General features: G+C 34.5%; 3 protein-coding genes across 3 annotated transcripts in view; all 3 read left to right on the forward strand.

Moving 5' to 3' along the window:
- Positions 1 to 28,782: 28,782 nt before the first annotated feature.
- On the forward strand, positions 28,783 to 31,640 carry LOC136210623 (pentatricopeptide repeat-containing protein At4g22760). The gene is made up of 2 exons (XM_066001971.1): positions 28,783 to 28,909; positions 29,352 to 31,640. The coding sequence occupies exon 2, from the start codon at positions 29,575 to 29,577 to the stop codon at positions 31,297 to 31,299; it is 1,725 nt and encodes a 574-aa protein (XP_065858043.1). The 5' UTR covers positions 28,783 to 28,909; positions 29,352 to 29,574; the 3' UTR covers positions 31,300 to 31,640.
- Positions 31,641 to 42,957: 11,317 nt separating this feature from the next.
- Positions 42,958 to 44,865, forward strand: LOC136213530 (uncharacterized protein At4g22758). The gene is made up of 3 exons (XM_066002832.1): positions 42,958 to 43,388; positions 43,654 to 43,870; positions 44,390 to 44,865. Exons 1-3 carry the CDS (start codon positions 43,074 to 43,076, stop codon positions 44,626 to 44,628), a joined length of 771 nt encoding a protein of 256 aa, XP_065858904.1. The 5' UTR covers positions 42,958 to 43,073; the 3' UTR covers positions 44,629 to 44,865.
- Positions 44,866 to 69,271: 24,406 nt separating this feature from the next.
- LOC136210624 (protein cornichon homolog 4) overlaps positions 69,272 to 72,089 on the forward strand; it is a 2,889-nt gene continuing 71 nt past the window's right edge. Inside the window, exons 1-5 of the mRNA XM_066001972.1 lie at positions 69,272 to 69,396; positions 69,469 to 69,652; positions 70,204 to 70,385; positions 71,590 to 71,712; positions 71,807 to 72,089. The exon at positions 71,807 to 72,089 is cut by the window's right edge and continues 71 nt beyond it. Coding sequence (XP_065858044.1) covers positions 69,581 to 69,652; positions 70,204 to 70,385; positions 71,590 to 71,712; positions 71,807 to 71,846 — 417 coding nt within the window. The 5' untranslated portion in view covers positions 69,272 to 69,396; positions 69,469 to 69,580 and the 3' untranslated portion in view covers positions 71,847 to 72,089. The remainder of the gene's footprint in view (positions 69,397 to 69,468; positions 69,653 to 70,203; positions 70,386 to 71,589; positions 71,713 to 71,806) is intronic.

A 72,089-nucleotide genomic window follows, 5' to 3' on the forward strand; every position in this document is an offset into this window, starting at 1 on the left:
CGATGCCAGAAAGATTGCTTCATTATATTTCACAAATTTGGAGACATAAATCCTACCGGTGGAGAAATCTAAGCATAAATCTCCAGAATGATTTGAGGAGGGTCCTAGATAGACACAGAGTTTTGATCGAAAATCAAATTTATTCTTGTTGTAAGGACGAAGTAGTGGAAAAATACCACTTCCAAATATTCGAAGGAGCGTATAATCAGGTTTCTTTCTATGAAATAAGAAGAAAGGAGACCGATTACGAAGAGTTTTAGTGAGGAGAATATTTATCATACGAATACTATGAATCATGGCATAATTCCAAAAATGTAAAGGTAAGGATGCATTGGCAAGAATTGTGAGACATGTGTCTACCACATGCCGGATTTTTCGTTCAGCTATGCCATTCTGCGCATGGGTGTGAGGACATGCAATTTTGTGAACAATGCCATTAGCTTGCAAGAACGGTTGCAACTTTTAAAATTCACCCCCAAGGTCGGAATAGAAATTTTTAACTTGAGCATTGTATTGATTTCTAATCATAGCAAGAAAGTTTTGAAATGTTAAAGCAATTTCACTTTTATTTTTCAAACAAAATAACCAACTGAAGCGAGTAAATTCATCAACGATAATTAGAAAATAGCGATGTCCATTAAATGAAAGAATAGGGGCCAGACCCCAAACATCCAAATGCAAACTTTCAAATTTAAAAGTACTAGAACGAACAATATACGGTAAAGAAGATTGAGCTAATTTCCCTAAAGGACAAAAGGAGCAACCACTAACTGGTGCTGATGATGATAAATTGTTGTCTTTCAGAATTCTGCTGACTGTCTGATTCTGACAATGACCTAGACACGCATGCCACCTTTCGAATGACACCTTCTCTCTAACTAGCGCCTCTTTCAAGTTGGGTGGAAGCACATAAAGTCCATCTTTACTCGGGCCGCGTAACAGGATTTCCCCATAAATTTGATCCTTCACAAGAAAATGGTTAGGCCAAAATTCAAAGAAACAGTTATTATCACTTGTGAATTTTTGAACCGAGAGTAAAGATTTAGTGAGTTTAGGAACTAGTAAAATATCAGAAACTTTGAGATTTTTGATATAAGTTTGACCGAGATGAGAGATATGCAAACCTTGTCCGTTTCCGAAGTGAACTATGTCATTGCTAGAGTAAGGTGGCTTGGTTGGCCCGTCATGTGATTTGTGGCTCCTGTGTCTGGGTACCATGGCTGAGGTGGACCACTGAAAGGATCCGATGGAGTGTGCCACGCGATATGTGCCTGTGCACCATGGCGTTCTTGATGTGTTGCAAACCCTTTGGGTCTTTTACATTTATCCGCCCAATGATCCAAATCTCCACAGTTAAAGCACTTGCCTCCTCTCCCTTTTTTTGATTTTGGTTTTGTTGTTGCGTTTGGAGAGACGGTCGAGACATGTGCTTCATGCGAACTCGGGTTAGGCACAAGAAGCATGAATGTTGACTTTTTTGGTGGACTGAACCATTCCTTCTACTGTTTTCAGTTTGCTTAACAGCTCATAATAATCAATATGAATGCCTCTTTGAGTTACAAGGTTCTGAATGCTTGATTCGAACACTTCATTGACATTCTTATAGATAAGGGTAGGCATGAGATGCATGGGATATGGATTTCCAGAAGCAGCCAAATCATCCAGAATGGATTTAAGCTTTTGCATATATTCACTAATGGACAAATCATTCTGTTCAAGCTCATGTAATTCAATGCTAAGTGTCACATCCGGATCTAAATTTCTAGAATTTATACCTTGATAGTAATATATATTATAATTATTAGGTGGGTGATTTTTATTTGGTGCTATAGGGAAAGTTTGGAGTTAATGTGATGAGTTTATATGTAAATTAAAAGTTTATGGTAAATTTTAAAAGATTATATAAAGATGGAGGACCAAACCTGTAATTTGACAGATTTGGATAATAATCCCAAACCTGCCAAGAGGTGGGGTGCGAATATATCTTCTTTTCTTTTCTATGTTCTTCTTTATCCGTTCTTCGTGATTTTTATCGTTCCTGAACCGTTTCTCCACCGTTTCTTTGATTCACGGAGATTCGACCGTCCGAATCATTCGAAATTTAAAACATAACATCTTTATACATAGATCTAAGTCCTAGCCAAAGAGTTTTTGAGTTTCGGCAACGTTTGGAGGGAAATGGCTTAGACAGAATTTAGAAAAGAATCGATGGGGCATATTTTCCTCAATTTAGAGCCAAAGTAAGTAACTATCAACTATATTTTGAGTTTTATGTATATGGATATATATATATAATCAAAGAATTTTCAGAAAGTGATATTTTAAGGTTATGCAGGAATTTTGTAAATTGGGGTTTTTCACGATTTTGCTTTTTATTGTGAAATTATGGTTCAAATGAAGCTATTGATTATACTTCTATGTGAATTTCGGATTTTACTTGATTATGTTGATTTAAGGCTTAATTTGGTTGATTTACATATATACATATATGTTTTTGGTTTCAATATATATATATATATATATCTATATTGAACAAAATGAATTTGATGATTTATTACGAATTGTTTTTGGATTGAGAAATCGGTTGCGGTTATTATTGTTATTCTTTTGGATTGAAGTCCAAATATGATTTTTATGATACAAAATGGCTAATTGTAGCCAAATGATTTTTGGTTATGAAATAATTTGGAATTTGATTGTGAAAGGATATTTGAGCACGTTATGATTTTATGATTTTATATCCATCGAGAGCTATCCGGATCGGTGGTTCCATATTTGAAGACCATGTTCAGTGAGGGATATGGCATGTGTACACAGTTTGAAAGACCTATTGGGTATGGCAAAGAAGTGTCGGGTAAGACCATATGGGATAGGCAATGTTAAGAGACGTCTCGATTATATATGTGGTTATGGATTGATACTTAAGGGGAGAAACTTGAGGATGGATACAATGTTTTAAGTTCATTTGGATTATGTTTTACGTTATAATTGATTTTGATATAAGGTTTTACGTTTGATTGATTACGATTTGGTTTGATAAAACGCTTATTTGATTATAATATTTTATAAGGTTTTGAACTCAAGACTGGATACAAGATTATATATTTTTATGGTTTTGGTTTACTACTTTGACTATATATGAACTTAAGTTTTGAGTATATTTTATAAGGTTTTGATTAAATCCCTTTATCAATGTATATGTGTAGCTATGTTAAGTAAAGTTAGTTTTTGTAGCTGATAGTTTCTTACTGAGATTTTTGTCTCACCTTTTTAAATGTTTTGGAAGTTGGCTGCTTATTATTAGAATTATGGTTAGAACTTTGGTATTGCAATTGTAATATAATGATATGTGGATAACTTGGAGAGTCCTAAGTATTGATTATTATCTTTCTATTTCACGCCCGATGCCGATTGAGGTCATTTAGGGTCGGGTGTGACAGTTTGGTATCAGAGCTCTAGGTTAAATTCTTCGGACCTAAGGTTGATAATACTTGAGGAATATCGATATTTGGTAATACCTAAGAAATAATCGATCGTAATTGAGGAATATGAATATTTGGTGATAGCTAAGAAATAATTTGACATTTTTCGAGGATTTCGTGACTAGCTAATGAGGTATAAAAATGAGATTTGATGGTTAGCAATATCTAGGTGTATAAAAATTAGTAAATTATTTGATATTTGGTGATATGGGTTCCATACTTGATATTAAGTATGACTTGGAGTTGATATTTGAGAGTTTAATAGTTAGCTTACAACATATAGCTATAGATATAAAGAATTGTCTATATAGGTACTGCTGGAAAATCAGATTCGTACCTGAACCTTGTGATGCATTTTTAGACCAAATATAGGCTGAATCTGTCATGGAGTCCTAAATGAAAGTTATTTATTATTATTTTACGTGTCCAAGGGTTTTTGAATCGCCTTAATTGGACTCCGTATGAAAAAGTTATGCTGAAAACGGCATATGTTGGTCATTTTAGTGTTAAACCAGAATTTGGTTTTTGCTTTGATTTTTCTCCTTATTTGAGAGACATTGCTACTGGTTTACATGATAAGTTGATCTTCTTAGGAATATGGGAACTTGAGGAAATGATAAAGTGATCAATTGAAGATAATAGAAATGGGATTGAGAAAGATAAAATATGGAGGTTTCATTTAAATGTTTTGGAAGTTGATTAATAATTGGGAGAATCTGAAGTTGAATAAATGAGATCTGAAATTTAAATTACTGTTTTGTTGGTGAACTTCATGGAGTTGAGGTTTAGAATTATTGAGAGTTATATAAATGATGTTTAGAGAGATACCGATGTTAGTGATCAATGAAAAGTAAAGTGGGAGAATATATTTAGAGTTCATGATTTGATGAGTAAATATGAAAATTTGGTAAGCTTAAATAGTGTTTGGGGAAATAATTAAGAGATGAATTTTGAGGACAAATTTTGCTGATCTTAAGCACAGTTTGAGGTAGGAAATTGAGTGATAAATATGATATAAGAGGATATATATGTTGAGAATTGAAGTTTTGTAGTACATATATTGTTAATAGAAGTTATTCTTAGTTGAAGTTTGTGTGATTATGGTTTAAGTTTATATAAGGATCAAATTGAGTGTTTATAGGTCAAATAAGAAAATCGAATGATTTATATATTTATTGAATTTTATGGGTGTAAAGATATTATTTGGAGTTTAGAGGAAAAAAAAACATTGATTATCGTAATTTAGGTACTCTATCTTCCTTGGGTATACGGTTTTATGGTTTGGAGAAGAGATTGAAGTTTCGAGGATTATAGTCTCAATTGACATAAAAATCAAATTGAGTAGTTATAGATTAAATAAAGAAATTGAATGACATTATAAAAATTTTAGGCTTTTATTGTGTTTGAGGATATTGCTTGGAGATTTCAAAAACTTTCACATTACGATTTAAGTAAATCGTATTTGTTATCCATATAGTTTGATGAGAAACTTAATTTATTTGGAGTTATGAATGGGATGTAGGATGATGAGTATAAGAATGATCTATATTGATTTTTCTTATTGTAAGGATTTGATTATAGAGGTTTTACGAAAATAAATAAGTCAAGGTGTTATTCATAGAGGAAATATGTTATCGATATAGGGTTTATATTTGATTGATGATGATGATTGAAGTTAATGATACGAATCATGATTGGAGTGAAAAATTATAGATACAAGTATTATGATTACGAGGAAGTAAGATTCTATCTGATGCAAATCATTGATTCGAATTATGTGAAGCTTAAGGAAAATATAATATCGTACATATTAGTGGTTCAAAAGTGATATTTTTAGAAGTCTATAGAACTTGGAGATAGGTGAAATATATTGGATATATATGCAATTGATGGAATCAATTGTGATTTCGATTTATTAAAGTGAGATTGAGTTTAATGCTAGCAAAATACGACTATAAAGTGTATCATATATCAAATATATGATATTTGAAGTTTCGAGTTATATATCAAATATGATATTTGAAGTTTTATTGTGGATTTATTGTTGATGGAATTAACTAGGTTGAACTTTAGAGTTACTAAGAGTTATGTATAAATAATTGTTATAGTGATGTGGATACGGATAACTCATGGAGTTAATGGAGGGAAACATTAGAATTTGTGGTCTTATGATGATTATGAGAATTTTGATAATGTGAAATAATTTTGTGATATTGAAGATTATTTGAGGAAGAAAATTTAGATTAGAGAACGTGAATTTCGAGGACGAAATTTTTTTAAGGTGGGGAGAATTGTCACATCCGGATCTAAATTTCTAGAATTTATACCTTGATAGTAATATATATTATAATTATTAGGTGGGTGATTTTTATTTGGTGCTATAGGGAAAGTTTGGAGTTAATGTGATGAGTTTATATGTAAATTAAAAGTTTATGGTAAATTTTAAAAGATTATATAAAGATGGAGGACCAAACCTGTAATTTGACAGATTTGGATAATAATCCCAAACCTGCCAAGAGGTGGGGTGCGAATATATCTTCTTTTCTTTTCTATGTTCTTCTTTATCCGTTCTTCGTGATTTTTATCGTTCCTGAACCGTTTCTCCACCGTTTCTTTGATTCACGGAGATTCGACCGTCCGAATCATTCGAAATTTAAAACATAACATCTTTATACATAGATCTAAGTCCTAGCCAAAGAGTTTTTGAGTTTCGGCAACGTTTGGAGGGAAATGGCTTAGACAGAATTTAGAAAAGAATCGATGGGGCATATTTTCCTCAATTTAGAGCCAAAGTAAGTAACTATCAACTATATTTTGAGTTTTATGTATATGGATATATATATATAATCAAAGAATTTTCAGAAAGTGATATTTTAAGGTTATGCAGGAATTTTGTAAATTGGGGTTTTTCACGATTTTGCTTTTTATTGTGAAATTATGGTTCAAATGAAGCTATTGATTATACTTCTATGTGAATTTCGGATTTTACTTGATTATGTTGATTTAAGGCTTAATTTGGTTGATTTACATATATACATATATGTTTTTGGTTTCAATATATATATATATATATATCTATATTGAACAAAATGAATTTGATGATTTATTACGAATTGTTTTTGGATTGAGAAATCGGTTGCGGTTATTATTGTTATTCTTTTGGATTGAAGTCCAAATATGATTTTTATGATACAAAATGGCTAATTGTAGCCAAATGATTTTTGGTTATGAAATAATTTGGAATTTGATTGTGAAAGGATATTTGAGCACGTTATGATTTTATGATTTTATATCCATCGAGAGCTATCCGGATCGGTGGTTCCATATTTGAAGACCATGTTCAGTGAGGGATATGGCATGTGTACACAGTTTGAAAGACCTATTGGGTATGGCAAAGAAGTGTCGGGTAAGACCATATGGGATAGGCAATGTTAAGAGACGTCTCGATTATATATGTGGTTATGGATTGATACTTAAGGGGAGAAACTTGAGGATGGATACAATGTTTTAAGTTCATTTGGATTATGTTTTACGTTATAATTGATTTTGATATAAGGTTTTACGTTTGATTGATTACGATTTGGTTTGATAAAACGCTTATTTGATTATAATATTTTATAAGGTTTTGAACTCAAGACTGGATACAAGATTATATATTTTTATGGTTTTGGTTTACTACTTTGACTATATATGAACTTAAGTTTTGAGTATATTTTATAAGGTTTTGATTAAATCCCTTTATCAATGTATATGTGTAGCTATGTTAAGTAAAGTTAGTTTTTGTAGCTGATAGTTTCTTACTGAGATTTTTGTCTCACCTTTTTAAATGTTTTGGAAGTTGGCTGCTTATTATTAGAATTATGGTTAGAACTTTGGTATTGCAATTGTAATATAATGATATGTGGATAACTTGGAGAGTCCTAAGTATTGATTATTATCTTTCTATTTCACGCCCGATGCCGATTGAGGTCATTTAGGGTCGGGTGTGACAGTTTGGTATCAGAGCTCTAGGTTAAATTCTTCGGACCTAAGGTTGATAATACTTGAGGAATATCGATATTTGGTAATACCTAAGAAATAATCGATCGTAATTGAGGAATATGAATATTTGGTGATAGCTAAGAAATAATTTGACATTTTTCGAGGATTTCGTGACTAGCTAATGAGGTATAAAAATGAGATTTGATGGTTAGCAATATCTAGGTGTATAAAAATTAGTAAATTATTTGATATTTGGTGATATGGGTTCCATACTTGATATTAAGTATGACTTGGAGTTGATATTTGAGAGTTTAATAGTTAGCTTACAACATATAGCTATAGATATAAAGAATTGTCTATATAGGTACTGCTGGAAAATCAGATTCGTACCTGAACCTTGTGATGCATTTTTAGACCAAATATAGGCTGAATCTGTCATGGAGTCCTAAATGAAAGTTATTTATTATTATTTTACGTGTCCAAGGGTTTTTGAATCGCCTTAATTGGACTCCGTATGAAAAAGTTATGCTGAAAACGGCATATGTTGGTCATTTTAGTGTTAAACCAGAATTTGGTTTTTGCTTTGATTTTTCTCCTTATTTGAGAGACATTGCTACTGGTTTACATGATAAGTTGATCTTCTTAGGAATATGGGAACTTGAGGAAATGATAAAGTGATCAATTGAAGATAATAGAAATGGGATTGAGAAAGATAAAATATGGAGGTTTCATTTAAATGTTTTGGAAGTTGATTAATAATTGGGAGAATCTGAAGTTGAATAAATGAGATCTGAAATTTAAATTACTGTTTTGTTGGTGAACTTCATGGAGTTGAGGTTTAGAATTATTGAGAGTTATATAAATGATGTTTAGAGAGATACCGATGTTAGTGATCAATGAAAAGTAAAGTGGGAGAATATATTTAGAGTTCATGATTTGATGAGTAAATATGAAAATTTGGTAAGCTTAAATAGTGTTTGGGGAAATAATTAAGAGATGAATTTTGAGGACAAATTTTGCTGATCTTAAGCACAGTTTGAGGTAGGAAATTGAGTGATAAATATGATATAAGAGGATATATATGTTGAGAATTGAAGTTTTGTAGTACATATATTGTTAATAGAAGTTATTCTTAGTTGAAGTTTGTGTGATTATGGTTTAAGTTTATATAAGGATCAAATTGAGTGTTTATAGGTCAAATAAGAAAATCGAATGATTTATATATTTATTGAATTTTATGGGTGTAAAGATATTATTTGGAGTTTAGAGGAAAAAAAAACATTGATTATCGTAATTTAGGTACTCTATCTTCCTTGGGTATACGGTTTTATGGTTTGGAGAAGAGATTGAAGTTTCGAGGATTATAGTCTCAATTGACATAAAAATCAAATTGAGTAGTTATAGATTAAATAAAGAAATTGAATGACATTATAAAAATTTTAGGCTTTTATTGTGTTTGAGGATATTGCTTGGAGATTTCAAAAACTTTCACATTACGATTTAAGTAAATCGTATTTGTTATCCATATAGTTTGATGAGAAACTTAATTTATTTGGAGTTATGAATGGGATGTAGGATGATGAGTATAAGAATGATCTATATTGATTTTTCTTATTGTAAGGATTTGATTATAGAGGTTTTACGAAAATAAATAAGTCAAGGTGTTATTCATAGAGGAAATATGTTATCGATATAGGGTTTATATTTGATTGATGATGATGATTGAAGTTAATGATACGAATCATGATTGGAGTGAAAAATTATAGATACAAGTATTATGATTACGAGGAAGTAAGATTCTATCTGATGCAAATCATTGATTCGAATTATGTGAAGCTTAAGGAAAATATAATATCGTACATATTAGTGGTTCAAAAGTGATATTTTTAGAAGTCTATAGAACTTGGAGATAGGTGAAATATATTGGATATATATGCAATTGATGGAATCAATTGTGATTTCGATTTATTAAAGTGAGATTGAGTTTAATGCTAGCAAAATACGACTATAAAGTGTATCATATATCAAATATATGATATTTGAAGTTTCGAGTTATATATCAAATATGATATTTGAAGTTTTATTGTGGATTTATTGTTGATGGAATTAACTAGGTTGAACTTTAGAGTTACTAAGAGTTATGTATAAATAATTGTTATAGTGATGTGGATACGGATAACTCATGGAGTTAATGGAGGGAAACATTAGAATTTGTGGTCTTATGATGATTATGAGAATTTTGATAATGTGAAATAATTTTGTGATATTGAAGATTATTTGAGGAAGAAAATTTAGATTAGAGAACGTGAATTTCGAGGACGAAATTTTTTTAAGGTGGGGAGAATTGTCACATCCGGATCTAAATTTCTAGAATTTATACCTTGATAGTAATATATATTATAATTATTAGGTGGGTGATTTTTATTTGGTGCTATAGGGAAAGTTTGGAGTTAATGTGATGAGTTTATATGTAAATTAAAAGTTTATGGTAAATTTTAAAAGATTATATAAAGATGGAGGACCAAACCTGTAATTTGACAGATTTGGATAATAATCCCAAACCTGCCAAGAGGTGGGGTGCGAATATATCTTCTTTTCTTTTCTATGTTCTTCTTTATCCGTTCTTCGTGATTTTTATCGTTCCTGAACCGTTTCTCCACCGTTTCTTTGATTCACGGAGATTCGACCGTCCGAATCATTCGAAATTTAAAACATAACATCTTTATACATAGATCTAAGTCCTAGCCAAAGAGTTTTTGAGTTTCGGCAACGTTTGGAGGGAAATGGCTTAGACAGAATTTAGAAAAGAATCGATGGGGCATATTTTCCTCAATTTAGAGCCAAAGTAAGTAACTATCAACTATATTTTGAGTTTTATGTATATGGATATATATATATAATCAAAGAATTTTCAGAAAGTGATATTTTAAGGTTATGCAGGAATTTTGTAAATTGGGGTTTTTCACGATTTTGCTTTTTATTGTGAAATTATGGTTCAAATGAAGCTATTGATTATACTTCTATGTGAATTTCGGATTTTACTTGATTATGTTGATTTAAGGCTTAATTTGGTTGATTTACATATATACATATATGTTTTTGGTTTCAATATATATATATATATATATCTATATTGAACAAAATGAATTTGATGATTTATTACGAATTGTTTTTGGATTGAGAAATCGGTTGCGGTTATTATTGTTATTCTTTTGGATTGAAGTCCAAATATGATTTTTATGATACAAAATGGCTAATTGTAGCCAAATGATTTTTGGTTATGAAATAATTTGGAATTTGATTGTGAAAGGATATTTGAGCACGTTATGATTTTATGATTTTATATCCATCGAGAGCTATCCGGATCGGTGGTTCCATATTTGAAGACCATGTTCAGTGAGGGATATGGCATGTGTACACAGTTTGAAAGACCTATTGGGTATGGCAAAGAAGTGTCGGGTAAGACCATATGGGATAGGCAATGTTAAGAGACGTCTCGATTATATATGTGGTTATGGATTGATACTTAAGGGGAGAAACTTGAGGATGGATACAATGTTTTAAGTTCATTTGGATTATGTTTTACGTTATAATTGATTTTGATATAAGGTTTTACGTTTGATTGATTACGATTTGGTTTGATAAAACGCTTATTTGATTATAATATTTTATAAGGTTTTGAACTCAAGACTGGATACAAGATTATATATTTTTATGGTTTTGGTTTACTACTTTGACTATATATGAACTTAAGTTTTGAGTATATTTTATAAGGTTTTGATTAAATCCCTTTATCAATGTATATGTGTAGCTATGTTAAGTAAAGTTAGTTTTTGTAGCTGATAGTTTCTTACTGAGATTTTTGTCTCACCTTTTTAAATGTTTTGGAAGTTGGCTGCTTATTATTAGAATTATGGTTAGAACTTTGGTATTGCAATTGTAATATAATGATATGTGGATAACTTGGAGAGTCCTAAGTATTGATTATTATCTTTCTATTTCACGCCCGATGCCGATTGAGGTCATTTAGGGTCGGGTGTGACACTAAGTTGAAATTGTTTACTAACAGTAATGATACTGTATGCTGTCTCTAGAGCTACCCATATGTCATGTGAGTAGTGAAAGCAAGTAATAATAGAGTATACCTCTTCAGTAATTGAATGCAACAACAGTGACATAACAACATTTTCTAGATCATCCCATGCAATGTACTCAGGATTGAGACACATATTATCATTATTTAGCATGAAGCCACCTCGAGATAGAAATTTAGGTGGTGGTGGGGTATTACTTGTAATGTGATCAAAATAGTGATGAAATTTGAGGGTGGAGACAATAGCCATTCTCCACGCCTTGTAGTTATGCGGGGTGAGCTTGATATGTGTTTGTGTGTGTGCCGGAGGAGCACGGGATTGGGTAACAGAATTTGCATTAGTGTTTGAGTGTGTGGAAGAGTTTGGAGGAGCAGCCTGGTTGTGGTAAAAGTTAGGAATATGATTATGATTAGGGTTTGACATAAAGGGTTCAAAAGATGGATTTGTGAACATGGAGGGCAATTGGGAGCTATGGTAAGAAGGTGGGGGGTCCAAAACCAGGCCTAATTGGAGGTTGAGAAAAATTACGAGGGAACAACGGTGGATGCTGTCGCGGTGGAGACCCTTGCCATTGCTGATGTTGTCGAACCCGAGGGAACACACCATCGTCATGATTGTCAAATAAATAAGTTGACGTAACAGATGAAGGGGCCGCTGTTGTAAACGGCGACTCAAATCGCCAGCCGGAGGACGGTTGCAAGGACACGGCTGATTCCGTGTTCACCGTGAACTCGGACGTGAAGCTCCCGTGCGGAACAGGAGACATCGCAGCAGTAGCAGAAGGTAGCGGCGTGAGGAAGTTGGAACTCGCGTCGGTGGAGCTGAGGAAAAACGAGGCATTTCCCGCGGCAGCCAGAGTTTTTATGGTGGTAGGGGAGGTTGCGTCGGCCTGAAAGACGGAGGCCGAAGGCTGTTCGATCGAAGCATCAGCGGCCCCATGAAGGGAATTCGACGGAACTGATGCGGAAGCAGAGGTAGGCGGATTGGAACCATTTACTGCTCGTGATACCATGTTGGAATGTTTCAGTATTTTGGAGAGAGAGAGAGCCGAAATATAGAGAGATAAAGAGGATTGATTGAATGATTCCCTTAGTTAGGGTTTGTATTAATCAAAAGTATTTATATGACAGATACAAAGTGTATTCTAATTAGGTTTGTCTGACCTAATTAGACATATAGTTATAATACAACTCTCCTATCTAATCCTAGAGATAATAGGAATATTATCTCTGCACCTAAATAGAGTTGTATAACGAATACAACTCTGTTTAGTTTGTGCATAATTATCAGCAGAGATAATCTAAATATTATCTCTAACATTGGCGACCTCTCAAATTGAGTTTGAACTTGAGAACTAAATTTTTTAAATTAATTGTTCATTTAATAAAAATTAAATCTCTATAATTGAGATGTACTATTAAACATCACTCTCAAATTGAAATTCAACTTAAAGAATCTAAATTTGAAACAACCATATCTCTTTGTCATGTTTAGCACAGTTTATTATTTATATATGTACAAATATATTTTGTAACTTCTCTACTTCATTTTCGTATTTACAAATGTTATCATTTTAGTGATTATAAAAAAAAAAAAATGTTATCATTTTAGTATTATCTAATATAAGGTAAAAGGCATTAATGTAATTTCCTCTGTTAAGTTAGGTTGACTTACAAAAGAGTTAGGGAATGCACTCCAAAACTTAACTCAAAGAGAGTCTTAAATAAATAAAAAAAATATTAGAAATAAATGAGAAAAATAAATATACAAAATGGGAGAAATATAATGTACAGAAATATTCATTATCATTAGTGTAGATTTGAATAAAAATTGAATTACAACTTGGTTGGGATATTAGTAGAAAAATCTTAGTAGATAAAGTGTGTGACAAACGATACGTTAGTGTGATTTGAATAAAAATTGAATTACAACTTGGTTGGGATTCTCGTTGGGTTAGGTCCGTATTTCAATAAAAAAAATAAAAATTTAATTACTATATATATATATATAGTTAATTTCACATATATTTTATGTAATTTCATAAATTTATAAATGAGTATTTATGATATTTTTCGTTATATATGTAACATTTTTTTTTGCTTTTTCTCATTTTTTTTTCAAGATTTTAATTGTAGATTTCATTTTTTTAGAATTTCTAGAAGCTTTGGAAATTCCTGCATTAGCAATTATATATATTTTAAATTAATTTAATTAATGATTAACAAAATAATACTGTAGCTTGGCCATGTTTTGAAGTTGAAAAAATTAATGATGAAACAGGAAAGCTGGCATTATGATATATAGATCTCCTTTTTGACTAAATAGTTAGTGACCAATTTCACTTTTCAATCTCAATTCTATTTCCTGCTACAGTTTGGGTCCCACTAAAAAAATGTTAGTATTTGACTGATGTATAATATTAGAGTTAATTACAAATCTGGACCAATTTAAAAGTTCATTTACATATTTAGCATATTTTTCCAATTTTTTACATATTTAGATATTTTAATCTCATTTGGATAAAAATACCCTCACATTTCTCATTCTCCCTTTACTGCCGTTGGAGGAAATCGAAAAACTGGTTTTGGTTTCCCTCTTCTTCTCGGTTTCCCTCTTCCCTTCTTTTCTTTCTCTTCATTTTCTACAACAATCGACATACGAGTTGCAGTCAATCAAAACTTTGTTTATCAAACATTCCAATTCAAAAATCATGCAAGTCTTGTATTGATCCTTACCTATATTTCAATTTCAAGTACATACAAATATTGTAAGATGATGGATACTTGATGTATATGTCAAATGCAAATGAAATTAGCTTAGTTAACAGTAATGTCGAACCCAGAAAAACCATTGGAACTCACATTGTCATTGAAACTGGCGTAAACTAGTACGTCTCTGCAATTCCCAACACTTGTCGCGTTGAAATGTTGTGACTTAACACGACAATGGAGAAATGATTTCAATATTGTCGTGTTGTCGCGTTATATTATAACACGACAAACTCCAGAGGCCAACATACTGTCTCGTTGTAGCGTTATATCATAACGTGATAATGCCTGCTATTCAACAAACTATCGCATTATATCATAATGCGACAATACCTGCTATTTAAAATATTGTTGCGTTATATCATAGCGCGACAATACCTGCTGTTTAAAATTTGTTTGTTAATTTGTGTTTTTTTTTTGTGAAATGCAGAAGTATGTCAACTAGAACTGTTCTATGTATGCTATTGTGGCACAGACATTGGAAAATCATTCGAGATATTATGACATGCGTGGACGGTCAATCGAAGTTGTTCCGTTTTGATCTACACATATGCATGCGGTCAGCATATGGTCCAAACAAAGTTCTAAAAAGAGTAGCACCAATTAAAGATGACGAGGATGTTATGTGTTTTATAAACTATTGCCGTATGAGTCCGGCCCATTAATTATTAAACAGATGGTTCATCTATCTTAGTATGAATCCGAGAAGAAGAATGGAAGAGGGAAACCAGAACTAGTTCTGCGATTTTCTCCAACTGCAGTAAAGGGAGAATGAGAAAGGTGAGAGCATTTTTGTTCAGATGAGATTACAGTATCTAGATATGTAAGAAATTGAAAAACTAGACTAAATATATAAATGCGCTTTCAAATTGGTCCAAATTTATAAATTTTCCTATAATATTAATGTCAGGATTAATACCGTTCATAATTTAGGTGCTAATTATATCTTAATTTTTAAAATTAAATTAGTTCAAAAGTGCCAAGTGTTTAACATATAATTAGGTGACATTTGACACCTATTAAATATTTTTAATGCTAAGTTCTAAATTAACTTAATTTAAAATATCAAATTAAATAGTTAAATTAATGTTTAAAATTTAAAATAAAAGTAAAAAATATTCGTAACATTAACAAGAAGGTTAAATTTTAGGCAAAAAAAAATAAAAAAATAAAAAAATAACTAAGCTCTTAAATTTTGGATGTTTTAAGAACTAAGTCCCTGATCATTTATTTTTCCACATTAAGCCCATGATCATTGATTCTATTATGGATTAAGACCTTATTTAATTTTTTCATCGAGTTTGGACTGCATATATCGTTAGGGCGATTCGGCTTGTTGGCATGGAGTAACTTTATCCCTAATGTTTAAAATGATACAATTTTACTTCTAAAGTTAGCAACTAAGAGCAGTTTTACCTTTAACATTGACAAATTTGATCAATTTGAAAAATTATTTATCAAATCATTTTCTCAGTCATCAATCTTATCATCTACGTGTCACATGTGCGCCGTTTTATTATTCATTAATAACAAATCACAAGCATATAATTAGACGTTAATTTTTTTTTAAAAATAAAAAATATATTGTCTTTTATACGGGCTGGACAAAAAAAAACACAAAATGTATGTATTTTATAATAATATTTGAAATTGACCCAACTTGCGAACGTTAGAAGTAAAATTGCTATTGGCTACCAATGTTAGGGATAAAATTGTACCATTTTAAATGTTAAAGATAAAATTACTTCTGATTATAAACGTTAAAGATATTTTTGCATCTTATTTCTGAATAAATTTTAGATCAGTCACGTCATACATTAAAGATAAGATAAACTTCTCAATCAACGTAAAACTATATGCAAATGAACCCATTATCTGGAAAATAAATAAATTAAGGAGAAAGAAAGATTATGAAACATGATTGAAAATACAATGAAGAAGCATGAATAACATGATAATTACTAGAGTGCTCTGTGATTTTTGTTTTGGTTTAATCATTATTTGTGTCACGCTAAATTATTACTTTTTATTTTTATTTTTGCATCTTAATTTAATTTAATTTGGAAGTCATTGGATACCTCTTAGACTGTGACATAATTGTTTTGTTCCTAATTTATACACAATGCTATATCAATCATATACAATCCCATTACCATATCATTTATAATACCCAATCATAATCACAGGGTCAAATGCTATCATAATCAAGGCCGGCTTAGGAGCATCCGGTTTTCTATGTCAAATGTATGATCTTTCATACACATATTTTGATACGTGTAATATATACCTATATATATATTAAGTGGAGCCACAATATATGTGTCCAAATGTAAATTGAGGGTGGAAGATCAAGTGCTTAATATAAAAACCCCGGCTTTAGACGTACGTTTCAAGTGTGACCGCTTAGAGCATCTCTTTAATAGGGCACTTCATTGGTGAAGTGGGGAAAGTATTTAGAAGAACGTATTGCATTGAAAAGAAAAGAGATGTTTGTTTTTTTATGACGATGTTGCTACTTTTTTACACTATTATTATTATTTTCAATAAAAATACAATTAAACATTAAATATTCTATTATTTCATATGACAATATTTAAATTAGAATAAATTATACATGAAATAATAATTTGTGGAGCTAACTTTTAAAATTGCTTAACATCAACAACATTTTAAGCCTAAATTTATATTTTAAATTTTTAAGTAAAATATGTTTTTATTAAGTCTCTTTTTTATTATTTTACGTACGGCCCATGAAATATAAAAAACAACCTTAACCATAATCATAATTATCAGAAATGTTACTTAAGCATAATAGAGCTTATTAACATCATGTAATATTATTCCAATAGAATGTATTTTTTGAAGTAGAATTAGGCCTAGTAGAATGGATGAAGGATTTTAGTTCTTGTCAAAGCTTTCCAACCGAATCAGCAACTCCCTTTAAAATTTTAATTCCTGTAACTTTATTGTCAAACCCGACCCAAAATAAGATCAGATAAGACGGTGAGACATTACCACTGACTTATTATATATACCAGTAGCAATATCTCTCAATTAAGGAAAAAAATCAAATCAAAAACCAAATTCTGGTTTAAAGCTAAAATGAATAACATATATCGTTTCCAGCTTAACTTTTTCATACGGAGTCCGATTAAGGCGATTCAAAAACCCCTGGAAACATAAGATAAAAATAAAGAACTTTCATTTAGGACTCCATGACAGATTCGGCCTATATCTGGTCGAAAAATGCATCACAAAATTCAGGTATGAATCTGATCTTCCAGCAGCACCTATATAGACAATTCTCTATATCACTAGCTCAAAGTTATGACTTAATCATAACCGATATCACACTATTCCATAAGATCTCAACTCCAGCTAATTATAGATATACCAGTAGATAATACAAACCAAACAAAAGGACACTGCCAGAAACAAGTTATACAAGTGTCCGTATACTATCCACATATATGTACATGAACAAAATGGATGCAATACCCTAGAGACGACTTGCACCTCGTAGCTGTAACCGAACCTCGCCCTAGGATCGTGTACCCCTCTCGGTACCTTGCACTTCCTCGCCTAAAACAAAACAATAAAAACATTTGGAAAACATGAGATAAAAATCTCAATAAGAAACTATCAGCTATAAAAATCAACTTTACTTAATATAACTACATATATATACATTTATAAAGGATTTAATCAAAACCTTGTAAAATATACTCAAAACTAAAGTTCATAATAGGATCAAGGTATTAAACCAAAAACCAAAAATATATAATCTTGTATCCATTCCTGAGTTCATCCCTTTATAATTCAAATCACAAGTCACAACATATACGAGACGTCTCTTAACATTGCCTATCCCATATGGTCTTACCCAACACTTCTCTGCCATACCCAATAGGTCTTCAGACTGTGTACACATGCCATATTTCTCACTAAATATGGTCTTTGAAAATTAAATCCACCATACCGGACTACTCTCAATGGATACCAAACATTTAATTTCATATATATATATATATATATATATATATATTGAAACCAAAAACATATATGTGTATATGTATATACTTCACTTGATCATAATCAAGCTCACAAGTGTTCAATTCTCCAAAATATCAATCCTTAATCAAATAAAATTCCAAAGTTAATCAATCAACGAAAACCTCAAATCAACATAACCAAGTAAAATCTGTAATTCATATATAAACATAGTCAATAGTTCATTGGAACTATAATTTCACAATAAAAAGCAAGATTGTGAAAAACCTCAATTTTACAAAATTCTGGTATAACCCTAAAATATCAATTTCTGGAAATTCTTTGATTATATATATATCTATATACATAAAACTCAAAATATAGTTGATAGTTACTTACCTTAGCTATGAATTGAAGAAAATACACCCGTTCAATTCTCCGCTAAATCAGTCTAAGACGTTTCCCCTCCAAACACTTCCGAAATTCAAAAACTCTTCGTTTAGGATTTAGATCTATGCCTAAGGATGTTATAGTTTAAGTTTCAAGTGATTTGGACGGTCGAATCTCCGTAAATCAAAGAAACGGTGGAGAAACGGTCGAAGAACGGTTAATTTGCAGAAAGCAAAATGACACAGAAAAGGAAAAGAAAGAAAGGAGATGAGCACGACACATTCTGAAACAATTTGGGATTTATATCCCAAATTTGGCAAATATCCATTTTAGTCATTCATCTTTATATAATCTTTTAAAACTTACCCTAAACTTTTTAATTTACACATAACCCCATCAAATTAATCCCAAACTTTTCCTATAACACCAAATAAAAATCACATATCCTATAATTATAATATATATTAATATCTAGATATAAATTCTCGAAATTTAGACTCGGACGTGACATTTGCGTCTTATCTTATATGGTATCTTAGTCCGACAAACTCAACTAATCCAAAATTTGAGTTGAATAGATCCTTTTAGGAGGTAAAACTCTCCTACCAAATATTTTAATAATAACTGCGTTCCCCTCTTTAAAATTGGCTTAATACATCATTTGCCTCCATGAACTTGTCCAAAAATTTTGATTGGACCCTTTAACTGTTAAAGTGTCTTAATAGACCCCTCAACTTGTATAAAATGTTTAGTTAGCACCTTAAACTTGCGCAAAATGTAATCAATTGATCACTCGGTTGTGAAAAAAAGTAAGTTAAATGCGAAACATGTATTGCACGCGTCTTAAAAAATGTAAAACGACCAAGATCGTAGTATGTGGTTCTAATATTAGAGAAGATAAGTTTTATAGTTAAGCAAATAATAACTGTCTTTTTAATCTATTTTTGAATTATGTAATAATGTTCTAAGATGCGTGGAATACATCTTCCGCATTTAACTTACTTTTTTGCAACCGAGTGATCAATTGATTACATTTTACGTAAATTCAGGGAGCTAACTGAATATTTTATGCAAGTTGAAGGGGCTATTAGGACACTTTGAAAGTTCAGGGATCAATCAAACTTTTTGAACAAATTCAGAGAGTAAATAATGTATTAACTATTAAGCCTTTAAAATTCGAGCCCTAATTAACAGGTTAACATGTCACGTTGATCTTTGGGATAAATTACACCCTTGCCCATTGAACTTTATCTATTTTAATATTATGGTTACTGAACTTTAATTCTTAATGGTATAGCCATTGAACTTTACACTTTTTAATACCGGTGGCCACTCTCCTCAAAATTACCGTTAACGACCTCAAAATGAAAATATTCAAGAATTAAAGTTGTTTAGAATGACATTTACTGTGAAACCACGTTTTTATTTTCCAAAATCACATTTTGTAGAGCTTTTTGTCTCTAAAAATTTATTCTTTCGCCTAACCAAACAACACTTAAATACCTCAAAACGAAAATTTTTAAGAATTAAAATTCCTTAAAATATCATTAACTCTTTAAATTTTTTATTTTGAGGCGTTCAGTAGCCACTGGTGTTAAAAATTGTAAAGTTCAGTGGTCATACAGTTAAAATTGAAATTGAATGACTACAATGTTAAAATGAATAAAGTTCAGTGGCCATTGGTGTAATTTACCCTTAATCTTTGTAAAAGAAAAAGGAATTTAATAGACAGATAATGTGGAAAAAAGAAAGTAAAAATGGTGGTAGGGAAGGATGGTGTAAACTTTGACATATATGCAGGCATTTGGGCCCTTACATTGATGGCTGAAAGGACTTGTGTGAAGCTAATCAGGAGATGTGTCCCAATGATTTGGCGTGCACAATATATAGATAGATCTGCCACTTCCACCTCATGTAGGGTTGTAAACGGGGTAAGGCGGAGACCCGAAATAATTTACTCGTCTCTATTTCCGAATATTTTGAGACTATTCTTGTTTCGTTGACAATCCTAATCTAACGTACTTTCGATTTTTCCAATTTAATCCATTGCTAGGTTTTATTTAGATTTTTACAATAATAGTCGCTGAAAATGATAAGTAGACGACATGCAAGCCATATTTTTACATGTCCAAATATCTAGTGTAATAATAAGTTATTAATCGAGTTAAATTAAATGTGTTAAAATATTAAAGAAATTATTTCTTTTTCTCATTTGATGAAAACAGGAACTTTATTCATGAATTTACTTAAGAACGAAATAAAGGAAGGATATAAAAAAATGAAGACTAGAAATGAATGGAATAGATTGAACTAAAAGTTCAAACTAATAGTTAAGGCCCAATTGTATATTTTATATTAATCTCTGACACATTTCACACATAAATGTACCTTGTGCTTGCAACGTATATAACACAGACCCCTCCCACCATGTGTTTTTAATTCCACAAATTAATGAGATTGTTAGTACTCGAACTTCAACCATTTGGTCCAAGAGGCTTTGGTACCATGTCATTGAACTAAGCGTCCAAATTAATAGTTAAAACTCAATCGTAGATCTTATATTAATCTCTGACAAGAATACTTAAACACTTCTCAAACATTGTTATTATGAGTTGTTATCCCCTACTAATAGAAAGCTGGTGAAAAATGTGTTCCTTAGGTAGAAGAAATGTCATCAAAAGTAGCTCACTCTTCTCATGATTCATCTTGAGGCGAGACGATAAACTTGAACTCTTTTATATTACATTTTAATTTTAGTTGGTATATTTTCAACCTTAATTGACAAAAATGTGGGGTTTTACATGTAATTTCATGTTCTAGTCTCGCTTCAACCTCCACCATTCTGGTCACTAAAAATCAAGGATTCAATTAAATCATGCAATACGATTAAGAACATAATAAAAATCAATTACTTGAAATAGATGAAAAGATTAAATATAGAATGATCTCACAACTGATTGTTCAAGACCTAAAAACCTATAGCTAGAAGATGGAAATTAGTTCACACCGGAAGAAGAAAACAATAAAGATGAAGAAGAAAGATGAAAATACATGGTTTTTTTTGCTCTTTTCAATTGATAGAAAGTGATGTCTCCTAAAAACTAGCCAAAGACTTATAACTAAGTAAAAGAAAAATCCATGAGCATGAGTTAGGACAAATTAGTTTTTTTAGTGCCAAAATCTCATTCTTCAGCATGGCTTAAGCCATGTGCATACCTTAAGATTTGACATATTTCTCCAATTTCATTTTAAGCTCCATAAAATTAGTATTTTAATCTCCAATTCGATTTTTTTAAAACAAAACTTCATTAAATTAAATCTGAAACCAATACATTGGTAAGGAAATGAGATGCGCATTTACACACTCCACGAACAGAAACAGAAACTACGGCCTTAGCTAAGCTATTGGCTGCAGAATTCGCTAAACGCTTAACATAAGAGATTGACACGTTATCTAACTCTTTAACGAAATTGACACACTCCTGAATCACATCGGCCAAATATGATAAATAATGAGCCGATTTATTAATGACTTGAACAACCGAAAGACAATCCGATTGAACTACCATATTACTTCTACTTGACAATTTAATTCACAATAATGCTTCCCGAATTGATATCGCCTCTATCCTAACTGGTTCAGTACATCCTGGAATAGAAGAATGAAGAGCATATAAGCACATGCCATTCGAATCTCAAAGGAGAAAGCCAATCGAGCTATAGTCTGCATCCATATTACAATACATGGAACCCGATCTAGCCTTCTGTCACTTATCAGAAATGAGATCGAAGACATAAGGGGGTTTTGAGTGGTACTTTTATGCAGACTGCCAGTCCACAAACTCCCACCTGGCAGCTGTGACTATTTGGACTAGTTGTAGTCGTTTATTTTTCCGTACCGTCGCATTTCAATTTCTTCATATCGTCCAAATGAGCATTGTTATCTCTGCAAAATTAATTGGTGAAACTAATGATAATATATTACACAACCACACTTTAACGTCTCCAACTGCCTCCATTTGATTATCACCAAAAAATATCCTTAAGCAGACTTAACCGTTAAACATCCAAGACATGCATGACTTTTATCTTCACCAACACAGTCATAAATTGGACAGACGTTAGCAAGACTGCCATGTCTATATGAAAGATTAGACAATGTAGTCATGCAAACTGTTAACAGACACCACATACAGTTTTTAACCTTAGGATTGATTAGCATATTCTAGAGACCATTCCAATTCACCATGGTTGATGCATTAACTGTACTGCTAGATGTTATAGATGTCTTTTATCCGCTTCTAACCATATATGAACCTGACTTATCAAAATATCAATACCATCCATCTTACCAGCCTTTGACGCGGAATTGAGAAAATCAACTTCTGATCATGCTCAACAAAGGTAGCATGCAACTGACACTGCCACTCCCCTGCATCCAGTAACATATCCCTCACTATGCTGGTTAGTGACAGATTAAGAAAGACAATCAATGGTTTGTGGGCATACACCAAGTCTTGAAGGACATTAACTATATATGGATTGTCCAATCCACGATACTTCCAGCTTAAGCATGTCATAATCCCAAACAGAATCGTCAGTAAGGGTGAGGAAACATCTCCATAGAGAAGACAAAAACACTTCACAAAGAGAGATTTAATTTTAAATTATTATTTATTTCTTTAGCTATTGAAAGTTTCACAAACTTTAATGACATTCTTACCGATATATGTCAATGTTAAATAGTCATTAACTTGTCATTAAAAAAGAAACAGCAAACTGTCGTTAAGAATTTTTTTAAGGAACGGAAATGGAAAAATTGTCATTAAAAAAAGAAACGGAAGCCTCAAAAGTTCAACGCTCCAACATAAACAAAATAAAGACTATAAATGACGGATCAAGGTCAAACATAAGCGGATAGACCTGATCTGAATTAACCGAAAAATCATTTGAGCACTGGTATGAGATTCATCGTAAAATTGATCATGAATGGATCAAAATAGAAACCTAATTGATTGAACATGAATATCCATTCATAGCGGAAACTATAATCGCTCAATTGAAAAACATAAGTAGTAGAGAGCCAGAAGTTAATTAAACAGAAAAGATGTTTGAGAAAAGAAAAATGAGAACAAACGAAAGAAGACAAGAAGGAAAAATAAAATCTTCAAGAAATAAAGAAAAAAAACAATGAAGTAGAAAGAATCTTAGAGAATTATATTTTATTTACAAGAAAAGGGATCTTCAATTTGAATTGATCTCTAAAAGCACCTATAAAACATAAAATAAAGTAAATATGCATCTAAATGATAGAAATAACACTAAAATAATAGAAAATTAAGATATATATATATATATATATATATATATATATATATATATATATATATATATATATATATAACGACTTATAGTTAGAGCCACAACGATCCTCAAACAAAATGCACACTCCTAATGATCAAACTCGAGAATCTATGCGAAGTTCGTCATCCAATCCGTTGCAACTACCCTCTCGATACGAAAACTATCTTCCAATTATGATCCCTTAGTTGAATACACCACCTTATGAGCCAAGCAAAAGAGTAGTCGGCTCCTCCCTTCGTGAAGCTAAGTACCGAAGTCGAATTAAGCTCCATTGTTACTTTCCGATAGCCTTTATCCCAAGCAAGTTTCAAATTAGGCTTAAAGCATTATTTGGCCCCTGATTTATCTAAAATTATATCATTTGGCCCCTGACCTATTATTTGGTCACATTTGGCCCTTGACCTATCCCATTTGGTGAAATTTCACCCAATTTGTATGAATACTTAACGGAATCGTTATCTTATTGATAAGTAATGATATTTTGACACTTATACTTGAAACGTGATATTTCTTAAAGTTTTTTTCTCATATTATGTGGAAATAATTAATTAGATTAAAAAAAGAAAAAAAAACAAAAAACAAATCCTAAACTAAAATCTATTAAGTTCAAGTGTCAAAATATTGTTACTTATCAATGAGATAATGATTCGGTTAAGTTTGAATCCAAATTGGGTGAAAATTCACCAATTTGGGATAGATCAGGGGCCAAATATGACCAAATAATATATCAGAGGCCAAATGATAAAATTTTGGATAGATGAATGGCGAAATAGTATTTTAAACCTTCAAATTATAATTAGGTCAAATAGAGGGTTGACTTCAAGCTCCATCACTATTTCTGATCATTTTTGTTCCAAGCAAGTTTCAAACTATAGTGAGGCCTAGTAGAGGCAAAATAGCCCAGCAAAGAAAGCATGCAAATACAAACATTCAAATAAAATTATTCCAACAGTTAAGGTTTTAATTTGACAATTAATTTTAGGGTTAATTACAGGTTAAATATTTACAATTTTCCAATACTAAAAAAAAAATTCTAATTATGTTACTAATTTAAAACTATCAGAATTTCTTAATTTTTATTTTTAAAAATGAGTAACTGAATTTGATAAAATTAGAATTAAAAGTGTAGATTCTGGATAAAATATAAATATATTAGTTAGTTAAATGTAAAATAAAAATTTTAATTTTTAATTTTAATATAATTTTTTCTTAATTTTTTTTAGAGATATTGCAATGGGCTACGAATTAGACCTGTCTATGGATCGGGCTGGACCCGGTCTATCGGGTTTTTAGGTAAATATACTCGGTCCAAGCCCAGCCCAACCCACTATTAATTTAGACGGGCTCGGGCTTAAAAATCAAATCCCAAACCCAACCCATATAAGCCCACCTATAAATATAAAACTAGTCGAAATCCCGTGCGATGCACGGAGATATGAAATTTTTATATAATTTAGATAAATAAATAAATTGACATATTTACTTTTAAGTAATTTTATATCATGCTATGAATTTTTTTTATATTATGTATATTTGAAATTAATATACATTTTTTATTGATAGTTCAAAATAAACTAAATTAATTTTGAAAATAATTGATTAATTTTTTTTATAGAATCTTAATTAAAGGGGAATGATTTATTTATTTTTACAAAATTCAATGATTTGTATTTTTAATAATTTTAATACATTTTTATATTTTTATATAACTGAAATTCTGTGAAACAATGATAATAAAATAGGAGATTAATTAAAAAATATATTAGTATATAATGAAAATCCAAAAATTAAATTAAACTACAATTAAAATTAAATATTATATCTATGATACAAAAGAATTACAATCTATATTAAACAAAAATTAAATTAAACTACAATTAAAATTAAATATTATATCTACGATATAAAAGAATTACAATCTATGTTAAAATGGAAGCAACATCAATATATTATGCTATAAATTATTACAATCAATACTTTTCTAATTTTGCACATGAAAAAACTTTATCAATTCAATATGTTACATATAAAAACATAAAATTCATAAAAATTAGTCACAAATGCATCTTGATGATAATCATTTTGCTTGATGGAATTTCATGATAATCAGGTATTTGAATTTAATTATTCATTATGCTACAATAACTCAATCATCTTAAAGTGATGATTTCTCCTATTTTTATCTCGTAATATCTCATCAAGACATTCTACCAATTTGTTCTTCATTCTTTCATTGTATAGAATATCAGTCACGCTCGCAGATATCACTTATTTGACTTCATTAATATTTTCTAATAATTATATATTATTAAATTTCGTAATTAAGAAAAACAAACAAAAATGAAGAGACAAAAAATAATAATTAGGAGAGAACTATCTTCCTCTCGTTTTTTTCGAAAATAAGAGAGAATGTCACATATAAAGAGGAGAGTGAAAATCTTTTTGCACATTAATTAAATTTTTTATTTTAAGTACATAAATTAATTTTAGTTAAATAGAATTAAATCGCAATTGTAACCACTCAATACAAAAAAAAAACGTTTTATAATTAATATCTGAAATTAATTCTATTAATTAAAATCATTATGCTCAACATTTGAGAATTTGAATAGATTCAAATAATAATATTTTTTAATTAATATTTTTCAATAATTTGTCCTATGATACTGTTTCATTTTCATCCGTTAAAAACTCTTGAAATACTAACATATTTGTGCAAACCACAATATAATAGTTAAAAACTATATAAGCCAATGTTGCAAAAGTAATTATCTCATAATTAATGTATATTTTTAGGATTTTGAGCATCAAAATTTATTTTTATTTACCTTCATTTTGAATTCGTATCTAGCATAATCCAATTTTTTCAAGAATAAACATATTATCAAGTGTATTAGACACTTACAATCTCTTTGTCTAGAGAACTGAGAAAAAATAATTTCTTGATAATAATAATAATAATATAACATAATTTATAATTGAAATAAACTTTATTGTAAGTATAATATTTTAATACATCTTTAATATTCTCTTCAATATGTCTCTAACTTCAATGAACAACTATTGTGTGAAACTTTATATCTATTTGTACCAAAATGCATAAAAATAAAAAAAATATAATCCACATCAGTTAGATAAACTCAAACTAAAAAAATAAGTGGATTTCAACAGGTTCCGAATTAGAAAAATTAATCTAATTTCAATTAAAGCTAACAATTAAGTTCATATAAAGACGAAAATCTAAATTTTAGTTAGAGTTAACAATCGAAACGATAATACCTAGCAACATATACTAAAAAAGAATGCAAATATAAAAAATCTTTATTTTAGTCATTTTGAAAAAAGACAAATAAAAAAGAAAACATGGATAAGGTAGCGAAGGGTATGAAATCTGGGTAACGACAGAAATGAGATTTCATCTCTGAAAGATGAAACTATAACAACTATTGTTTAATAAAAATAAAACAACACAATTGATAACAAAAATAGCTACAACATATAAAAAAAATCGAATAATTACCTTAAGAAACATAAGAATTTCTTGTAATTTTTGACACCTTTGTGTTTCTCGATTTTAGTTGTCCATGCATCTTTTATTTCTATCGGATTTCTTCAATTGGAGATATCGGTTTGGAAAAAAAAGATAAATAAAAAAGAAAACATGGATAAAATAGCGAGAGGTATAGAACCTGGATAACGACAGAAATGGATCTGAAAGATGAAACTATAACAACTATTGTTTAATAAAAATAAAACAACAACACAATTGAAAACAAAATAACTACAACATATGAAAAAAATCGAATAATTACCTTCAGAAATATAATACTGTCTATCATGGCCAATGAATATAATGATGGAATGCTTTATATAGAAGTTTATTTGTGACTTTAGGATTTCCTTTGCTTTGTGTTTTTTCATCTTTCGGTAACTCTTATTGTCTTTTATTATTTTAATTAATAGGGTAATAATTATTTAATATATTATAAATATAAATTTGTTATTTTTAATTAATTAAATCCTTTTTATTTTGATTTTATACTACGTTGACAACTCATCAAAAAAGCTTCTAAAACATTTCTCCTCATTTCTCGCTGCTTCCGCTATTATAGAAGTTTATTTGTGACTTTAGGATTTCATTTGCTTTGTGTTTTTTTATCTTCCGGTAACTCTTACTGTCTTTTATTATTTTAATTAATAGGGTAATAATTATTTAATATATTATAAATATAAATTTGTTATTTTTAATTAATTAAATCTTTTTTATTTTGATTTTATACTACGTTGACAACTCATCAAAAAAGCTTCTAAAACACTTCTCTTCATTTCTCTCTGCTTCCGCTATTATATATAGTATAGATTAGTAATTATAAAAAATAAATATTATACTTAAAAATAAATATTTAATATATAAATATTTATATTTATTAATTAATATTAATAGACGGGCCAGGCGGCCCGTGTTATTTTTATTAATCTCAAGGCCGCCCAAAAAATAAACGGGCTTTAGTGGACCTGGGCCGGCCTGGCCTATGAACAATTTTTATTGTCCAAACCCGGTCCAAGAAACACAGGCCTGGACGGGACGGACGGATACCCGGACCCGTGGACAGGTCTACTGCGAATTAGCCGAGTCTAAATTGTAAAATTAAAATCTTATTTGGCTATTTGTATTTAATATAAAAATAATACCTAAGTTTCAGTTTCCCCCAATTTCCCCATTGATATACTATCAAATTCCCCATTTCCAAGTTCCCTCGCTGGTCGTCTCACCATTAGTGCTTAGTGCTCTTGTCCTCGCTCGCCCACAGTCTCCAGTCGCCCCTCTCAGCCTCACTAGGTTTGCTTCCTAGCTTCAGTTATTGAGTTTACAATTGGATTATGCTCTAATCTTCCTTTGTGTACTTGAGTTGATCTTCCTACAATTTAAGAGATGTGAATTGCAATAATTGCCAACTGAAGTGTGAATCCATCTCCAATTGCTTTGTCAATGTGTTATTGATATCTGGATAGGGGTTCTATGTACTTCTGTGCAAGTTGTATGCGTTGCTCTTGGATTCGGTGCCATGTCTATGCCCTTTGACATTGCACTTATTGGTTGTATTGTATCTTGATGTGTATTCATTCACAAATTTAGTTCCTCTGCTGTAGCTTTCCGCCAAAAGTTTGTATAAATGGTGCATTTCTTAGATGGCACAACGAATACAAATATCCTTTAGGAGAAAAAAGTGCTGATCATCTTTTTTTTTTTCAATTTCAAATGCTTTTGAAATTTCTTGCAGGGCTATTCATATCATCCTTGTCATTTCAGCAAAATGCCGGAATTTATTGGCTTTCTCAATTGAATATGAGCATGCCAATGCATGCTGATTATGATGCAAGATGGATATTGCATCTCTAGTTGGTTATGAACTTAGATCAAATGACTTAGATTACTTCTAGATTAGATCAAATGTTCCAAAATTACCAGGACCTCGGACAAAATATTTCAACATTGTTGACGTGATGCTGGTTGCTAGACTAAGAAAGACACTAGATGGCTGTCGGACCGCTAATCAGGCAAAACAAATCCATGCACAGATTGTTGTCCAGAGTCTTCATAAACTCGAGCCACTCTTGGTTTCTCAAATCCTTTGCTCTACTTGCAGTTACTCTAGAAGTATTTCTCAATATGTCCAGAATATTCTTTTCCATATGCAAAGTCCAGATGTCTTTTCGTGGGGTTGTGCAGTTAGATATTTGTCCCAGCAAGGTCAATTTAAGGAATCCATTTTGCTCTATGTTCAAATGCTTAGACAAGGACTTTGTCCAAGTACGTTTGCTGTATCATCTGCATTAAGGGCATGTGCTAGGATTTTGTATAAGATGGGAGGGATGCTTATTCATGCTCAAACTTATAAATATGGATTTTCTAGTTGTGTTTATGTACAAACGGCTCTACTGGGTTTATATTCCAAACTGGGTGATATGGACACTGCACGGAAGGTTTTTGATGAGATAGTAGAGAAAAATGTGGTTTCGTGGAATTCAATTTTATGCGGATATTTGAAAATCGGGAAATTACTAGAGGCTCAACATGTTTTTGACCAGATACCGTCGAAAGATGTCGTATCGTGGAATTCTATGTTATCGGGGTATGCAAGTATTGGAGATATGGACCATGCTTGCCATTTATTTCAACAAATGCCTGAGAGAAACTATGCTTCTTGGAATGCAATGATTAGCGGATATGTGGATTGTGGGAATGTGGAATCAGCACGAAGGCTTTTCGATGCAATGCCAGAAAGAAATAGCATTTCTTGGATTACAATGATTTCTGGGTACTCGAAATGTGGAGATGTCGAGTCTGCTTGGAAACTGTTTACTCAGATGAGTGAGAAGGGTCTTCTCTCATACAATGCAATGATATCTTGCTTTGCTCAAAATAACCGGCCAAAGGATGCCCTCCAGTTGTTCAATGAGATGTTTACTGCTGGTAAACATGTTCAACCAGATGAGATGACTTTGGTAAGCATTCTCTCTTCGTGTTCACAATTGGGAGACATGAGATTTGGGTCATGGGTCGAGTCATATATGAATCATGTTGGAATGGAATTCGATGATCATTTGATTACTGCTTTGATCGACCTCTACGCAAAGTGTGGGAACATCGATAAGGCATACGAGTTGTTTCATGATCTAAAAGAAAAAGATGTGGTTGCTTATAGTGCAATGATCTTGGGATGTGGCATAAATGGGAAAGCTGCTGATGCTGTTAAATTGTTCAATGGAATGACGAAAGCGCAAATTCGCCCTAATTTAGTCACGTTTACCGGTCTATTAACTGCATACAACCATGCTGGTTTGGTTGAAGAGGGTTACCAATGCTTTAAATCCATGAAAGACCACCAAGTTGTGCCTTCATATGATCATCATGCAATCATGGTTGATCTGTTAGGGAGGGCAGGAAGATTGCGGGAAGCATACGAGCTGATAAAAAGTATGCCAATGCAGCCTCGTGTGGAGGTATGGGGAGCTTTACTGCTTGCCTGTGAGGTACATGACAATGTCGAATTAGGAGAGGTTGCAGCTCAGCATTGCTTTGAGTTAGAACCTGAAACAAGTAGTTATTATTCTCTTCTTGCAAACATCTATGCCTCTGTTGGGAGGTGGAAGGATGCAGCTAAGCTGAGAAAGATAGTGAAAGACAAGAAATTGGCCAAGATACCTGGGTGTAGTTGGACAGAATAGACTTTCATTTTATTCGGGTGTCAAGTTCCTTCGAGGTAAACAATGACGGATCAAGGATTCATTGATAGAGGAAATTAAAGCTCCATATAAAATTTTCATGGGGTTTTCCGGCGACTCAAGCCCCCGCGAGTCCCCTGGACACTGAGGCTAAATACTAATGCTGTGTATCTCATGGCCAGAATTCTTGCCATGTTTACTAGGTGCGTCAAATTTTATTACGATAATACAATTTGTATAATTCATTTCGGGACTAAGGTTTTGTTGTCGTTGTAAATACAATTTGCATAATGTAATACGATTATGACACAATCATCCATTCGATTATTACAATAATCCGCAAGTTTAGAGGGTCCAGCAATTTAAATTTTCAATTTTGTTTTTCAGAATTTAATCAGAAGAAAGGCAGGCACAGTTTAGTAGATTGGAAGCGATTTCATTAGATATCTTTCCCATTTAAATTATAAGAGGAAAATAAGGACATACACATGAAACAATTTCTTCCCTATTCTCAGCTTTCTTGTTACATGCTCAAATTAATTTAATAATAATAATAATAATAATAATAATAATATGGAAGGATTACTATGTCTGGAACCTAACAATATGGGGAAAAAATCAAGATCAAAGTTGCTTAAATTGTTATTTCCATCAGTTTTACAATGGAGGATTACTATGTCTAGTTTTGAAGTTTAGAAACCATAAAAAAAAAAAAAAAATTAAGGTATGAATCTCAAACATCAAGATGAAGATATTTATCATTAAGATTAGCTTTGAAAACTCATAATAAAAATATAAGAAAATCCTTAGATTTCATGAGCTGCAAATAGTTCGTTTATTTATTCACGAGCTTTATTCGCGAACAGTTCGCTAATTTTTCTCGCGGACAATTCATTAATTACGTTCATTAAAAAAAAAAATTAACACAAAACTATTAGAAATCTAAAATTTCACACAAACTATGTAGTTTTACATTTCTCTATTTATAGAAATACTATTATTAAAAAAATAATCGAATAAAAAACAATATTCATTAATATTATAATTGAGTTTGTTCATGAACCTATAATCAAGTCTGTTCGCGAGTTTTCAAACTGAATTTCACCGTGTTCAATGTCGGTTGGTTTAAAGCTGAGTGGAAGTGTATTAAGAATTTTTGAAGAAGTTAGGAGAATGAAATGCAAATTGTAACACTTTTAGGAGGTATTTATGTATTAAATCATTGTTTTCCTTTTAATAGTAAAAGGTCAAAAAGTATCACAAGGGTAGGCATCCTGTTTTATTTTGGTGAGAGAACATTTTAAAATAAAAGAAAAAAGTGTTGGTGAAAATAACAGTTTTCATTTTTATTATAATAAAGTCGGGCAATTATGTGTGGAGGGTGTTAATTAGTCGGTCATAATGGAGTTTACATCATCACTTTTGTTTCTACAATTTCCCATTTTTTAATACTCCCATCCCATTACAATAGTGAGTTGGCTTATAATTTAGGAAAAAGTAAAAAAAAAAAAAAAAGAGAAGGTAATTTAGGGAAAAGTAAAAAACAAAAATTGTATATGTTATTTGCTTTATTTGTAATTTAGGGAAAAGTAAAGTAAACAAAAAAAATTTGTTTAAAAGTTTACTAATACATATAATTTGTTAATAAAATACAATATATCCAATTGATAACTGAAGGAATTATTGTGTTCTTTAAGAAAATTACAACACCTCAAAACACAATTTCTAAATCGAAAATAAAAATGTTTTGGTTGTAATCAGAACTCATATCTTAGGTACGCTCTCAACCATCAGACTAAGAGTTTCATCAATAAACACTTGACAGACCAATTAATTACTTAAATTAAAAAACTAAACATTTATTTTTCCAAAATTATTCCAAATTGAAAATATTAAACATAAAAAATTACTATTTCTTATATTAAGGTATATTAAAAAAAATATTAAAGGTAAATTTAGATATTGTCCACTGTTTGGGATTAAGAAAGGTTGGGTTCAAAAAAAAAAGGTTGGGTTGTGATTGCCTGCTGGCATGGAACATTTCTTGGTTTGGAAAGGTTCCAAGCCTCATTTTTGAAGCAAGAAATATGGATAATTATTAATTAGTAGGATTTTATGAAAATGACTTGAGAGTGTAATTGAGATGAGACTGAGTTTCAATTTAGGCCCCGTTTGTTTGGAGGAAAATATTCTGCAGGAAAATATTTTTCCAATTTTTCAGTATTTGTTTGGGTAGGAAAATAAGTCAATGGAAAATACGTGGTAAGTTGGAAAATGAATGAAGAAATAAGGGAAAATGTTTTACCATTTTCAAAAGGGTAAAACATTTTCCCCAAAACATACGCGTTTAGAGAAAAATGAGGAAAACGTTAAAAAAATATAAAAATACAAAAGATATGAAATACGAAATATACAAAAAAAACGTGAAAAATACAAAAAAACACGAAAAACACAAAAAAAAAAACACTTGAAAAATCACAAAACATGAAAAATGCGAAAAAGTGATAAAACACGAAATATACAAAAACGTGAAAAATATAAAAAACACGAAAACATAAAAAAATATATGAAAAACACGAAAACGCGAAAAATGCTAAAACATAAAAAACACGAAAACGTGAAAAATACGAAAAACATGAAAAAACGTGAATAAGACGAAAAAGTAACAAAATGCGAAAATAAAAAAACGCGAAAAAAAGAAAACGTGAAAAAGGGAAAAACCGAAAAATTAAACGTGAAAACACGAAAAAATGAAGACAAATGCAAAAAAAAAAAAAAAACACAATAACGTTAATAACACAAGAAAACGTACAAAAAAAGCCAACAATATGAAAATGTGAAAAAACGTTTTTTGTGTTTTTAACATTAATTTTTTTCACATTTTCGTATTTTTCCACTTTTTTCCATGTTTTCATTTTTTAATATATTTTTTACTTTTCGTGATTTTCGCATTTTTTCAATTTTTGTGTTTTTAACAAATTTTCACGTTTTCTTGTGTGTTTTCCATGTTTTTCTGTTTTGCATATTTTTTTTCAGGTTTTCGTGTTTTCCACATGTGGATCTCTTTTTTGTGTTTTATATATATAATTGAAAATAAAAAATACAGAAAATCTATATTTAGTGGTTGGAAAATATTTTCCAGTGTTGTTGTCAAACAAAAAAAAATATTTTATTTTCCTGCATAATATTTTCCCCCAAACAAACGGGACCTAGTGTCCATTTGTTTCCATTTTTTGGAATTTTTTTTTACTTTTTAAGTCTAAATAAGAGATAAAAAAAAAGTGTTTGTAAAAATTCAAAACAATTGTTTTTAATATAAAAATCAACTAATATCTATTATCAATGAGTAATATTAAACAGGAACACATGAAACAATGAATCATATATAAAAGGCATTATACTCCTTTAGGTCTTCAAACTAAAGGTTCAAAGGCAATAGGATCCTATATTATTAAAATTATCAATCAGATCTCTGAACTATATAAAAATCATCAGTTGAGTTCTCATCCTATCCTAAAATCAGAAACCGTGACTATTTGATATAAACTGTAATAATCTCTGTGTTTGTTCGAAATAGGTTTGAGGAATATGGTCTGAAACTGCTCAACAGAATGATTTTTCGATGAAGTTCAATTGATGATTTTTGTTTAGAATGCGGACTCAATTGATGTTTTTTAGTTAATTTAGAAACTTGATTAATGATTTTGATAGTTTAAGGTTCTAATTTACTTTGAAACCTTAGTTTAAGGAGTATTACGATCCATATAAAATGTAATATAACTTTCTTGTTAACACGTCAAAATAATGTTTTAAAAATAATTATATGACATCCAATTCCATTTTTCATATAATTGACCTGACCTGTTAACTACCAAGCAACAAAATTATTATAATGATAATATTATTATTAATCAATTCTTAAAAGAAATTATTATTAATCAATTTCGCACCATCTTTTTTAATTCAAATCAATTTGGTGTCATTATTTATTTATTTATTTGTTTGTTTGTTTTCACTTTGAAATGAAAAAAAAAACAGTTAACCAATTAAGTTGAATACATTCATGCATGTTCTAATGACATCAATTTGCAAGAAAATGAGATTATTATTTTCTTTTATCAGTAGAATTTATCCTATTTGTTTAAAAAAATATATATTATGCATGAGGATATTTTTCTGATTTTTTTTGATGCTTTAGGAAAATAAATTAACGATAAATTTTACATCAATCAATGTGAGAAAATTTATGAAAAAAAGTAAGAAGGATGTTTTACCCTTAAAAAGAGTATATTTTACTAAATTTTTTGAAATTCCACTATATTCTTTTTTACTCTTATTAAAACAATAGTCACCCACCACCTTTTTTTTACCGTTTTTCAGTATTGTAACTAAACACTGGAAAATATTTTATTTTTCAATATTTTATTTTTTCTTACCCGTAATTTTTCAAAACACAATATTTTCCGACAAATAAATAAAGCCTTAATTTCTAAAACATAAGTTAGAACCGGAGACGTATGCATCAGAGCACATTCATTTGGAAGAGGTAGATAGTCTCGTGTTTTCTTGGATAATCAATAGTACTTCAAAAGAATTTGCTAAAAAATTTCTCTATGTTACTTTTGCGTGAGCATAATGGAAGGATATCAAACATCAATTTGGTGAAAACGATGGAATTCTATTTATTTTTTATCTTAAAAAGAGATAAATGCTATTGTTCAAAGCTCAATTTCAGTTACTTATTATTTTTACAAAGCAGAATGTTGGGTATACATCTCAAGTCCCACATCGGAAAGATACAAGGGAGATGCATAGTTTATAAAGAAGCTCACCAACTACATTAGTATGAGGCCTTTTGGGAAGGAACCCAAAAACAAATCCGTGCGGGCTTGGCCCAAAGCGGACAATATCATACTAATGGTGGAGCTGTTGGTGAACTCGTGGGCCCTACATAGAAAAAGGTTTTAGATGAAATGGCGACGTTAAGGCCATTGTCTTCATGTGATTATGGAGGAGCGTGAAGTGTAATTCAAAAGTTTTGCGATGAAGATCAACTAATGTTGTTTTCAACTAGATTAACAAACGAATTCGAGCATCTTATAAATTATAGGGTAATTAATTTATTAGTCCCTATATTTTGACGAAACACACTGTTTAGTCCCTGTATTTTTAAAAACACATGGTAAGGTTCCTAACTTTTTTCTCAGTGAACTGTTTAGTCCTTCCCTCTATTTGTTAGATCTTTTACCGTTTATGACTTCGGAAATGACTAAATTACCCTTTACTATTTACCTTCAAACTTCCGATAAGGAAATCCAATTTAGAAGAAGAAGCTATTTCTATGGAGAACAAGAAAAAGAACAAACCCAATGCTTATGAATTTGGACGATTAAGAAGAAAATCAAGAAGAAGAACACTCAAAGTTGATTTCAGATGCATTAGAGTTTAAAGGAAGAGAAAATAAAGGAAAAGAAGAACGCAAATCCAAATTGACTAACAGAATCTTCATGAGAGTCTAACGACAGGGACTAAACAGTTCACCAAGAAAAACGTTAGGGACTAAACAGTTCACCGAGAAAAACGTTAGGGACTTTACCGTGTGTTTTTGAAAATATAAAGACTAAACAGTGTGTTTTGTCATAATATAGGGACTAATAAATTAATTACCCTAAATTATATCTTGCTACAAGATCCTTATCTAGGGTTGAATCAAACATTTTCTATGATTTAGCGTGTTGAGAAGAAAAAGGAAGTCCATCTAGATCACACAGTTAAATTTTCAAATCCAACTACCAATGTTCTTAATACTCGTATTGATAATTTGAAGAAGAAAACAAAAATCGCTAAAGAAGACAAGTATTGTTCTAATTGCAAATGTAGTGGACATATGAAGGAATAATGCTTTAAGATTATAAGTTATCCAGATTGGTTCAAATCAAATAAGAATAAGAAGCCTTAAGCAACATGTGTTTCTTATGAGACTGATTCACTATATGATTTTACTAATAGCAAATCAAACGAACTTTGAAACAATTGGAGTAGATTTCATAGCTTTTGCCAAGGATTTCTAAACCTCCATCTTAGATGAATGACTTTGTTGTCAACAATGTTGATAGATCACTTGTTTGTACTGCTGATCATTCAGTTTATTTGGTCAATATCATAAAAATCAAAGAGCCAACAAGTTTTGTAGAAGCTAATTCCAAGCCTAAATTGTAGTAAGTTATGTAAAAGGATTGCACACTCCAGAAGGAAATGACACCTGGATTTTATCTGATCTACCATCAAGGAAGAAAGCTATTTCATCTACATGGATTTTCAAGGTTAAAAACAATGTAATTAGGAGTGTTGAAAGGTCTAAAGCAAGATTGGTGGCCATGGGATATGGTCAGAGGTTTGGTGTTGATTACACTGGACATTTTTCCCCAATAACCAAACTGTGATAGTAAGATTGTTTGTATATATAGTATAGCCAAATCATGGCCAATTCAACAAGTAGATGTTAATAGTGTGTATCTTCATGGATTTGTGATATCTATATGAGTCCACCAGCTAGTTACACAAAGGATCAGAAGGGATAAGTCTCCAAGCTTTCCAAATCACTATATGGCCTGAAGCAAGCAGACATGCAACGGTACAAAGTTTCATTAAATCCATGCACGATTATTGTTTGTTTACTAAACAATTAGATGGTCATTTTACTAAAGTTATTATTTATGTGGATGATATTTGTTCACTGTCTCATCTCATCATCAACTTGAAAAAGTTAAGTTAGCATTTCACATGGATTTTACCATTAAAGACCTTGGTAATGCTAAATGCTTTCTTGGTGTGGAATTGCATAAATCTACTGATGGTATTTTTTTTGTCACAAAGTAAGTATATCACATACTTATTACTTGATGTTAGGTTAGAAGACTTTGTGCCTATCACTGGGTCCTTTTCCATGTGGGGTTCAACAAAGGATCAGAAGGGATAAGTCTCCAAGCTTTCCAAATCATTATATGGCCTGAAGCAAGCAGACATGCAACGGTACAAAGTTTCATTAAATCCATGCACGATTATTGTTTGTTTACTAAACAATTAGATGGTCATTTTACTAAAGTTATTATTTATGTGGATGATATTTGTTCACTGTCTCATCTCATCATCAACTTGAAAAAGTTAAGTTAGCATTTCACATGGATTTTACCATTAAAGACCTTGGTAATGCTAAATGCTTTCTTGGTGTGGAATTGCATAAATCTACTGATGGTATTTTTTTGTCACAAAGTAAGTATATCACATACTTATTACTTGATGTTAGGTTAGAAGACTTTGTGCCTATCACTGGGTCCTTTTCCATGTGGGGTTCAATTAGATCAACTAGATTCTACCTCACCATTGCTTGATGAAGTTGATAAATACAGAAGGGTCATTGGTAGACTTTTGTACTTGCGATTCACACATCTTAAACAACTCAGTCAGTACATGAAGGCTCCCACACAGATGCACTGGAATGTGACATTTCATATTCTTAAATACCTCAAAGGCACAAAGCATTTAGGATTGTTTTATCCTATTGAGCGTGATTTCACACTCGCTGCTTATTCTGACTCAGGCTAGGGTCGTTGTAAGATCACAAGACATTCGGTCATAAGGTATTGCATTCTAATTGGCAGGAGTTTGATTTCATGGAAGTAAAAGGTATTCTACTGTCAGCAAATCCTCAGCAGAAGCTGAATATCGTGTTATGGCTACCATAACTTATGAATTCAAATGACTAAGTTTTTTACTGCCTAAATTCCAGATTAGTATTCCTTTACCTATTTCACTGAAGTCTGACGATCAAGTAGTTATTTGTATAGCAGCTAACTGAGTTTTCCATGAAAAGGTAAAACATATCGGCATTGATTACCATGTTGTGCAAGAATATCTAGTGCAAGGTTTTATTTCAACTCCTTTTGTTCCATCTCATGAGCAATTAGCAGATTTACAGACCAAGAATCTTTTCAAGAGCTCAAAATTCAGTTTTGTCCAAGAAAGATTTGCTTACTCATCACACCCAACTTGAGAGACGGGTCTCGAGAAACATCTGTAATTAGTTACTTAGCAAAAGTTACTGTTATGTAACTATTTCTAGCTCAAAAACTACCTTTGTAACTGTTACATATACATAGCAGCTTTCCCTTTCAATATAAACTCGGATTGATTTTATTATTCTTCTCTCTAAATGTCTTTATAGAAACCATATTATTTTAGTAAATTATTTTTTAATATGCATTATTTTCAGACTACACTTTTTAACGTGGCCCCGTATAAAGCCCCTGGACCAGACGGCTTTAACGCGGATTTCTATCAATGTCTTTGGAAGAATCTAGGTGACCAGGTCAGCTTTTTTGCCTTACAAGCTTTAAACACAAGGAATATTGATCCTGACATTAATGAAGCATTGCTTTCTGTTATTCCTAAATCCCCACACCCGGAGTTCGCCTCCCAGTTCTGGCCTATTAGTCTCTGTAATGTTCTTTATAAAGTCATAACCAAATGCATTGTGAAGAGACTCAAGCCAGTTCTTACATGTGTTATCAGCCCCTCCCAAACGAGCTTTATTCTTGGAAGAAACATATCAAACAACATATTCTTGATGCAGTAGGCCATTCATTCTCTCAATAAGAAGCGGGGCAGAAAGGGTGCCATGATTCTAAAACTAGACCTTGAAAAGGCCTATGAGAGGATCAGTTGGTAGTTTTTCAGAGATACTCTCAACATAATGGGCTTAGAGCAAAACTGGATTAAACTCATAATGAACTGTGTGGCAGCTTCTTCTATACAAATTCTCTGGAATGGGAAAAGCTCCCCAAGTTCATCCCTACTCGGGGTTTAAGGCAAGAAGATCCTCTCTCGCCCTACCTTTTTGTACTGTGTCTGGAAAGACTAAGTCATATGATTGAAGATGCAGTATTGTGTAAAAACCGGAATACAGTCAAGCTCTCTCGTGCATGCCCTCCTTTATCTCATATGTTTTTTTGCTGATGGAATTGTTTTATTTGTAGAGGCTACTGTCAGCCAAGCCTTTTCAATCAAACAAATCGTTAATTTCTTTGGTGAATGTTCAGGACAAAGGGTGAACTTTCAGAAATCAAAAGCTTACTTCTATATAAATGTCGATCCTACAAACAGGAAAACATCAGTGATATGCTCAGCATTGGTTGTACTGAAAGCCTTGGCATTTATCTTGGAATGCTTCTGATACACCAACAAGTCAGTAGAGAAACTTACCGGGGATTACTAGATAAGATAAATAACAGACTCTCAGGATGGAAGAGTCGCAGTGTGTCACTAGCTGGCATAATCACATTGATAAATCTGTTACATCTTCAATGCCTTCATACTCAATGCAAATTGCATCTCTCTCGACGGGAATTTGCAACAAGCTTGATAGGACTAATTGTGATTTCCTCTGGGGATCAGTATCAAATCAAAGGCGGATGCATCTGATTAATTGGGATAAAATCTGTTTACCCTGTAGCTATGGAGGACTCGGCATCAGGCAGGCCAAGGATACAAATATAGCTTTATTGGAAAAACTAACCTGGACGGTTCTGACGGATACGAATCAGCTTTAGGTCAAAGTCATCTGTGCTAAGTACTGTGCAAATCATAGTGGGACTGACATCTTTCAACCCGGATCTGCGTCTTCAGTAACATGGCGAAGTATACTGATTGATTAGCAAATAATTCAAAAGGGCCTGAGTCGGATTGTGATAAATGGGAGGACAACAAATTTCTGGAAAGATAACTAGTGCAGAGTCAACCGGCTTCAAGATGTAACTATTGCTCCAATCCCCGATGACCCTGCCAACCCCTCTGTTTCTGACTTCTGGGATAATAATGCCTAGAAAATGAACTTAATCGAACCACTTCTGCCCCAAATGTCATTGCTAAGATTAGAAGCCATTCAACTTTCTTCTGAATCGATTCAATCCGACAGGTGGAGATGGAATCGAACTATCCTAGGTAAATTCATGGTTAATTCTGGTTTCATTTGTTTGCAGGAGAGTAGAGTTCTACCCGATTTAGAACCAATTTGGGATGTGATATGGAAGGTTGAGGTACCTGAACGAATTCATACCTTTTTATGGTTGGTCCGTCACGATGGAATCATGTGTAACAGCAACCGTGTGAAAATACGTCTAACTGAATCTTCGACTTGCTCTGAGTGTGGGACTTCCGAAACTTCTATGCATGTTCTTCGAGACTGTTTTGAAGCGAGAACCGTTTGGCTCCCTCTAATTCCAACTGATATCATCACAAGTTTCTTCACGGTTGAAAAAGAGGAATGGATTAATAGTAATTTGAATAGTAAACGGCAAGTCCGTGGGATAGAGTGGCCAAATTTTTTTTCCTTTTCTTTATGGTGGATCTTCAAATGGAAAAATCAACGAGTTTTTGAGAAGGAGAATATGAGAAAGGACAAAACTGATTTCATCTTAGCTAACGCTCTTGATCTTGAAAAAGCTTTAACTGTAGGAAAAGCTCTCCGACTAAAAAAGACAATAGAAAAATGGATAAAATGGTATCCATCGGAACATAATTGGATTAAGATTAATACTGATGGCGCAAGCAAAGGATCCCTAGGATACGCTTCAGCATGAGGTTTGTTAAGGGATCACAATGGGTCTTGGCTGGGTGGATTTGTAGTGAATTTGGGAATATGCTCAGCATTGACTGCTGAACTTTGGGGAGTCTTCCATGGTTTATCAATGGCTTGGCAAAGAGGTTATCGCCAAGTAATTATTGAGGTTGATTCAAAAAATATAGCTCTCGCATTGGAGGAAGAGGAAGATCACCAAAATGGCCAGACTGAGCTAATTCTAAAATGTAGGGAGCTGAAAAATAGAGATTAGGAGGTCGATGTTTCTCTTATTTACAGAGAATGAAACAAGACTGCTGACTGGATGACAAATTTCGTAAGAAGTTATTCTTTGATTGTCACGAGTGTGATGTGCCTCATTTAGGCCTTTAAAGTATTCTTGATGGAGACCGTATTGGACGGTCCATGAAAAGAATTACCACTTTATGTTAATTTTTCTAGTTTTCTCGACTTAGCCTTCCTTTTTACCAAAATAATAGAAAAAATTAATATTAGTGGTCCGGAAGAATTCAATAAAATAGAAATGAAACAAATATACACCTAATAGAAATTAGGATAAATTACATTAATGATCCATAAATTTTGCTTTTATTTTCTTGATGACGTCTTTTGACGGTTGGTTATTTTAAAATGACCAATGATAACTGTACAAGAAAAATTTGAGAATTAAAGTTGTTTAGAACCAACAGCATTTTTCATGAAACCTCCAATTTTTATTTTTCAAATCAGTATTTTCATCGATTTATCTCTATAAACCATCATTATCTCTATTCTAACAAAGAACTTTAAATTAAAATAGTTGCTGAGGACCATAAAAAGTAAAAAGGTAAAGTTTAGGGACCATGAGCATAAGTTACCATTGGAAATCATACAAATTCAGGGTGTTTTAGTAAATTCGGCAAAAGAGGGAAAATGCGATCTGAGCGGACCAAAAGAAGGGGGAAAGGTGTCGTCGTTTTGAGGCCAAACAAGACAAATACGACAAGCAGTTATAAAAATAAAGGTTTTCTAAGACTTGGACTTCACCCCAACTACCTTCCCAACTTCCATTCCTTTCCTTTTCTTCCTTCCTTCCTCACACCTTTTTTACTCTTTCCCAACGCCAAAACACGCACAATTTGCTATCTTCGAATCTTACTTCATGCCGGAAAGGATTACCCGGCGAAGACTTCCGGCCTCTGGCAGCAGCCGGAAGATCAGGCCGCCACATCCATCGCCTTCTCCGAGTAGAAGGTCCCCTTCGACTCGACGACCGGTGAAGCATTCCAAACCTATTAAGATTTTGAAGCGGTGCTTATCGGAGCCTATGCTACAGAAGAATGACGATGAAATTGAAGAGCAGCTGCAGAGGTCTGAAGTTGAGGAGGACGAGTTTCTCCCTCGCAATCATACTTGCACGGATATTTTTGCTTCTTCTCCTTCTTTGATCTCCTTTTCTTCTCCTCAAAGCTTCGAGGTTTGCTTCAATTTCTTCTTTTCTTATTTATGTTTGTTTTCGCTTTGCGTGTTGGTTTATCTCTATATTTGATATGAAATTTGATCTATCTTTGATTGATTAACTTCAATTCAATCCAATTTCAGATTATGTTTTAGGAAGATCGATGTTAAAAGTTTCCTCATTAAGATAAATTAGATTGACCTAATTATTTGTTAATTTGATTTGATTAATATTAGTGATCAAGAGTGTGATTAGTGTTGATATGATGAAATCTGAAATTCAGGGACTGCAGAGCTACAAGAAAGATTCAAAGGTAGTGGTAAATGTAACAGTGGAAGGAAGTCCAGGACCAGTGAGGACCATGATTAAATTAGGATCAAGTGTGGAGGAAACAATTAAGATTGTTGTAGATAAATACTCTGAAGAAGGGAGGACTCCTAGGCTTGATATGAAGGCATCATCTTCTTATGAATTGCATTGCTCTCACTTCAGCCTTCAAAGTAAGTCATCTTATTTGCTTTAAGTTGGCCTGTATCTGCATTTTCCTTTTTGTAGATGTTTGCATACATTCCAATATATGAATGTAGATATTAAGAAATAAAACTCTACAATTGACATTATTTAATTGGACGGTTGTATTATATTAGGACTATAGTAGAATTCCTCTCCAATATGAATGTAGATATTAAGGTAGATATTGCCCCTTTTGGTCAAATTTCATCCATTGCCCCTTACGGTTTAAAACATATCTACCCTTGAGATTACAACATGATCTTTCAAGTTGGTCTCTCCTTCTTAAAATAATGGTTGAGATCATCTTTCAAGTTGAATTTCAACTTGTGAGAGGATCCAATCCAGCTTTACCCCTTGTGAACATCTTTCTTGACTTGAATCCACATTCAAACCATTAGTTGAAATTCACTTGAATGATATATATCAGATACATTTTTTGATTTTGGAAAGTAGGCTAAGTAGAAGGAACCAACATGATGGGTTTATCTGATCAATTTTGATTTCAGGTTTAGATAAAGCAGAGGTGATTGGGGATATTGGTAGCAGAAGCTTCTATCTCAGAAGAAGCAGCAGCAATAGAAGCAGTAATGAAGCAAACTCTCCTTGTGTTTCACAAAATGTTTTGGTTAGACAAAACTCGCCGCAGCCGCGGCCATTCTTACTTCCACCATTTTTTGCTCGGAAACTGGGCAAGATCATGAGAAGATCTCGTCGGCTTTGGAAGGTATTGATATGCTGGAATTGATTGAGAGCTCTGCAACATATTATTTGCAGAAATCTTCAACCTCATTGTTATTTCATTATTGTTCCCATCAATGTCTCATGGGATATTTTTTTTTCTTTTTATTCTTTCACAAGTAAAGTATATATATACCTGTAAATGTAAATAAAAAAAAAAAATTGTGCTTCTGATTTAAGGTCAAAAGAAAAATGTTGTACAGATAACTCAACATCCAGAATTCGAAGGATTTTCATGATACCATTTCATCTGTTTTTTTTTTTTTTTACTTAATTAAACCACCAAAACTAAGCAAAATCTTAAACAAGACAACTAACACTGTTAGATTAGAAATACATATTGATTTTGGAAGGTGAATATGACATATAAAACATTAATTTATAGCTTGTAATTTTATCCATAACCATAAATATTTATCGATTTGTATAAATTTATATTTGTCAATTAGTCATTAGCCATTTAAATATGAATTATTAAAAAAATATATAGGAAAAATTACAAAACTGGATTAAATTGGAGAACCGTTTACATATTTAGACCTATTACATTATCTCTTACCAACTAATTTTTCACTCCATTTCCCACTGTTTGCAATCCAATTTCAGTTTCATACATCAATACATGATCCATAAATTTCTTTGTATATGTTAGTTTTAAGTATTTTAAGTTAGTTTGCATCTTTATCGAACAAATTTGCAGATTTTATCAACCCGATGTATTCGCAGTTTACGATTTTGTTTAGCAGAAGAAGCAAAATCGTGAACTTACGAAGCAAAATCGGGAACTGCAAACCCATCGAGTTGATAATATATTTTGGTTAAGTCATAATATATATACTAAGAGTATTTTGGAAAAGTCACAAATAAATAGTCTAGATATGTAATGTGTTGGGTAATTGGTGTAAATATGTAAATGAGCCTCCAATTTGACCCAGTTTTGTAATTTTTCCAAAAATATAAAGATCAATATCTTTATTTATTATTTTACACAAATAATTAGTTATTGATATCAATTGAATATAAGTTTGTCACATCGCGTCTGAGAGATCCGAACCAACTCTCGGAGATAAAAAGTATGTGGCATCTCATCTGCAAGATCAAGTAATCCAAATGCGTATTAGGAAGCTTAATTCAAGAAGTCTCACTAAACCAATCAAAGATCCCATCGTTACCCTAATCACGCTTAATCCCAAGAATCACGAGCCTAGTAGGCTTGAGGAACATCAGCTCCTGATATCTGGACACACTTCCTCATATCAATAGAAGATATGTGGTCCACCTCGTTCTGCAACTCACAGCCGTCTTCAATAGCTCGACATCAATATAAATAGCAAGGCTATAAAAAAACGTTAGGCGCTAGTCGGGCGGATATGACCCTTGAAAATTAGTGACTGATTAATCAGATTTGTACTTTTAGATTTTTTTTTTTTGTAAAACAAAAGTATTATATAAATTCAATTAAAATATGTATTATACTATCTATAAACACGTATATTTGTAACATATAAATGTGTTTCAACAACAATATTATTGAAACAACTCAAACAAATAAAATATAACGTTCACAAATAATATAATTTATCAAAAGTTATTAAACAATGTCTTTAAAGTCTTAAACTATATCATAAAAACAAGTAGAGAACGCAATTAAACCAAAATATTCAAAAATAATAAACAAAATTCATGAATAACCAGCAACAATGTGCAAAGTGAATTATAATAAAATAAAAAATTAATAATAAAAATGTTTTTGTTCATCATTGCTTAAGCGGCGCTCAGGCGCCTAAAAATCGGCAAAAGGGGCTAATTGGAGAAAATTAGATGGATTCTCAATTTTAAGCGCGTATGTGAGACCTAGCAATGATAAATAGAGTAAGCCCAGTTTTATTGGAAGAATACAATTATTTACGGTTTGGATTGTGTAGCTTGTATTAGATTAGAACTGAGTATAAAACTAGCAATCCAGTTGAACTTGTTATTGTTAAACTAAGTTTGGGTTACAATAGTTAGACAATGATTTGTCTCGAGATAGTCGGACACTTGATGTATATATATATATATATAGCAGATTCTCTGACTCTGACTCTGTAAATATTTTTAATATATTATTTTAAGTTCAAGGTATACAATTCATTTATTCTACTAAACTTACATTACAACTTTTGTTTACTAATTCAACCATTTCATAAATCAGAATGAAAAAGTAATCACCGGACAATGGTTCCCTTTAATCTTACTTTTGTACAGTTGCAGATTGACACGTGAACCCTCAGAATCCAACTACATCAATTATCATCTAAATGAAAAAGTAATCATAAAAAATAGTAACATTAAACTCCACATTTCAGTCGATAAAAAGCTGAAATTATTTTGAAATCATCACTCTTAAAAAGAGAGCATAGAATCTAAATAATTAAAAATGATGAATATGGTACACATCCAAAATCAGCCTGTTTCGAGGAAGTTTCGTGCTTTCAAATAATTTCAAGTGATTGAAAATCCAAATATCTCATTTGCCATCAACTATGCAAACACCCAAAATTACTTTATTTCTCTTTATTAATTGTCAAACCTCTTTTCACCGCATTTGACTAACCAAAACCTCTAAAGTGGTCCAAATCTATAATTTTACTTCAAACTTCTTTACCAAATAGGGTCTATAACTTCTCATGCTCCATTCATCGGCACATCATTCCCACCGAAGAAATGCTCTGATCGCTTTCACCAGTATTGTGTCCCTTTTCCGGCAACGACATAGGATAAGAGGCGATAAAGTAAGTTGCTGGTGAACGTGAATATAAAGAGGAGCTTGAGCCGGTGCAATTAATGGTTTCGCTGGAAAATACAGTGAGAGATTTGATAAAAACGGCAATTAAAGATTTACAAAGAGGAAAAGAAGAGACCTCTTCTCAAACACTTTCATCCGGACGCTTTTCATCTTCATCTCTCCCAATTCAGTGGATATTGAGTAAAAAATGAGAATTAAAGAGAGAGAAAATTAGATGTTAGAGAACGATAGGGTTTTAGAGAGATAAAAGCTTAATGTTTAGGTTTTTAAATGAATTTCAATACTTAAAGGTTTAAGATACTAAGGGGGCGTTTGGTTCACAATGGGTAAGGGAAAAGGAATCAAGAAAGGGAAACTAAAGGAAAGGAAAGGAATAAGCATTCATACCCCTATGTGTTTGGATATGCTTAGGAAAGGGAATGCAATTCCACCTCATTCCCTTTGTGGATGTTTGGTTCAAATAGGGAATCAAAACTATTTTTTTTTAACTTCATATATAATAAAAAAAAATTAACTCTTTTACTATAGTTTCCATAAAACGTGAAATAACTTCATATATAATCTCAAACAATCCAAAACGTCACTCACTTGCTACCCTTATTGATAATAATATAAAGTTCATAAAAGTTAAAATTTAAACTTAACAAAGTTCATACAAATCAAAATTATTTTTCAGGGTAAAAAGGTAAAAATAAATAAGTATAAGGATCAAAAGTGAAATTAATCTAGTGATAAAAAAATATAAATAAAAAAATATAAAGATTAAACAAAAATTAAAAAAAAATTAAAATTTAGTCAAAAATATTTTTTGAGTAAAAAAATTAAAAATATATAACGAAAATTAATCCAAAGATAAAGAAATGTAAAAATAAAAAATATAGAGACCAAAATAAAAATAAAAAAATAAAATAGAGAGTAAAGTAGAATTTTATAAGGAGCGTAGAAGTTTAAATTAGAAAGAGATGGGAAAGGGAATAGAAAACCTTAGGAGGAAGTGGGGAATGAGTTAGAGGAGTTAGGGGTAAACACAAAACTAAAAAGGGGCAAAGAAAATCATTGAATTAGCAAAACAAACACCAATAAAGGGAATGAAACCTCCCCTTTCCCTTACCATTTTCTGAAACCCTCAAACCAAACGCCTCTGAGTTAAGAGTGTTTGTCTAATGTTTCTATAATTTGAATCAATTGGGAAGTTTGATTAGGGGATTTGATATTGTAAAAGCAATTCGGTTTAAAGCCTTGAGGTTGTTCGAAAAGGTTTTTGGCACGATTTGGGATGGAGGAAATCTATTTTTATTTGAAAGAAATCTATTTTTCACGATAAAAGCTTTGATAAAAGCCAATATAATTATAATAGATATATAATCATTCCAAAAAATAATATCCATTTGAATTCAACTAGAATCTTAGGAAAAAAAATATATGAGAATTTATTTGTAAAGGATCTACTTTTAATAATAAAGTTCCAAAAATAGGTTAAAAAGCCGAAAAAAATAAATATTTATCCAACTTAATTTTTATTTTTAACCCAAAATTGTTAAAATATGAATTTCTCTATTGAATTTACCATAAAAACATTTAAAAACCGAAAATTACACAAAAAAAAGATCCGAAAAAAGGAAATTTGGCTCTATTCATCAAGAACAGAGTCAAGAGGGCCTATTTTGGCTCTACTCCACGAACAGAGCCTAATGGTCCCCCTTCGACTCTGTTCTTGATAAACATAGCCGAATGATCCTCTTTTTTTCTTAAATTAACTTTAAAAAATTCTCAAAATTTGAAATAGATCGGATCATCAAATCAATGCCAAAAGTCACAAATAATTAAATCTAACTAGAAAAGGAATAAAAAGTCAATTTGTTTCTCAGAAATTACCATTGGAGCGTGTCTCTAGTACGGTTTTTTTTATTTCAATCCGTCAAATCCTCCCCGGCTCCAAATTTGAGACTTGAAATAGGTAAAAAATGTTTGGATTGTTGATTATGAATTAATCAAAACCCAAACCTTAGTTTAAAAGATAGAAATTTAAACAAAATACTATTTCTTTCTACTTGCTTTCTCTCTAGAAAATTTTTTTTAAAAAAAAATCTAAAAGTATTTCTATTAATTAGAGAAATTTTCTTTTTCTAATCTTTGGTGTCAAAAACAATGAATTTGGATTGGTATTTATAGAGAAAAAATCCCCTAAAATTAAAAAATGTACCGAAAAGTACGAATAGAGCTGGTTCGGTTAAAAGAGAGTCGGCTCTATTATTGTCAGACAAATCTAATTCGTACGGAAATTATTTTGACATTTTCTAAATTTTTTTGGTAGACCCCTTTGTATAGGTACGTGCATCTAAATGACAAATTTTTGTATGATTCGGCCCTAATTAGAGCCGGCTCTGCTCTATTTAAGGCGGTTAGGTTCTATTATTGTCAGACGACTAATTCTCACGAAAATTATTTCGACATTTTCTATTTTTTTTACATACCCCTTTGTGTAGGTATTGCATCTAAATGACAAATTTTTGTATCATTCGGCCCTAATTAGAGCAAGCTCAGCTCTATTTAAGACGGTTCGGCTCTAATTAGAGCCGCGGATGCCAAAAATATTCATAAAAATCTGAAATAAATTGTAAATACTTAGTTAGATTTTTTTTATCTCGAATAGCATTTTTTATTTTTAAAAACTGAATTAAAAATTTCCGAGGTTGCCCTCATTCTAGTCTACGAAGGAAAATGTAATGTTTCGAAGTTTCTAGGAAATTTTTTCATAAAAAATATAACACACAAATACGTAATAATATATCCTTAAAATAAAATATGTGAGGTAATAATGTAATCTCTCGGGACTTTCAAAGTTCAAAATTTACCAAGAATCTTGGATTTTAGTTCGTTTGATTGAATCAGACACAAAGACGTAATTACTTTCATTATGGAAACTGGACAAAAAAAAAAAAGTCATACTATAGTAAGATAATATTTTGAGTTATTTATGTGTTAAATTTTATTATAAATATATTTTAATTAAAAAATTAGGCTTTAGAAAACATAAGAACTAAATAAAAATCTGAACTTGAAATTGATTGATACAGTTCAACTATTAGTAAATTATAAATTTCATAAGAAATAATTTCTGTTTTTGTTTATAAAATAAATCATTTAAATGAATTTTGTAGATGATATAAGCAAAAAATGCATCCTGAGCGAACCCATGACCTTCTATTTTTTTATATACATTAATTTTTTTTATTGTTATATATACGTGTTTGAAATTATTATTTTTTTGTACGGTTCCAAATAAAGATTTACAATTTTCCTAATAGTTATATTATTAATAAAAAATTTCTTTTAAAATGTGAAAATTACAAATTTTGAATGTAAAATAAAATGAATAGAGGTTTTAAGAAAAATAATTTTTGAATTCGATTCTACAAGCGTTATTAGCATGATGAAGAAGGAGGGGGGCAGCCGACATAGATGCTATTGGCTTATTCACAAGTGTCGCAAGATTTACAATAGGCGTTGGGAAGTAAGATTTGTCCACACCCTTCGTGAGGGGAATAGGACTGCGGATTGGATAACAAACTATGTGGAACAATTGTCTTTAGGTTTTCACGAGTGTGAGGAGCCTCATGCAGGCATCCAGACTATTTTAAGTTCTGATGTTGGTGGAACTTGTCTTTCCCGGATGACACGATCCATGGTTTAAGGTTCTGCCTCCCTATAATAATAATAAAAAAAGAATAACACTTTGTGTTGGCCCAAAATAAATAAATTTTATTTTATATATATATGTATAATGCTTGTTTGTCAATTTTAGGATATAGTTTTCATTGTATCTAGAAAATAATAATGATAAAATAAAAATAATAAATACATTCGTAAATTCATCCCAAATACGCGAGGCGTACATCTTCATACGCGGGGCGTACTCCACACATCCAAAGGCGTTTCAGGATCAGGAGCACGTTTACGCGGGGCGTGCATTTCCATACGCAGGGCGTATACCGCGCATCCGAAGACGTTCCACTTCAGAGAATCGTTTACGCGGGACGTACCCTTCCATACGCCACGCGTAAACGTCATCGACAGAACGCGCAAGCTTTAGAAGCCCTGATACGCAGGGCGTAACCGACATTACACGGGGCGTATCATCTCTTCCGGCAGCAGTTGGAAGCAGTCAACAGCAGTTAGTGGGAGTTTGATGAGGGCATCTTGTCCCTGGACGCGGGGCGTAAGAGAGGACACACGGAGCGTGAATCCGGAGCAAGAGAAAGGAAGAAAACCCCGCGTGTAAAAAGGAATGATCCGGAGAAGAGTCAGCAGCCAAAACACGCAGGGCGTACTGTTGGGCACGTCCTGCGTATTTGAGTGTCTGATCCTGAGAAGAGCTCATCAGCCAAGACACGCAGGGCGTACTGTTGGACACGCAGGGCGTACTATTGGACACGCAGGGCGTACTGTTGGACACGCAGGGTGTATCTCCCCTTTCAGCAAACTTGCTCCTTACTTCAGCTCCCTTATTATTTACACATTTGGTCCCTCAGCTCCTTCCCCACTTCCAAAAGACACCCCTCCACTCACCTTTACCCCATCTACCCTTTTATCTTTATGTTTAATTAGCTAAACTCTTTACCCTTTTATGTAATTTAACATTTAGTTTTTTTTGAGATGATATAAATTCATCTCTTTCTCTTTGTATTGTACAACTTTTATGAAATACAATTTATCATCTTCTTCCTTGTGAAGTTTGTTAAGGTTTTATCCTTCAACAATGGGGATTTCACTATTCCTATGGATTTAGTCCATGAATTAGGATCCACTCCTTCTAGTTTAGTTAGATAAGTTGTTAGCCTTTGTGAGTTTACAGTTTAAAACTCTCAGTGGATTCCGCGCTGCATCATTTGGTATCAGAGCCGATCGTTTTCCTTGACCGGAGACTTCTTTCGACTATGGTTCAACCAAACTTATCTCCTAGATATGAAGAAACCATCAAAATATTGGAAAGACTCAACGCCACCATGAGAAGGCACCATGCGGGTTTTAAAGAGGATTTGCGGGTGATGAACGGGCTAATGAGAGAGATGGCGACATCCGTAGAGAGTCTCAAGCAAGAATACCGAAAACCTTCTCAACCTACCATGGAGGTCCCTCTTAAAGATCCATCACTAATCTTTTCTCCATCACACATGGTAAAGGTAACCCCTAAGCTTCCAATCTCTAATATTGAAGTTGTGGATATTCATATTGCTATGGAAGATGTTGGTGATGTTGTTTGTGGGGATGAAATGGATTTAAATTCTTCTTGTGAAATTATTGATAATGAACTTGTGGAGGAGGATTTAGAGTCGTTTGTGGATGAGGAGGAGAGGTTGTTTGTAGGTGAGGGTGTTGGAGAAACCCATGTTGCAAGGGATGCTCCTTTGGTGTTTGATGAAATGCCCCTTGAACATAACTTCAATGATATGCTTGGTGGGAGTGAGAAAATCACACTATGTGTGAAGGTTGATGGTTATGGTGATGGAAGAGATGTTGGTGGTTCAACCATGTTGGGTGGTTGCATGTCGGCTTGAGCTATGGAAAGAAGCCAATAGGAACGATAGGTCGTGGGAGAGAGCGGATTGTGGATGAAGAGGGAAGTGAAATTCCGTATGGTCAAGAAGAAGATGAGCTACGAAAGGAGATTGATGGAGAAGGAAACTTTGACATTGAACTCGTTAATGATGATGAACTTGACTATTATGAGCGAGAGTTTCGGAAGGGAAAGGAGGAAAGTGGTGACGTGGGGCCAACGTCCGGAGATGGGGAGTACGTGTCCTTCTATGGACAACCACGGGGCATTCTACCTTTGGGGAAGATACCACGTGACATTGCATGGGATCCCGGAGGTCGTATGCTATGTCTTCCTTATGATCGCTTGAGCTTCAAGGAAACGGATAAAGAGTACGTTGTGACGCCTCTAGAAAGGAATGAGATTCCTAGCACGTGCACATTAGGAATGAGCCGAGCCTCCCACTTGGTAAATTCGGAACTTGTTATTTTGTTCTTGATTAAGATGCATGTGTTGGGATATATGTTGTGTTTGTTGAGGGAACGACAACCCTATGAGGAGTCAATGGGGCGTGATCTTATGGTAAAGAGAGTGAGCTTCATAGAATATTTGGTGAACGGGAATGGCCGACCGGATAATGTTGAGAAAATGGGAGGAGCTCAAGAATGGCGAGATAGTGGCCAAGTTAGTGAAGGGGCGACTCGAGAAGCCGCGAGATTGTTAGCCTAAGAAAAAGAAAGAATTGATATGAGTGTTCTTGGGATCACTACAAAATGGGTTGACAAGTGTCATCGGGACATCCCATTTGATGTCGGCTATGAGCGGAGTAAAGTTGTGTTCCATGTCCGTGTTCGTGAAGCGGGGGAAGAGGAGACCCGGGGTTGGTCGGTTCGACATGTCGTGGGAGTGTGGAGGAGCTTCCAAGACATTGTGGGGGATTGGTTTGATCAACTCCGTCGAGATATCCCGTTCGATGTCGGTCGGAGATTGTGGTGAGTATTACGGGGGATGAGCACCGGGAACAAGACACAAGTTGGGATGTGGGGAGAGTTCATAAAGAGAAGGAGAAGCTGACAATATAGGGAGCGGCTAACCCCTACCGAGCATAAGTCTTGTTCTATAGTTGAGTTGGGGTCCAACTCTTTTGAAGAAGAGGAGAATGATGAGGGCATCTTGTCCCTGGACGCGGGGCGTAAGAGAGGACACGCGGAGCATGAATCCGGAGTAAGAGAAAGGAAGAAAACCCCGTGTGTAAAAATGAATGATCCGGAGAAGAGTCAGCAGCCAAAACACGCAGGGCGTACTGTTGGGCACGTCCTGCGTATTTGAGTGTCTGATCCTGAGAAGAGCTCATCAGCCAAGACACGCAGGGCGTACTGTTGGACATGCAGGGCGTACTGTTGGACACGCAGGGCATATCTCCCCTTTCAGCAAACTTGCTCCTTACTTCAGCTCCCTTATTATTTACACATTTAGTCCCTCAGCTCCTTCCCCACTTCCAAAAGACACCCCTCCACTCACCTTTACCCCATCTACCCTTTTATCTTTATGTTTAATTAGCTAAACTCTTTACCCTTTTATGTAATTTAACATTTAGGTTTTTTTGAGATGATATAAATTCATCTCTTTCTCTTTGTATTGTACAGCTTTTATGAAATACAATTTATCATCTTCTTCCTTGTGAAGTTTGTTAAGGTTTTATCCTTCAACAATGGGGATTTCACTATTCCTATGGATTTAGTCCATGAATTAGGATCCACTCCTTCTAGTTTAGCTAGATAAGTTGTTAGCCTTTGTGAGTTTACGGTTTAAAACTCTCAGTGGATTCCGCGCTGTATCAGAGTTGAAGAAGTTAAGTTAGTTGGTAATGTGGCAAGTTAGTGGGAGAGAATTTCAAGGGGTAGTTGGTGAATAATTACCAAAATACCACTGAATAATTACCAAAATGCCACTCCAAAATACTATAAATAGACCCCATCCCCTTCATAAAAAAACACTCAATCCAACACAACAAAACCCCTTCCTAAGGTCCCTTCCAATACTCTCTAGTTCTTAGTTCTTAAGTCCATTTGTTCTTAGTTCTTCAAGTTCTTTCTTTCGTTCTTCGTTTTTTCTTAGCTTCGATTCCTCTTTTAGCTCTTCTTTAGCTCCAATTAAAGTTCCAATAGCCTCTTTCCAAGTTTTTCTAATTCAATTTAGTATTCCAAGTCTTTAATTTGCTCAATTCCTAGCTAGAGCTCTGTTTTCAAATCGATTTTCCAGATTCGTCCAATTACTTTCAAAGCCCGATTGCGTCTATTTAAATTCATTTTTTGCTTTCAATCCCTTCGACAATAACTTCTCTGCCAGCCTATTCTTTTCACCTCCAAGTCTTACCTCGGGGCACTATGCGTTCACCATGAGAACTATTAATAGATATGGCGCACCGGGAAGTAGCCCGATCGTCTACTACAACTACAGGATAAAACGAGTGCGTTAAGTTGTTCCTGACGTCTTGAAGTTCAATCTAGTATATTTATTTGCCCAATTCTGTGCCCAGAAACTCTATTTACAAGCCGATCTGTCCAGCCCAAATCCTTTTAGATATTCTGTTTCTAGAATTTTCCAGATTCGTCCAGTTATTTTCAACTCCCAATTTCGTCTACTTACCATCCGTTTTAGCCTTCGATCCCTTATAAAAGTTTGTTCCTGACCTCCTGAAGTTAAATTTAGCCTATTTGCTCGTCTAATTCCGTGTTCTTAAGCATCCAAACGAGCCTCCCGAAGTTAAGAGTTAAATCTGCCTACCAACGTTTTGCCATTGCCAAGATCATATACCGTATGGGCCCGACCGGTTGCAGCTCTACAAGGACCTCGCACCGACACCAAAATTCAACATCAATCCGAGATAGCTATTGTGGCTCCGAGTTTGTTATTGAATTCCAATTTATTTTAATTGCATTTCAATTCCTTGTATTTGATTTGTTCTTTCAGTTCAATTGAATTAGCTATATGTTTAGTATAGAAGTTCTTCAATTGTAATTCATTTTCAATTTCATACTTACCTCAAACACATGTATTCAAACCTTGATTTACATCAATAAAATGCCAATTTTTCACCAAATCTCGTGTTAATTTCGCACCTTCAATTTCTTTACTTTTCCCGTCTTCAGTCTATACGCTTAGCTTAAATAAAAACAATTTATCTCGCAAAGTTTCTATAACGGCGCGAGAGACCCAAGAGGGACTTTTTCAATCCTTGCGTCCCTCGCCAATCGTTTCGTTTAGAATTCAAGTTTTGGCGCGCAAATTCCATAAACTTAACCGTTTTAATTGAGAGGTAATCTTCTTTGGCACGCCCGCACCCTAACCACACGCGACAAGGTTGAAAATTAGCATATTCGCAAAATATCGCTAACAATTTTTGGCACGCCTAGTGGGACCTTTTTTCTTAGGCTTTGCCAAAAATGTCAATGCCCATCACACACAATTTTTCCACACTCATTATCCCACTTCCACTTTACTAAAATTTATTAGCTAACGCTAACAATTTTTGGCACGCCCAGTGGGACCTTTTCTTTAGGCTTCGCCAAAAATTTTAGAACTCGTTTTTGTGCCTATTTTCTTCCATAACCCTTTTTCATATCATATTTATTTTTCATTCAGTTTTAAACCACTTGTTTTTCATGCTTTGTTTTTATTCCATTAATAAGTATTTATTTATTTTCTTGTTCTTTCTTTTTCAATACTAGATTACTAACTTGATTTCATCATTTTTACCTATAAGTACTCATGAAGGATGCCGTCTAGGAAGAACACCGGGAAAGATCCAATTCCATCGGACTCCGAAGAGAGTCAAAATCAGAACCAAGACCGTAACAATGAGCCCGGAATGCCCGAAGGCTTTGTGGCCGAGACTGTGAGCCATAGTCACGATACAAACCAACAACCACCTCAAGGCCCGCCCATATTCGACTTGGCACCATTTATAGCAAATATGGAGAAGCAAATCAACCAATTTCTACATGGGTTTTCACAAACCATGAGAGAGAATAATGAAGCTATATACAGCGCAATGCAAGCTAGCAATGAGGCCATGTTCAAAGCTAACAGCGAGGCGATAAACGATTCCAACAAGGTTCCGGCCCTCGAGGAGAGGATTGTCGATTTAACCGGAGAAATCGGCAAAATCCCAGAGAAATGCGCCGAGCTTTTCTCACAAAAGTCAAGATCCCAAGGATCGGCAAGCAATGGAAAAGGAATGCCGATCTCAGGTGCCAGTGAAAGATATACCCCTCCACCAATCCGGGAAGAAAACCTCAGGTTCAATGAGCGCGGCGATAGGATCAGCCCAGAACACGTCCAAGTCCCACCACCTCAACAACAGTTTAGGTCTCATACCGGGCCTAGTAACCATGCCGAACATTACGAGGAGAGCTATACTCGTAACTCGGGAGGCAATGGGAGAGGAAGCAACTTTCACCCACAACGGACGACGCATACACGCGTGGAACCCACCAATAACGTAGGGGAGGCCCAACGCATAAAGAACATCGTCCAAGAGATTTATGGGCCAGCCGTGAGGGAGGTGTACCGGCCCGAATTCCAAAAACCATACCCACGGCAGTATGACCAACTCTATCCCTTACCTCACAATTTTAGAGTCCCTGATTTCACTTTATTTTCAGGAGAGGAAGGGCAATCCACCGTAGAACATGTGGCACGCTTCACCTTTCAGTGCAGTGGTTTGAGCATGGATACGAACTTCGACATGTTGCGCTTGCGACTATTCCCAGGATCACTAACGGGACCAGCGTTCTCTTGGTATGCCACTCTGCCATCAGGGTCCATTCACGTATGGGAGCAAATGGAAAGGCTTTTCCACAACCAATTCTACCGGACGGAGCCCGAAGTTTGTGTGGCGGAACTGTCCCGAATGACACAGCGACATGGGGAACCGGTTGAAAATTTTATCAACCGATTCAAAAAGATGCGACATCGATGTCGAATCAATATCCCCGAGGTCGAATTCGTAAAGATTGCCCAACGCGGACTAGAATTCGAGAACCGGAAGAAATTTCAGGGGATTGATTTTCATGATTACTATGAGATGGTGGCCAAAGTTTCGGAGTATGAGGAACTAATGAGAGAAGATCATCGACGCAAGAAGAACTCGATGGGAAGCTATCCAGGGGATGTACAAACACATGAGGTAGCCATCGCCGATTTAACAAACACCGGATCTCGAACATGTCCCGTGTTGTTAAAAAATCCCAAAACCCCCAGAGGTAGTCAAAAGGGTTCCAACCACCCAATATACTTTCGACGTCTCAAAGACGGAAGAGATCTTCGATTACTTGCTAAAAGAGTAGTTCATCACATTGCCTCCTAGACATGTGATCCCATCCAAAGATGAAATACGCGGACGAGATTACTGTAAGTATCACGACAACTGGAGCCATAACACTCAAGCTTGTTTTGGTTTTAGAAACGCCGTGCAGGATAGGATTAACCACGGGATACTCCAATTCCCGGAAAAGAAGGAAAGCATGTTGATTGATGAGGACCTATTCCCAATAGCCAACATGATCAATGCCACTTCACTAGTGTGGGGGGGGGGGGGGCAAAGAAAGCAACGTTGTGACCTAAAAACCCGGCAGATATGGGTACCAAAAGCGACGCCATCTAAGTTGGAGGAAAGCTCAAGGCAATCGCAAAATACAAAGAAAAGAGACGTGCAACAACGACGACCACGTTTCATGACACCTTCAAGCATGTCACCCGTCAATCAATGGCAATTGAATAGCCACAAGAAGTTCCCAAGACCTCTCTCCAAAAATGCGGAAAGAAAATTAAGGAAGAGAGAGGCAGAAAAGAGGAATGATCGAAAGGAATCATCCAACGTTAACTCTAATGGCGCGAAAGGAGGAGGAAAAAACCAAGAGAAAAACCTCCAGATCCGGGTTGGAGATTTCATCATACGAATAGATTGTGACGCTACCTCTTTAATCTTACCTTCGGATTTTAGAGGTGAAGACACCAAGAAAGAAGTCCCCAAACTCGAGCACAAAAAGCAAGAAGACACAGTACCGAAGGCATCAGGTGAAGAGGGCATGAAGAGGGTTTACTTTGACAAGCCCACTCCAAGGATGACTCGCCATATTAAACCTCTATACGTCAAGGCTCATGTAGATGGCAAACCGATCTCCAAAGTGCTCATCGACAATGGATCGGCCGTTAACATCATGCCTATGAAGATGGTCCTAGCCTAAGGAAAATCGGAGGAAGACATAATCTCGTCAGAAGTGTCGGTTTCAGCTTTCACGGGAGAAATTGCGAAGACTTACGGTGTCCTACCTTTGGAGCTCACTATTGGTTCTCACACCGCCATGGCTGCTTTCTTCATAGTAAATTCAACTGCGAGCTATCAGGCGTTTTTGGGGAGAGATTGGATTCATTCCAACTCATGCATCTCCTCATCATTACATCAACTCCTTCTATTTTGGAAGGGAGACGATGTGGAAATTGTTCGAGCAAACGAGAAGCCGTTCGAAACTTACTCCGATGTGGTCGAAGCCAGACTCTACGAGGAATCTGTTGGCCCAATCCGAATTGGGGCCAACCACAAAGAACAATCATGTGGCGAAGAGATTAAGAATATCCTGAAACCAACGGCAATTGTGCCTCATCGAAGGCCATTCCATAACGAACCAGTAATTGAAGAAATTCCATAATTAAGACAACATCGAGAAAAGAAGCGGTAGCTTCAGCCGCTATATCAAAACTGAATGCACAACAACTAGTGGAGAAACTGTACCAAGAAAACGACATGAGGGTCTCAGAAGTCGAAACCCCCGAAGGAATAACAGAACTGAATCCTCAAGGAGAAGAAATCCAACTACAAGATCTGAAGAGGGCAAACCCAAAGTTAGAAGATGAAGGTTCCATGGCAGTCGATCTTTTGGACGAAGTAAATCTAGGAACCGAAGAGGAACCTCGGGTTACATTTGTCAGTAGCCTACTACGCCCAACGTTGAAAGAGGCCATTATCAGTTTGCTTCAGGAGTTCAAAGACTGTTTCGCTTGGAATTATGATGAAATGCCCGGGTTGAGCAAAGACGTTGTGGAACATAGATTGCCAATCAAACCGGAATTCAAACCCTCCAAGCAACCAACAAGGAGAATGAGCAAAGAAGTGGAAGGCAAGGTGAAGGAGGAGATAGAAAAACTTTTCAAAGCTAAATTCATCAGACCAGCAAAGTACGTTGTATGGCTATCTAATGTCGTGCCTGTAGTGAAAAAGAACGGTAAACTACGCGTATGCGTAGATTTCCGCGATCTAAATTTGGCCACGCCAAAAGACATCTATGTAATGCCTATAGCCGACATGTTAGTAGATGTTGTGTCTAAGAATGAATTAATATCTCTGTGTGATTGCTATGCGGGATATAACCAAATCCCCATTGCCGAAGAAGACATTGCAAAAACGACATTTCGATGCCCAGGGTCAATCGGCACGTTCGAATGGGTCGTCATGCCATTCGGTTTAAAGAATGCCGGCGCCACATACCAAAGAGCAATGAATGCCATTTTTCACGATTTACTCGGCACCTCTATAGAAGTATACGTGGACGACATCGTTATCAAGTCCAAGCGAGAAGCAGAACATGTCGGTCATTTGAGGAAAAGCTTCGAACGAATGCGGAAGTATAACTTGAAGCTCAATCCTCTAAAGTGCACCTTCGGAGTCAAAGCGGGAAACTTCCTCGGATTCTTGGTCCATCAAAGAGGGATCGAGATTGACAACCATAAGGCAAAAGCAATCAAAGAAGCACAACCTCCGAAGAATAAAAAAGAGTTACAACGATTTTTGGGCCAAGTAAACTATTTGAGACGATTCATATCCAACTTGGCTGGGAAATCCAGAGCATTCTCAAATCTGTTGAGGCTCAAAGACGAAGAAAGTTTCAAGTGGGATGACAAGCATCAAGCGGCGTTCGAGGAAATCAAAACTTACTTGAGTAATCCACCTGTCTTGATGCCACCAAGAGAGGGAACCCCACTCAAGCTCTATATATCAGCAACCGACGAGTCAATTGGGTGTCTACTCGCCCAAGATAATGCAAACCGCCATGAACAAGCCATCTACTACCCAAGCCAAACATTGTTATCAGCAGAGACAAGATATAGTCCAGTTGAGAAAACGTGCTTAGCCCTCTATTTCGCTTGCACGAAGTTGAGGCATTACTTGCTCAAAGCAAGAGTTTACGTGATCGGCAGCACAGACTTGATCAAGTACATGCTAAACCAGCCCATCCTCTCGGGAAGAATAGGGAAATGGTCACTAGCATTGGCCGAGTTCACCTTGACATATCTCCCGCAGTCCTCAGTAAAGGGAAAAGCAATCGCAGATTTTGTAGCCGATCACCTGACCAGTTTCCAATATCCCGAAGAGGCAGAACTTCCAATCTATCTGACACATAAGGAGCCTTGGCAGTTAAAGTTCGATGGTTCAAGCACAGACAGCTCCAACGAAGCAGGAGTAATCATCACAGCCCCATTCGGGACTAAGACGATATTAGCTATAAACTTAAACTTCGAATGCACGAACAATCAAGCTGAGTATGAAGCTCTAATCATTGGTTTGGAAATCCTAATCGACCTAGGAGCAAAAGAAGTCAAGATTTTCGGAGATTCACAATTGGTCATCCGGCACCTAACAGGAGAATACAAATGCTCAAGTTTATCTCTGTTACCTTATTTCGCATTTGCAATCCAACTTCTGGAAATGTTTGACGAGGTCAGTTTGGAGCATATTCCAAGAAATGACAATTGGGAGGCTGACGAGTTAGCCCAAATCGCTTCTAGAATGAAAATCTCTAAAGAGACAGCATACAAAGTCGTCATCATCAGAAGATAGGGTCATCCCTCCGTGGCGGATAGAGGTGTCCAGTTCGAATCATTCGACATCGATATCAACTTAGCTCAGGATTGGAGGAAACCATTCATCGAGTACCTCAATGACCCATCCAAAAAAGTAAAATATTCACTAAGCATTCAATCTCGAAATTACATGTTGATGGCAGGTGATTTGTACCGTAAGAGCTACGACGGAATGCTACTTAAATGCCTCGGCTTCCCAAAAGCAACGGAGGTCATGAAGCAAGTCCATGAAGGCATATGCGGAGCTCATCAGCCGGGAAGGAGAATGCGGTGGCTTATTAATCGTCATGGGTATTTCTGGCCCACGATCCTACGAGATTGCATCACATATGCGAAGGGTTGCAAGAAGTGCCAATTGTATGGCCAAGTCCAACGGGTGCCCTCAGAAGAATTACACTCAGTTGTGAAACCATGGCCTTCTAGAGGATGGGCTATCGATCTAATTGGGAAAATATTTCCAGCCTCATCAAAAGGCCATTGTTTCATCATAGTTGCCACCGATTACTTTTCCAAGTGGGTAGAAGCAGCACCAATGAAGCAAGTCGGCCAAGCACAAGTAATCCAGTTCATCAAAGAGAACTTAATTCATAGATTCGGAATTCCAGAATCCATTACCACGGATCAAGGAACCATGTTCACAGGCGAAGATATGAATGAGTTCGTGGAAGAATACGGGATTAAGTTGATTCATTCCACTCCATTTTATGCACAAGTGAATGGTCAAGCTGAGGCGTCCAACAAGATCCTGATCCAAATCTTGGAGAAGATGCTAGAAGACAATCCTAGGGAGTGGCATAAAGTTCTCTCAGAAACGCCTTGGGCTATGCGAACGTCTAAGACACGAGCAACTGGAGTGAGTCCATTTTTCCTAACGTTTGGTCATGATGCAGTGATACCCTTAGAAGTTATCGTGCCTTCATTACGAGTAATGCGTCAGAATGACTTGGAGTCGGAAAATTATGTGCAAGCCATGACCATGGAACTAGAAGATTTGGACTACGAAAGGCAGAAAGCGCTCGATTGCATGATGGTCCAAAAGAAAAAGGTGGAGGACGTGTACAACAAGAGAGTAAAGAAGAAAAGCTTCAAGGAGGGCGAGCTAGTATGGAAACTAATCCTACCAATCGGGATGAAAGACCGTGAGCTTGGGAAATGGTCACCCAACTGGGAAGGACCATTTCAAATCCACAAGGTGCTTCCTGGGAACGCATATTGGTTGAAGAGCTTGGGCGGAGAACCACATAGGAGATACATCAACGGAAAATATTTGAAGAAATATTTTCAAAGTATGTGGGACGTAATTAGCATAGGAACCAACGAAAGCGTCTTGCACCGCATGGAGCAACCAGCCCGTGAGATGTAGAAGAAGCGCAAATACGCGCGGCGTAACACCAGAAATGCCCCGCGTAGTCATCATCAATAAGACGCTTCAGGGTCAGAGGCTCCAATACACGGGGCATAGCTGGACCTACGCGGGGCGTAAACCAGACGTGCATAGAAGTCATACTCCAGAGGCTCAACTACGCGCGGCGTAACGAAAGTTACGCCACGCGTAGTCATCATCAATGAGACGCCCCAGGATCAGAGGCTCCTACACGCGGGGCGTATCTGGACCTGCACGGGGCATACCATTCTTCTCGACACAAACAGGAAAATAGATAAACTAGCAAATATTCAAGCGGCAATCAGCTCGTAAAATAATGTCCATTTGTGCTACATACATAAACGAATGAAAGAATGAGCGTACATAGTCGCAAACACAAAACAAAAGGGAAAGCACAAGCAACCCATGAACGTACCTCACGGAAACAAACAAAAATCAGGCTTTGGGTATTTCGCGCAAGATTCACAAAGTTTGGAAGCAGCCTCTTTGTGTTGCTCGCTCTGTCGGTGCCATTCTAACATCTCGTCATAATGATTGGCCAATCGATCTTTCTCACGGCCCATCTCTTCCTCCATCCGCGGGAAACAAGCTCTAAACCCGGAACTGGCTCTAACCATTTCCGCTTTAGACGCTCGAGCTTCAGCCACCTCCTTCTCTAAGACCAAAAGGCGCTCCTCTACAGCTGCAATCTTGGCTAACCGCTGCCTATCCACTTCTTCAGCATCAACCAAAGCATTAAATTTCTTGCTATAGGACTCAAGCTCCGCCATGTTTGATCTAACCCGAGCTGCAAGGCCCGCTGCCACGTTTTTCTCAGTAACGTAGGACTGATAGCAAAACAACACATGGTTCTTAGCGGATTTCAACGGTTCAGTTTTGAAAGGATGAGCGCACGCACCCATCATGAGATCAAAATCGATCATTGCCCTTTCAATACGGGTGGGAGTCTAGGAATCAAGAGGAGAAGCAACGAGCTTACTAAGATTGGCACGAGCGTCACTCAAGGAGTCATCATTAGGCAAGGATGAATCAGCTGCAACAGTAGACGGTCCTTTCAAAAATGAAAAATCCAAGCCGGTAAAAGGATTATCAGCTTTAAGACCGACAGGGACCAACAACAAAGGACGCACAAGAGCTGATTCCTGCCATAGTTCAGCAATTCAATCAATCAATCTAGACAATTCATCTCAAGCATAGCTCATAGATAACAGATTAGCAAGATCACACAAACCTGAGACAATGGTGCAAGAACCAATCGGTTCAGGGAAGACGTAGAAGGAAGATGGGTTCGTGCCGGAAGTTGTAATGGAGTCATAGCTACCTCGGTCGAGTCCTCATCAAGGGACAAGGTGCCAAGCGAAGACTTCAAGTTCCAACGTGCCCCCAGTTGATCCAGTGTCTCATCCTCAAAACCGAAGTATAGGCCTTCGTCGGAGTCCTCTTCTTCTTCCCTTTGTCTCACAGAAGGCCCTGCTGCAGCAGCCGCCCTCTCTCCCTCATCCATCATGACTGCTTTTCCTTTTCCCTTGTCATTAATGTCAAGCACATTCGGGGCTAGGAGAGTCGGATTGTTGTCTTTCCCTGAGCTACCGCTTGAATCTAAATCAAAAAAAAATATATAAAAATAAATAAAAAAATAAAAACAAAGATATATAAATAAAATATATATATATATATATCTAAATAAAACAAAAGAACTTACCAACAGGTGGGATACAATGTTGGAAAATGGTTTCCCACCAAGCATCAAACGAAGGTTGATCCGATCCAAGCAGAAGTGGTCCCTGATCGTATCCCGCATCCAGAACCGCAGCCGCTATATCTTCATCACTAGCCCCACACCACTGAGAAGGGGTAGGAAATGGGAGTTGCCCTGGGATAGATTGGAAAAAGCCTAACTGACGTGCCCAAAGACATGGTGCATACAAGGTCAAGCCAGGGTTTGATGAGCGAGAGATTCTGTTTCGGTTCACCCCATGGTGTAACCGACGTGTCGCACATACCTTCATCCACCATTCAGCACCTTCATTGGGGGCAGCAGACAAATAAGAGCGAGCCCAAGATGGTAGACACGAGTTATTCTTTTCCCAAAAAAGAAACAGCGTGTTACGAGTAGATGGCACCAAAGTATGAAGAAATCTCACAACTACACTGACAGCCAAACTCGAAGAGCTGTAGCAAAGTTCCACGCCAAGATGCCCCGAAGTCTCCATCGACGATGCGGTGGCCAGATGAGGAAAATAGACAAAAAGCCACAGCTGCAACAGCCACAAACCACCTCTAGGTTTTATGAATGGCCTATCCTCAACAGTGAGAGCCAGATGATGGATTGTTGAGGCCAACAACATGGTGCCAAGAGCTAAACGACGGCCCGAAGCCAGAGCCTTAGCAATGATCAATATTTCTGCAGTAGGCCTGAGGCCTAACGGCTCAAAGATATAATTGTTAAGCATCATCCACAGAAAATGCACATGATCCTCATCATCCAATTCCCTCTTGTCCAATTTCCTTCTGATCATTTGGACATACGTCCCGGCCTCTTTGGATAAGATAGCCTTCACTTCAGGAAACGCATTCGTCTCAACACAACTCGGGACCTCCTCTCCGATAATAGGCAACCCCGTCAAAGCCACTACATCACGTAAGGTGATAGACATGGGACCCAGCGGAAGGATCAACGAATTACACACCGGCGACCAATAATTCAGCACCCCCTCCAGTACATTCACACAAGGAGTAATTTCATGACGGGTCAGACGAATAAAATCCCTAATGCCAACTTGGTTCCAAACACTCGCATATCTTGGCTCTAGGCGATCTACAAGGTCATTCCATCCAATGTAACAGCGAGGAAATATCAGCCCTTTCTTACTTGCAGGGAATTGATAAGTTTTTCTATGGAGGGCCAATTCGGTAGAACTGTTCATGGGATATGGGGGCAAAGGGGAATTATTCGCAGCAACAGGGCTAATAGTAAAGACACTATCCTGAAATTGAAGTATAAAAACGATCAATTAAAGCCTATCGATGCTACCTTCAAACACATGATCAGGAAATTGCAAAGTTCATTGAAAATTACCTCCTGCAAGCCAAGTGTTATGCCTAAGCGAGAATCCGCGCGAATGGTGTCAGAATAGGAACACGCAGCTGAGACAGACAGACACGAAATTTCAGCAATACAATCCCATTCACACATGGTAGTTCTAAAAATTCTCACATTAAATTTCAATTCAATTTATCAGCCTTTCAATGAATATAATTCTACATATACAAAAGCAAAAGAAACAGAGAAAGAAAATATAGAAGGAAAATAGCTTGCATACCCATGTTTGAAAAGATTGAGAGCTTGATTCCGAATGCTTCTTGAGCTTTGGAGAAAGAAAATGGTAGAAATAAAAATAACAAAAGAGGAAGAAGAGTTGTAGATTGATTAAGATGGAGAGAGTTTCTAGGCAATTCAAATTCTAAAAATCCTGCAGGATTCTCTCTCTATTATCTTCATAAAAAAAAGAGAAAAAGATATTTAATAAAACTTCTTTTATGCATAAATTTTATTTTTGTTAATTCATTTATGCACAAAAGAGGGGGGCAATTGTTGGCCCAAAATAAATAAATTTTATTTTATATATATATAATGCTTGTTTGTCAATTTTAGGATATAGTTTTCATTGTATCTAGAAAATAATAATGATAAAATAAAAATAATAAATACATTCGTAAATTCATCGCAAATACGCGAGGCGTACATCTTCATACGCGGGGCGTACTCCACACATCCAAAGGCGTTTCAGGATCAGGAGCACGTTTACGCGGGGCGTGCATTTCCATACGCAGGGCGTATACCGCGTATCCGAAGACGTTCCACTTCAGAGACTCGTTTACGCGGGACGTACCCTTCCATACGCCACGCGTAAACGTCATCGACAGAACGCGCAAGCTTTAGAAGCCCTGATACGCAGGGCATAACCGACATTACGCGGGGCGTATCCTCTCTTCCGGCAGCAGTTGGAAGCAGTCAACAGCAGTTAGTGGGAGTTGAAGAAGTTAAGTTAGTTGGTGATGTGGCAAGTTAGTGGGAGAGAATTCCAAGGGGTAGTTGGTAAATAATTACCAAAATGCCACTGAATAATTACCAAAATGCCACTCCAAAATACTATAAATAGACCCCCTCCCCTTCATAAAAAAAACACTCAATCCAACACAACAAAACCCCTTCCTAAGGTCCCTTCCAATGCTCTCTAGTTCTTAGTTCTAGTTCTTAGTTCTTAAGTCCCTTTGTTCTTAGTTCTTCAAGTTCTTTCTTTCGTTCTTCGTTTTTTCTTAGCTTCGATTCCTCTTTTAGCTCTTCTTTAGCTCCAATTAAAGTTCCAATAGCCTCTTTCCAAGTTTTTCTAATTCAATTTAGTATTCCAAGTCTTTAATTTGCTCAATTCCTAGCTAGAGCTCTGTTTTCAAATCGATTTTCCAGATTCGTCCAATTACTTTCAAAGCCCGATTGCATCTATTTAAAGTCATTTTTTGCTTTCAATCCCTTCGACAAAGTTGTTCCTAACGTCTTGAAGTTCAATCTAGTATATTTATTTGCCCAATTCCGTGCCCAGAAACTCTATTTACAAGCCGATCTGTCCAGCCCAAATCCTTTTAGACATTCTGTTTCCAGAATTTTCCAGATTCGTCCAGTTATTTTCAACTCCCAATTTCGTCTACTTAGCATCCGTTTTAGCCTTCAATCCCTTATAGAAGTTTGTTCCTGACCTCCTGAAGTTAAATTTAGCCTATTTACTCGTCCAATTCTGTGTTCTTAAGCATCCAAACGAGCCTCCCGAAGTTGAGGGTTAAATCTGCCCCATTTGCCTACCAACGTTTTGCCATTGCCAAGATCATATACCGTACGGGCCCGACCGGTTGCAGCTCTCCAAGGACCTCGCACCGACACCAAAATTCAACATCAATCCGAGATAGCTATTGTGGCTCCGAGTTTGTTGTTGAATTCCAATTTATTTTAATTGCATTTCAATTCCTTGTATTTGATTTGTTCTTCCAGTTCAATTGAATTAGCTATATGTTTAGTATAGAAGTTTTTCAATTGTAATTCATTTTCAATTTCATGCGTACCTCAAACACATGTATTCAAACCTTGATTTACATCAATAAAATACCGATTTTTCACCAAATCTCGTGTTAATTTCGCACCTTCAATTTCTTTACTTTTCCCGTCTTCAGTCTATACGCTTAGCTTAAATAAAAACAATTTATCTCGCAAAGTTTCTATAACGGCGCGAGAGACCCAAGAGGGACTTTTTCAATCCTTGCGTCCCTCGCCAATCGTTTCGTTTAGAATTCAAGTTTTGGCGCGCAAATTCCATAAACTTAACCGTTTTCAATGAGATGTAATCTTCTCTGGCACGCCCGCACCCTAACCACACGTGGCAAGGTTGAAAATTAGCATATTCGCAAAATATCGCTAACACTTTGTTAATTAAATTTCATATTCAAATATGACCTTTTTTTATCATAAGATGTTTAATATGATATAAAATAAAAGATAAAAAATTTAATGGTTAATTTAAAAAAAAAATTGTGGTTTCACATTTTGTATATCGGTATATGTGGTTTTTTTTTATCTATGTGGTTTGTGTTGTAGCAAAATCAAGACAAATCTCTTAACACGGTGTTAAGTGATTTACCTTGATTTTGCTAACGACAGAAACGACGAGAGATTTTATTGATTTTGCTAACGGCACAAGCCACAATATTTGTTTTGGAAAAAAAAAAACCACATATTTTTTTTTTATTTTAACCCAAAATTTATATCCAAAATAAATTAATAAACTAAAAAATGAAAATATCATGAAATTTAAGATGCCTTTACCTGATTTTAAATTAAACATTGCTTACCACAAAAGAGATGAAAATTGATGCAATGACTCTAGGAGAGAAGGAATAATTATGACATAAATAAGCCACACGATACTCTATTCTAAACGACGTAGTTTACAGTTCCCTTTTACTTCATGTACTTCCTTTGCAAATCCAATTCTTCGTCAGTCAGGGATTTAAAGGTGCCTTTTTCCCAGGTGAAGATAGACTCTTCGACGGCATTCCCGTGTTAATTCTAATCACCTGCCTCCGGCGACCGGGAAAGGTACAACCTCATTGCGGTTTCAATTCGTCTATCAGTTGGAATTTATCGCTCAAGAATTGGTAATATTCACAGGGTTGTATTAGGTTGTAATCCCTTTATATTTGAACATCGAGAAGATAATTTGAGAGGAGTAGAGAGAGAGAGAGAGAGAGAGAGAGAGAGAGTAAAGAGAAGGGCAAGGAGCATGGGAGATCTGTATGTTTGGCTCTTATCCTTCTTCTTCCTTATAGCTCTACTAGTCCTGATCGTCTTTCAGGTCAATCCCTATACCCCTTGTTTCACCTTTCTTTTTGTTTCGTTCAGCTGCAAATTTTGATTAATTTCTGTGAATTTTATCAATTAATTCTAAATTAGAAGGTTTCTGCGCAGTGCAGAGTGAAAGTCATGAATACTTGTTTCGTCAATTTGTTAATTCTAATTGCTCTTCAATCACAATTATTTGAATCTACTCGGAATTCCAAGATGATCTTTTTATTTTTATTTTTAAATTTGTGCCTTGTCCATGACTGTTGGATTGTTATTTTGTGTTGATATTAACCAATTCAAAATTTCTAATCGTTGAGAGGTCAGAGTGCTTGAGTGAGAGATTTTATAGCTTGACATGAATAATTGCAAACGCAGTTTCTAGTGAAGCTGATTTTATGAAGTGCAAAACTTAATTAGCTTACTCAAATTAAGATAAAGGTGGGTGTGGGAATCACATTTAAGATGAGGGTTTGCTTTCGGTTAAGTTTGGTGATTGGCAATTGGAGGTATATGATGTAGGAGGATTGAAGTTTTTAACGTTCTAGAAGAACTTTTTTGCAGCTTATGTGCTTGGCAGATCTGGAGTTTGATTATATCAATCCTTATGATTCCTCATATAGGATAAACAAAGTGATTTTTCCGGAGTACATAACCCAAGGTGTTCTATGCGTGTTCTATCTGCTAACTGGCCACTGGTGTATGTCACTATTATGTATTCCATACCTTTACTACAATATCAGGCTGTGAGTTTCCTCTTCTCCTTTGCATTTCTTTTTCATACATTTGAAATTTCTATCTATTTCTCTATGATAGACCAATTGAATTAGGATTCTATCTATTTCTCTATAGATGAGTTTTTCTTTTTTACTAGTCCTATGCTACTACAGTTTTGTTTGAGTTGATTAATTGTAATGAGATTTAAGTCTATGGCTTCTCTATCTATGCTTTTACGATATTTGTACGAGTTAATTAATTTTATGGCTGTCAGATGAAACTGTGACTATGTATATTGAGTAGTAAAATATATAATACTCTGGAAACTTTAAGCTCATTATGTCTTGATTCTTTGATGGCACAAGGTTTAAGCCTTGGAGGTATGCCCTACTCACTGAAGTGACGTGCGAGTAATGGTTGAGGTTGCGCATAGGATACAGTTGAGTGACGTTGCGAGTATTTTTATGAAGGTTAACTGTGTCGTGTTATATTTAAGCAACTTGTGAGTATCATTGTGAAGATTGAATATGTCTCACTCAGTCAACATGCTTATTAACTTGATTTGGGAGAGTTGTTACAGCCATATAGCCATGGGCAATCCAAACCCACGACAGTCATAAGGCTCTACCCTCTAATTGCAACAGGCAACAAGTAGTGAAATGGTAAATGATGGTATCTAAAACTTTTAGGGTCTTATCTGTGTTGTCTTCGCACTTTGGCACTAAATTCTGGCCCAGGGAGGTTCCCTCGTTAGCAGTGGCGGACCCAGCACCGAAAGCTCAGGAAGCTCCACTGAATGTAGAAAAAATAATTTTTGGTTCACAAGAGCCTTTCGCTAATAACCGTCTTCTCTAAGTTCAAGCAGATAGCTGTCAATTGTTTTTTATTTTCCTGGCCCAACCAGAGTAGAGCTGTAGAGAAATGTCTCTGAATTTATTTCAGCTAAAAACTATAATTTGGATATATGTAAAACTGGAAGATTCAGTTCTCTCTCTACTCATTAGTTGATCATATTTGAGAATGATAGTACGCTTATAGGTACCTTTGTGCCTTCTGTTCCGACGCAATGCAGTTATTATTTCATATATGTTCTTGGAAATAGTTTTTTTGAACCTTTAGGCACTTCAACTTTTTATATTGTGCTTGTTACATCTGATTGAATATGATGAACATAAAAAGTTATTTCTGTTTTTTATTTTTAATTCTTGAACTCGTGTTTTCCTATATGATCAGCTACACACGTCGACAGCATCTAGTAGATGTGACTGAGATATTCAATTTACTTCATTGGGAAAAGAAGCAGCGGCTTTTCAAACTCTTCTATCTCATTGTCCTCCTCTTCTTATCAATTTTCTGGTATGTGAGAATGCCAAAATTGCTAAAATTTGTAGTTGCATTATTGAAAGTATTTGGGTGAGAAGGATTGAACAACTCTTGTTTATAAATGTAGGATGATTCTGACAGCATTGGAAGACCACGACATCGACTAGTCGGTGCTTGCACGCTCTTACTGTTATATTACTGGAGAGTACTCAATTCTGAAAATTGTTGGATTGTAGGAATGGTTAGAACGAGGAATTGGGATATCGTATCGATGGAATATAATTTAATAGAGCGGCTGTGTTGTAATTGATGTAGTACACGTTCCAGGATTGGGAGATTGTTAGATTTTCTGTTTAAGTTATAGTTTGAGGTGCTATATATTTTTTTGGCTAATGTCAAGTTTTTTTCTT

This window comes from Euphorbia lathyris, chromosome 1 (genome assembly GCF_963576675.1).
Source record: "Euphorbia lathyris chromosome 1, ddEupLath1.1, whole genome shotgun sequence".
Classification (NCBI taxonomy): Eukaryota; Viridiplantae; Streptophyta; class Magnoliopsida; order Malpighiales; family Euphorbiaceae; genus Euphorbia; species Euphorbia lathyris.

Excerpts from the sequence above, each read along its gene's own strand:
- LOC136210623 (XM_066001971.1), top strand. The coding sequence starts at position 29,575 with ATGCTGGTTGCTAGACTAAGAAAGACACTAGATGGCTGTCGGACCGCT.
- LOC136213530 (XM_066002832.1), top strand. The coding sequence starts at position 43,074 with ATGCCGGAAAGGATTACCCGGCGAAGACTTCCGGCCTCTGGCAGCAGC. Across the intron at positions 43,389-43,653 it reads CTTCTCCTCAAAGCTTCGAG|GGACTGCAGAGCTACAAGAA; the intron begins GTTTGCTTCAAT and ends TCTGAAATTCAG. Across the intron at positions 43,871-44,389 it reads CTCTCACTTCAGCCTTCAAA|GTTTAGATAAAGCAGAGGTG; the intron begins GTAAGTCATCTT and ends TTTTGATTTCAG.